At 38.4% G+C, this 72,089-nt stretch overlaps 4 protein-coding genes across 6 annotated transcripts in view; all 4 read right to left on the reverse strand.

The window, feature by feature from the left end:
* LOC121386348 (N-alpha-acetyltransferase 50-like) overlaps positions 1-10,783 on the reverse strand; it is a 20,257-nt gene extending 9,474 nt beyond the window's left edge. Inside the window, exons 1-2 of one of the 2 annotated variants that reach the window (XM_041517226.1) lie at positions 10,630-10,783; positions 205-341 (exon numbers count right to left, since the gene is read on the reverse strand). In XM_041517226.1, coding sequence (XP_041373160.1) covers positions 205-341; positions 10,630-10,739 — 247 coding nt within the window. In that variant the 5' untranslated portion in view covers positions 10,740-10,783. Of the gene's footprint in view, positions 1-204; positions 342-5,746; positions 5,859-10,629 lie in introns of those variants that run through there. The other variant, XM_041517227.1, reaches the window with a different exon arrangement.
* An 8,390-nt stretch (positions 10,784-19,173) lies between these two features.
* Positions 19,174-43,087, reverse strand: LOC121386744 (serine/arginine repetitive matrix protein 1-like). Its single transcript, XM_041517744.1, has 6 exons — positions 43,059-43,087; positions 37,508-37,940; positions 35,894-36,015; positions 34,859-35,039; positions 23,871-23,990; positions 19,174-21,076 (listed from the first exon to the last, which is right to left on the reverse strand). The coding sequence occupies exons 2-6, from the start codon at positions 37,893-37,895 to the stop codon at positions 19,431-19,433; spliced, it is 2,457 nt and encodes an 818-aa protein (XP_041373678.1). The 5' UTR covers positions 37,896-37,940; positions 43,059-43,087; the 3' UTR covers positions 19,174-19,430.
* A 3,369-nt stretch (positions 43,088-46,456) lies between these two features.
* On the reverse strand, positions 46,457-58,166 carry LOC121386738. 2 transcript variants are annotated; one of them, XM_041517736.1, is made up of 6 exons: positions 58,091-58,166; positions 56,105-56,280; positions 53,933-54,054; positions 49,997-50,183; positions 48,354-48,494; positions 46,457-47,545 (listed from the first exon to the last, which is right to left on the reverse strand). In XM_041517736.1, the coding sequence occupies exons 2-6, from the start codon at positions 56,262-56,264 to the stop codon at positions 47,460-47,462; spliced, it is 696 nt and encodes a 231-aa protein (XP_041373670.1). In that variant the 5' UTR covers positions 56,265-56,280; positions 58,091-58,166; the 3' UTR covers positions 46,457-47,459. The 2 variants fall into 2 exon arrangements, with proteins under 2 accessions (XP_041373670.1, XP_041373669.1); XM_041517735.1 differs by having other exon boundaries at positions 55,850-56,280.
* Positions 58,167-66,805: 8,639 nt separating this feature from the next.
* Positions 66,806-72,089, reverse strand: part of LOC121386336 — a 19,909-nt gene continuing 14,625 nt past the window's right edge. The window contains exon 6 of the mRNA XM_041517206.1: positions 66,806-67,396. Coding sequence (XP_041373140.1) covers positions 67,332-67,396 — 65 coding nt within the window. The 3' untranslated portion in view covers positions 66,806-67,331. The remainder of the gene's footprint in view (positions 67,397-72,089) is intronic.

The following is a 72,089-nucleotide window of genomic DNA, read 5'->3' on the forward strand; positions in this document are numbered from 1 at the left end:
TGGGCTACGCAAAAACAAATTCAGGTAACCCATTTTGTTTTTACGCAAACCATCATGACCATATAAATGATGTCATAAATTCAATGCACAAACGAAAAATGGGTTACGCACTCTATACTTACGTGAGCAAACGAAACTATCACCTCACAATTTTCAGACACCAGACTGTGGTAGAATCAGATAAGAATTAAGACTGGCACTTACCTAGCTTGGCGAGTTCTCCCACCTCCAAGACATCTTTGTAAAACTTGTCGTTGTACGTGACGGGAAACACAACTTGGTTTAACCTCTTCAGCTGCTTGATGTTGTGTTGTGTTATATCACCCAACTCAATCCGACCCCTGCAAATAGTTAGTCTCGTTTAACTACACCAGTAGTTCACATTGATTTATTAATCACTGATGTTGGATGTCATTTGGTAATTTGGACTCATAAGTCTTCAGAGAAAACCCAGTTCCTTTTCCCATTAGCAGCAAGGGATCATACACTGTATATACATGTAAAAATAAATCTATATGTATCTATGTATACATGTGTGTGTGTGTGTGTATGTATGTATGAATGTATGTATATATGTATGTATATATATATATATATATATATATATAAACACATACATGTATATATACACTATCCTGACAGGATAGCACATACCAGAGTCTTTGATATACAAATGTAGGAAATGATCATGATACTAAATGATAAGTGATTCTTTAAATTTTACAAACTTGTATAGATATATATATGTAGCAGGGGTGGTAAAAAGCTCATTTTTGTCAGTCTGGGACAGACTTACGATTTTTGAAACCAAATTTTAATTTTTTTAAACATGTGTTTGGTGGTCCCAATTTTGTCATTCTTGTCAGTCTGATGCACCAGTCTTATTTCTATTATTGGAACGAATTCCTATCCATTTATTGGCATGGTGTTTCTGCATGTGTTTATCGCTCTACCTCAATCAACTGATGCACATTTTAATTCTCTAGACTTGAACTGGTCCCAAATTAAAAACAAATCAATTGGTCATTTGCATTTCGCTTGGTTGTGTCATATCTCCATCAATTGGCAGTAATAGAAACAGTGAATATACTATTTGTGCCACTTTATAATTAGAATACTACACTCATTTCGCTTGGTTGTGTCATATCTCCATCAATTGGCAGTAATAGAAACAGTGAATATACTATTTGTGCCACTTTATAATTAGAATACTACACTCATTTCGCTTGGTTGTGTCATATCTCCATCAATTGGCAGTAATAGAAACAGTGAATATACTATTTGTGCCACTTTATAATTAGAATACTACACTCATTTCGCTTGGTTGTGTCATATCTCCATCAATTGGCAGTAATAGAAACAGTGAATATACTATTTGTGCCACTTTATAATTAGAATACTACACTCATTTTTCTTGGTTGTGTCATATCTCCATCAATTGGCAGTAATAGAAACAGTGAATATACTATTTGTGCCACTTTATAATTAGAATACTACACTCATTTTCGCTAGATATCATTTTTTTCGAAATGAGTGATCAAATGAAAGAGGTCAGACACCATGGGAAGTTCTGAGTTTCGTAAAATGTTATCTAGCAAAAACAAGTGTGGTATCAAATAATATTTTAAAAATGGACAATTATTCCCAACATTACTCAATGAGACATCAGAATCACTGAGAATGCACATAGCTTTGACTAGCTAGGGAATATCCTACAAAAATTACGTCATTTAAATAGCACCACCAGATGCTTAAGAAATGTGTAATACACCCAGACATTCACCTGGTAAGTAATAAAGCATATATATTCAATTGATATGAATTAAGGGTCTGTTGATAAGGCAAAACCTGTATGTAACTACTACATATTGTCAAAGGCTGTGGGTTCAAATCCCATCCTAACACTGTGTAAAGCTGTAATGTACACGTAAATATAATATTTGTGTTGCTTTTCACAGTTACATCGGTTGGTATGAAACAACTATTGTGCCATGTACGAAATGACGTTTCACAGTTACATCGGTATTGTGCCATGTATGAAATGACGTTTCACAGTTACATCGGTTGGTATGAAACGACTATTGTGCCATGTACGAAATGACGTTTCAGTTACATCGGTTGGTATGAAACGACTATTGTGCCATGTACGAAATGACTTTTCAGAGTTACATCAGTTGGTATGAAACGACTATTGTACCATGTACGAAATTACTTTTCACAGTGGTATGAAACGACTATTGTACCATGTACGAAATTACTTTTCACAGTTACATCAGTTGGTATGAAACAACTATTGTACCATGTACGAAATTACTTTTCACAGTTACATCAGTTGGTATGAAACGACTATTGTACAATGTACGAAATTACTTTTCACAATGATACAGAATGACCAAGCCAGGGCATAAAATTTGATTTTTTTTTCATACAACCAATACATGTGTCGTCGTGTGGTATTAGTGTTTACACAAACGATTTTCTTCATATTTCAGATACAAATGAAAAGGTTAATGGGCAACGATAATCAAACAAGAATCTAAGATGAGCGATATTCATAGCTTTTCTCCATCAAATTTCCTATCATAAATACGAAAATATATTTCTCGTGTGCTATAGGACTAACTTGAAAGCTGCCAGATGAAAAAATAAATAAAATTTGTTTGTCCTGACCAAACTGATACTATGAAAATTGACCAGTGTCAAACAAAAGTGACCTCTTTTGGGGAAGAACTGATTGTTTTGGGGTGGGGTTTTTAATACTTACCCAGTAACCAATTTCAATTTAGGCTTATACTAGTAGAATATTGGTGCATGTTTGTAATACATGGTACATGTACATGCTCTAGTAACAGGCAAAATGGGTTTTAAACTAAATCAATCTAACAGTAGTTTCACAGGTACATTCGTGTGAGCTAGATGAGACTATGTATTGGCATGCATGGACAGTCACAAAGTTAATATCAGCGGTAATTGTGTCCAACACAAAGTACATTTGCTAAAACGCCATCACGTTGGCTATTAATAATAGACTTGATTCAGTCTGAAAAAAGCTATACAAGTGTTGAACTCTGCAGAGAATCCGTAATCAGCCGACTAATTCGATTGGCTTGGAATAGTGGTGAGAGAGATTTTCATCTATTATATTTTTATCAGTGTCATTAAATTGCATTGGTATATAATTATATAATATAATATTGTAAGAAACTATCCAAAAACGTTCTTTGACATGCTTCAAACATTGAATATCGAGATGTCAGGGGTTTGAGAATTTCAGCAAACTTCTATAATTGTAAATATGTCAGTGGCATGCTAATGTAGGTAGCATTATATTTAAGAAAGTAGATGGGGGTCGTAAAGGAAATAGCTAGACACATTGAACGATGGTGATAAAGTTGGGTTAGAACATTACCATACCATCAAGAACAAATTATGAAGTATATCTATGTCAGGGATTTCCCACTGCACGCAGTTTTGCAAAACATTGATGATATTAGCCAACACACGTTTGTTTGGCTTTCCCGATTAGCGATTATAGCTTTTGCACGAACGATCCATCGTTTATGTTGATATTGGCTTTGCATAACCGACAGATGAACATTCTAACCTTCGCATGATAAAGCAGTAACCAGCTATTCTCTAGATATATTCAATGGATATGAATTAAGGCCATTATATTGTATTGATAAGGCACAGCATTTTTGCACATATACTACTGCATATTTTCAACAACAATTTACTTTTTTAAATTAACGACACCACTAAACTATTGGATGTCAAACATTTGGTAATTTTGACAGTCTTAGAGAGGAAATCAGTTGTATTTTTTCATTAGTAGAAAGGGATCTTGTATATATGCACCATCCCACAGACAGGATAACACACACCTGGCATGGCCTTTGATATACCAGATGTGGTGGACTAGCTGGAAAGACAAATTGCCCAATGGGCCCACCGACGGGGAACGATCTCAGACTGCGCATCAAAGAAATAAATGTTTTATTTAACAACACACTCAAAACATTTTATTTACGGTTACATGGCATTGGACATATGGTTAAGGACCACACAGATATTGAGAAAGGAAACCCTCTGTCGCCACTTCATGGGCTACTCTTTTCGATTAGCAGCAAGGGATCTTTTATATGCACCTTCCCACGGACAGAATACTACTTACCACAGCCTTTGATATACCAGTCGTGGTGCAATGGCTGGAACGAGAAATAGCCCAATGGGCCCACCGATGGGAATCGATCCCAGACCGTGCATCAAGCAAGCACTTTACCACTGGGTTACGTCCCGCTACTGCTTATTATCAAAGGCTGTGGGCTCGAATCCCATCCTAAACACTACTGTGTACAGTGTTCGAGATTAACGGTATCCCGGGGATACCAGAATTTTATTTTGGATACCAGACTTCAAGAACCCAGTATCCCACCGGGATGCCATATAATATAAATTCTCAGGTGGGATACCAGATTTTGAAATGTTAGTATCCAACTGGGATACTGGCCAAAAAAATTAATCTCGAACACTGGTGTACTGTGTATGAATAAATTTGTATCCACACAAATAAATCTATTTAATGAGAAATATGCTTCCTTCTATTGTCCGAACCAAATTGTTAACAACTACAAAAAATTACTTTCCTACCTTTAACTGCCGTTAGATTTCCTCCAAAGTTGGTCCAGACACAAATCGCAAAAAAAACACTACAAATATACAGATTCCACACACGAGACTGCAACGATGTCGCCGATATTGTCTTTGCTGAGATTGCATAGGGAAAAATACATGCAGTTTTCTGCCGTCTGCCATGTTGTTTGTTTATGGAATACTCTTCAAGAGGGGTGACAGCCTCCAAAGTATGTGACACAATTAATATGAAATCGATGATATCTAGTGGTATCATTAAAATAATAATAATAATAATAACAAAAACTAAAAAATATGACGTCATCACGTTCGCTTTTATATCATAACATGTTATGACGTGTTAGATTAAGTCCTATCCTTTCACCCCTGTTGAAGAATATTCCATAAAAAGTCAAAATGGCAGCTGATACAAAATTACATGCTTTTTTCCCTATGCGCTCTCAGCGAAGTCGATATAGATGACATGGTTAGCATCTGGTATGTGGAATCTGTGTCATTGTAATGGTTTTTTTGCAATTTGTGTCTGGACAAACTTTGGAGGAAATCTAACGGCAATTAAAGGTAGGAGAGTAATTTTTCGTAGTTGTTAACAATTTGGTTCGGACAATAGCCCCAAATTACTTAAGATACTGACTCAATAATACCATATTTAACAACCAATAAACAACTAAGATGCTAAATATGGTAGTGTTTTATAAACGGATATGTACTTCATACTTAGGGGTGTCAGTTGTCAAACTTTCACAATGAGAGTTACTTCTCCTTGAATGTAAGTGATGCAGAACTTTCGTGGGTTCAAGAAGTGGCCAAAGTCAAACCATTTTGTTTTATTTATGTGGAAAATTTATCGGATACGTGTGAGGAATATTCATCATTACAAAAGAAAATATTTAAATTTTAAATCAAGACAATAACAAAAACGCTGGGAGAAAACCCTATCAGTGTATCACACTAAAGTTTTATCTTTAAAAAAATATATCCATATCCGTTTAATTAATTTGACACTCGTCAGATGAATACTTCTGCGTCAGAGGCGAACTTATAAATGAATAAAAGGGTATAGACTATGATATTACTTTTAAACTAATAATACCTAGTCATTTTTATCGAAAATGATTTTCCCTCCGATATTTCCTAGGAAACGGAAGTCCAGAAACACACATGGCATGTGAATTCTTTGGTAATTTGCTCCTTTTGTGCTTTGCAGTACCGAGTTTTCCAGCAACACAAAACCTAGCCCGAGTACTCTGACTGTAAGAGAGCTAGACGGACATTTGGACATAAATATGCTCTTATTACAAATGTCCGTCTAGCTCTCTTACAGTCAGAGTACTCGGGCTACACAAAACCGATTTTGTTCTACATGTTTTATATTTGACATTCGACGCGTGTCAAGAATTAAAAACAAAACCAAAAAAAAAAAAAAAAAGCCCACACATCTCATTCACTTGTGTAGCGATCTTAATTTTTACGCACTAACGATTCATCAGGCCTGTAGTAGTTCACCAAGGTAAAGGTCTAGGCCTACTGTCCAGTCGAGTTTTTTTTTTTTAAAGTTTTATTATTATTATTATTATTATTATTATTGTTAACATTTTGACATTTACTGGACGACACAGCAATAAACATCATAATACTAAATAACGGACCAAAACGTTTATCTTGAACTAGTCCTGTATGCGGTCAAAAAGGCCTCAGGGTGGAACAGCCCTGAACGTGCAAGTCAAAACGGCCAAAGGAAACAGTGAAAATGGCCTTAGGAAATTTATTATTATTATTATTATTATTATTATTATTATTATTATTATTGTGTTGTTAAACCGATATAAGCAAGCAGTAAACATGTACATGTATAAAAACAATGTCTACTACCAACGTGGTGGTGCATTTTCATTTTGATTTTAACAAGTGTATTATTACAAAATATATTATAATGTCAACACACATGTATATATATGCAGTTTTAATAAACTTGTGCACTTGTTTTTTTGCTATGGCCGATATCGTCATATATAATTATAAAATTATTATAAAATAACATGAGCAAAATATTTAGAAGTTATTTTGAGTATATAGTTGAAGGTGTAATACAAAACATTAATTTTTGTTAAAGGTGTTTGCACTAGCAATTTGGCAAGAAGATTCAGGAGACAAGTTCAGAATTATATTTTGCTAATTATGCGTTGTATTTCACCTCTATAGAAACTGTGGCACGTCACGGGAAGAACACAAGTTGATAGTGTATTCAAAACTTACGTAACGTGATCAGAACCTCAATTCTATATTTTTCAGTAAACACCAGGGAAGAGATTTTAAAAAACCCCATACTCTTCATTTACCTACCAGTAAATCCCAGGTGTAACATTTTAAAATAATAATGTATTTAATAGACCTCTTTCACACTCCACTACGCATGTGCCTGTTGCGGGGTGACTCGAGGACGCAAACCGCGAACTCACGCGAGATCTCGCAAAAATAGACCTGTGGACAAGTTGGGGGGCATAAACAATGGGAGACCACGCAATAAGAATGTGAATATCTCCATGATTAATTATTCTATCAGTAGGGAACCCGAAAATTCGATATCAAACAAGACTTATTGGAGACCTTTGTGAATTATTGCTTATGACGAAATAAAAAAATATTTGGTTGTTAACGCCCGACAAACCATCGGTTCGGATTTGTACTCAATAAATATCGGATATGGGCTGAAATAATATTAATGTTTGCACGCGTGTTTGTATGCAGATATTTATTGTATTTAACATGATTTAAATATTTATAAGCATTATACAGATAAATACATTCAGAATTCTTGTCGGGATTTCTTTTCACCAAGTTATTTAAAATTTTGTTCGATATTTGGAATAAAATTAAATGCTACATATGAAATTTGAGCTATGGTAAATAAAACATTAGAATCAGGCCCGTAGGAACGATATCTGGAGTTGGGGGAGGGGAGGGGGCACAATCTGTAGTGGAGGGACACAGTCTAGTTGGGGGTGGGGGGGGGGGGGGGGGTAAAAATTAAGCCATATTTTAAACCGGGTTTATAAAAGTGGGGCTGTAGTCCCCCCTCCGACTTCTTGGTTGCTACCGACCTGAGAATGGTCAGAACTGTAACTGTATTGCATATACAGCTATTTAAATTCGAAGCAAGAGTATTTAAACTAAGAAAGATGTAAGTTTTACTTATAACAGATTAGACTAGCCGACAGCTTGATAATATAGCTACAAACTCAGGATGGTCTCTTTATTATAAACTCATGAGGGTTTATTATGCGCAGTCATAAGATACTTCGTTTGAATGTTTGAAGCAAACATATTAAGTACCTTGTCGGGCCCGTAGCCAGAGGGGGGGGGGGGGGGGGGAGGGGGATCGGACGAACCTCCCACGCAGGATTGAATGAAGAAACAAAATTCGGATTTTACATATAAAAGTCTTTATCCCCAAATGACCGGGATAACGTAGCAACAACGTTTGTCTGAGGTTTCATTTGCTGAAGGTTAGATCCTCCTTAGTGGGCCCGTTTGATTATTTCCCGTCCCAACCACTGATCCATCAAAGGACGTCGTGTATGCTATCCTGTTTGTGGGATGTGAGAAGTATGCCATGTATCATTTATTATAAATACATTAGTACGACTGAAAACAAACGGTTTCTTATCGTGGCTCTGTGACCAAGCCATTTTACATGCATACCACAACTTAATGCAACTTGTTAACATATATTTCGCAACAAAAGTTCGTGTATTATTCTCGAGTGTGACCGGCGTCATCTCATTGTTTGGCAAGGGGTTATATATATATATATATATATATATATATATATATATATATATATATATATATATATAATATATATGTATCTGCCCCCCCCCCCCCCATGTCTACGGCTCCGCGCCTTCGGCGCTCGCGTTTGACGAGTTCCGTTTACATGAAATTTCGACCCCCCCCCCCCCCCCCCCCCTCCCGCTAATCATGCTGGCTACGGGCCTGAAATTATATACAATATTCATAAGTTAGACCAAACAACAAATTAGGATCGTATCGGGTTACATGGGTCTACCACTCTGGAAAAGTTGCTGAACTTTATGTTATGTATAATCATGTACGTTATAAAAACGTGTGATACTTGCATACCATATCGATATGTAAGACTTCTCCCTATGCTTGTATATGTGTATCAAAGTACTGATGGTATCGCTAACGATCTCGACCAATGTTCTCAGTACAAAATACAAAATAGTAACCAAACATTATTGTGCATACAGATATATGTTTACTTCAAACTGATCTTCATGTAAAGAAAGAAAGAAATGTTTTATTTAACAACGCACTCAACACATTTTATTTACGGTTATATGGCGTCAGACATATGGTTAAGGACCACACAGATTTTGAGAGGAAACCCGCTGTCGCCACTACATGGGCTACTCTTCCGATTGGCAGCAAGGGATCTTTTATTTGCGCTTCCCACAGACAGGATAGCACAAACCATGGCCTTTGTTGAACCAGTTATGGATCACTGGTCGGTGCAAGTGGTTTACACCTACCCACTGAGCCTTGCGGAGCACTCACTCAGGTTTTGGAGTCGGTATCTGGATTAAAAATCCCATGCCTCGACTGGGATCCGAAACCAGTACCTACCATCCTGTATACCGATTGCGTGCCACGACGCCACCGAGGACGGTGTCATGTAAAGAAGAAGATATCATCTTCTAAATTCTTCAAAACAAACGACGCAATAGCATGTCAACGTTTACTTCGCTTGTGACGGCTCATATATGTTTTAAAACTTCGTAAATATCAGATATTATCATATTTCAAGTGAAGTTATAATATTATGTATCTGATTTAAATGACAATGAAAATAAAATAAAATTAAATAATAAATAAAATAAGATAAATAAATAAGTAAATAAATAAATACATAAATAAATAATTTGTGGATAGACATGTAAAAGTGATTAGTAGTTGTAGGACCTACGACTGTCTTTTTTTAATGAAACGATAAGCGGAAAATAGAGCTGTGATAAAGGTCTATGTTAGTTAGGGGTTTTGTTGTCTTTTTTAGGGGGAAGGGCGGCATATTTAATTAAATTTTAAATACTGATACATGTGGAGAATTAAACATCACTGGAAATCCGCGTGAATATTTAACTATAATTCTAATTGTTAAAAGTAGAAAACACATTCCACTAAAGTTAATTTTATTGTATGAATCTTTTAATTTTGCGTTGTTAAAATACCCTTGACAGGCGGCTCCAGAGACTTCATCTAAGTTAATGTTTCACTGCTTTTGGTCTTAAACCATTCCGATGTAAACTTTAACATCTTATACGAAATATGTACGTTAGTCGCTAGAGATTCACATCTCCTACGAAGCTACTCACGACGCTCATGACAACAGTCGATCATGCCCCCCAATTTGTATATAGCCTCGATACCGTCCAGTTCGGCGAGGGACGGTACTCTTCGCGCACGTGCGCAATGGGAATGTGAGAGAGGTCTATTTCTGTTGTATAGCCTATTTAGGGCGGCCGTCTTGATATTTTTTAGGGCCGTTTTGACTTTTACACATCGGCCCTTTTGACTTTCTTTAAGGGCCGTTTTGACCAATTATTTCCAGGCTCGTTTTGTACTAGGGCCATTTTGATTACAATTCCTTGGGGGAGTAGGTGTGTGCGAGTTGTTGTTTTGGGGTTGGGTTTTTTAAATTATTGTCTTGTTCTTTTTTGTTTATTTTGTTGTTGTTGGGTTTGGGTTATTATTATTAATCTTGAACTGGCGTTCTTTCACTTTTTTCTTTGTTTGTTTTATAATACAACAGCTACATATTAAAACGAAAAAAATTTTTTTGGTTTCTAACTGCGACATAATAATAATAATAATAATATATAAATGAAAAAAAAAAACACGTGTGGTAAAATGTAGTCTGTTCATGTGTTACGACTATACCGAGTACACCGATACCTGCTACGTGTTCTTGGTTTACGACAAACATCTCTCGTTTTCTGTTGTCTCTTGCTCTTCAAGTCATATGGTGGGATGTTTTTGGCAAAACGTTTTTTTATTTTTTCCATTCTGAATGTACGACAGCAAAAACGCTTCACATTCGTTATGAAACGTCATGAATTCGTGACAATTGGTCGTCAAGGAAACACTGCTACCGACGTGTTTTGTAGTAAAAACAAAATGCATGAATATCTAAATGCTCAATATTTGCGGATGGTGATCGAGAAATACTAAAACAATTAAATGTAATATTAATCACCCTGCGCTCCCCAAACGTATACGCAATGTGTGGGAACTGGAAACCAGCAATTGGGATAATCAGAGAATGTGTCCTCCGTGTGGTTTAGATCCTACGACCCAAGGGTTATGACATTCCAAGACTTTTAAAGGTCATTTTCCGATATGACGCACTGGCGTATCCAGAGGGTGAATTATAGGGGTTACATGCACATACAGCCCCACCTCCGCGCCTGTTAATGATCAGTCCAAAGTCCAAACGCTGTTCCATGCCCACATCGAATAAGTTCAGGCATGTCCGCCCTGGGTCCCGTCTCTGGTAAAAAGTAAAGTTTGTTTTATTTACCGACGTCTCTAGAGCACATCGAGTTTTATCTTATCATCGGCTATTGGACCTCAAACATGGTCATTCTGACATATTTCTTTAGAAGAAACCCGCTGCCGCCACATAGGCTACTCTTTCCGATAAGTAGTAAGGGGTATTTTATATGCACTTTCCCACAGACAGGACAGCACATACCATGGCCTTTGATGAACCAGTTGTGGACCACTGGTTGGAACGGAAAATAGCCCAAACTGCAAATGGGTCTACTGAGAAGGATCGATCCGATGACCGACCGCTTCACAGGCGGACAAGCTACCGCTTGAGCTACATCCCGCTCTCGTCTCCGATATGACTAGTGGATTAAATCAGTCTTGGGGTGGCAGTCTATATACAGATAATTTTCTCGTGATAACCAGTGCACCACAACTGGTCAAAGGTCGTAGTATGTGCTTTCCTGTATGTGGGAAAGTGCACATACAAGGTGCCTTTCTGCATTAGGAAATATGTAGCAGGTTTCCTCTGATGACTACATGTCAGAATCGCCAAATGCTTGACATCCAATACCCGATAATAAAATAATCAATGTCCTCTAGTGGTGTCGTTAAACAAAACCAACCAACAAACAAGCAAATATATAGTTAATTGGAGGACGTATTGTCCTCCTACAAAGTAACAAACACGGGTCGGGACGTAGTCCAGTGGTAAAGCGCTCGCTTAATACGCGGTCGGTCTGGGATCGATCCCCCTCAATGGGTCCATTGGGCTATTTCTCGCTCCAGCCAGTGCACCACGACTGGTACACCAAAGGCTGTGGTATGTGCTATCCTGTCTATGGGATGGTGCATATAAAAGATCCCTGGCTGCTAATCGAAAACAGTAGCCCATGAAGTTGCGACAGCGGGTTTCCTCCCTCAATATCTGTGTGGTCATTAACCATATATCTGACGCCATATAACCGTAAATAAAATGTGTTGAGTGCGTCGTTAAATAAACCATTTCCTTCCTTCCTACAAACAAGTATCGTCCTACTGTCCCTAGTGATGAACATGAAGGGTGCATTTTCCTGGGGATTGGCAGTCCTCCTATATAGACAAAGCAGTGACAATGAGTCATAGGAGGGATGGGATATAGCTCAGTCAGTACGGCACCGACTTTGTTGCTTACGTCATAGGATCGAATCACCTCAGTGGACCCATCCTCCGATTTTCTGTCCCATCCCATGCCCCACTACTGGTATATCAAAGGATGTAGTATGTGCTGTCGTGTCTGTGGGGTACATGTACAAGATCTCTTGTTACTAATGGAAAAATGTTCTTTTATTAATTTTAACTTATTTTAGTGCTCATATCCAATTAAGGTTCAAACAAGCCGTCTTGGACACACACCTCAGCTTTCTGGGCTGTCTGTCAAGGACAGTGGGTTTGTTGTTAGCGAGAAAGAAGAGGGTGTAGCCGTCTTGGACACACACCTCAGCTTTCTGGGCTGTCTGTCCAGAACAGTGGGTTTGTTGTTGGCGAGAAAGAAGAGGGTGTAGCCGTCTTGGACACACACCTCAGCTTTCTGGGCTGTCTGTCCAGGATAGTGGGTTTGTTGTTAGCGAGAAAGAAGAGGGTGTAGCCGTCTTGGACACACACCTCAGCTTTCTGGGCTGTCTGTCCAGGACAGTGGGTTTGTTGTTAGCGAGAAAGAAGAGGGTGTAGCCGTCTTGGACACACACCTCAGCTTTCTGGGCTGTCTGTCCAGGACAGTGGGTTTGTTGTTAGCGAGAAAGAAGAGGGTGTAGTCGTCTTACTCCTACCCATGGTGTCGTTAAAATTCGCTCTGGGTGGGAGCCAGTATCGGGTTGCGAACCCAGTACATACCAGCTGTATGTCCGATAGCTTAACCACAACACCACCGAGGCTGGCAAAAATGTAGCAGGTGTCTTCTGAAAAATTATTTGTCGATATTACCGATGATGAATAAATCAATGTGCTCTAGTGGTGGTGTTAAACAAAAGATAATTCATTGGAGCAGTAACTATCTTCTCAAAACATCCCTTCGAATCTTGGTGTGAAACAAAAGATAATTCATTGGAGCAGTAACTATCTTCTCAAAACATCCTTTCGAATCTTGGGGGCGGGACGTAGCCCAGTGGTAAATCATTCGCCTGTTTGTCGTTCCAATGCGAAACAAAAGCCGTGGTATGCACTATCCTGTCTTTGGGATGCTACATGTGAAATATTCCTTTCTGCTAATCGTAATTAAAATGGATCATTGTTCCTTCCTGTCGACTGTTTTATTTCCTTGGTGTATCGAACAATACAAAACAAATGTTGGTCTTGCCCATCTAAGAAAAAAAAAAAATGGTACAAATGCTATATATAAAAAAAAAAAAAAAAATATATATATATATATATATATATATAAATGTTTTATGGAAATTCAAGACAGGTTAATACAGACGGATAATGGGGTGAAAAGACTGTACGTGGAGTGCGATAGTCCCCCACCCCCCACCAGATACAATAATTCTCATGGTGATGAGATTAGCCGATTCAGCATCAATATTTACTACAGAAATTAAATATTCTGTAGCACCTAAATATATTATTTTCACCGATTTACCTTGTCTTCATGCTTTACATAATTTGAAGCTGGAACATCAATATTTGTATTCATTGCCAAGAAATATCGACATTATTGGGTGGCTTGCCATTTTGGCATCATAGGCAAGGAAAATATTATTCAATTGCCCAGTCTGTTTTAGATTTGCCTCATGGCAGGGTTGGTGTTCCCTACACTTATTGTAAACATGGCATCAGCTTGGCACGATAACTGAGAACAAGCTTTATGCTCGGGTTTTGGGTTTTTTGTTACAAGTCAGTGCTAGTCCGATAGGCGATGCAGGAAGGGTGAAATGGTCCGTGTCGTGCTCGCATCGGTCATACGTATACTTAACGCATTAATTTATTCTGAATTCTGAAGAAGGATCCTCCACCTCAGTGGGAGCACGGTCAGTGGACTCTAAAGGTACACTACATTTTAGTGGAATGTAATTCTTTTAACTGAATTTATTCTGAAGAAGGATCCTCCACCTCAGTGTGAGCACGGTCAGTGGACTCTAAAGGTACACTACATTTTAGTGGAATGCAATTTTAAGTGAATTTTATTCAAAATTATATATATATATATATATATATATATTTTACACAACTCTTTACACCGTTTTTTTTTAACTTTTTAATTTTTATATGAATTTAGTAATCACCTCGGTAATGGATTTACTTTTATTTCACACGCAAGTCGATGTATTTTTCGTGTTGGAGTATTACTATATGGAAAGCATTAACTTTAATTTTGTTCTTCAGATTTGGTGAACTTAAATAAATATATCTATATCTTTTTTTTTCTTGGCAATTAGAATAATTATTTAGATACCTACCAGGGTCCTCTTCTATCCTTTTCTCTTCTTCCCGATCTCTCTCTCTCTCTCTCTCTCTCTCTCTCTCTCTCTCTCTCTCTCTCTCCGACTGTATCCATCTCGGTGTACAATTCGTCTCTCTTTGTGAACCCCCTTCTCTCTCTCTCTGTCTCTCTCTCTGTCCGTCTGTGTGTGTGTGTGTGTGTGTGTATGTGTGTGTGTGTGTGTGTGTGTGTGACTCTTTCTTCCCTTCCTAATTAACACTGTCCAGCATGTTATGAAACTCCTGACAACTGAGGAAACCTTTACAATATGAATATTTATTGTAGACATGTAATAGCACACGTCTTTCCTCACAGACTGGTACATGTAGCTAGAAACTGCATACATCCATGTATGTTTGTGTGTATGTGTGTTTAGTTTGGTTTGGGGGGGGTGGGGATGGGGAGGGGTAAAGTAGTGTATGATCCCAAGATACTCAGATTAAAGTGTGTGTGTGGGGGTGGGGGGGGTGGGGTGGGGGGGGGGGTTAATGACACCACTAAAGCCTGTTCCATTCTAAAAATAAAGGGGTTTTTTCTTTCTTTTTTTACAATGACGTTTTCAAGGAGATGGTCTATATGTGCCCTTTTGCTCTTTGTCCCATCCCTAAAATAGTTCCTGGGTCCTCCGTTGCATGTTCCCACTGACAGGACAATGCATATCATGGCCTTTCATATACCAGTTGTAGGGCAGTGCATGACACTGGTTGAGACAGGACAAAAACCAACCAGAGAATGGGTCCACCGAGGGGTTTCGAGCGCTCAGACAAGCACTCTACCAACTGAGCCAACAAATACATACTAAATTTTATCCTGCAACCATTATCACTATATATGTATTGTCAAGATATGAAAGTAAAGTTTGTTTTATTTAACGACGCCACTAGTGACTAGAGCACATTGATTTTTTATCTTATCATTGGCTATTGGACGTCAAACATATGGTCATTCTGACACTGTTTTTTAGAGGAAACCCGCTGTCGCCACATAGGCTATTCTTTTACAACAGGCAGCAAGGGATTTTTTATTTGCGCTTCCCACAGGCAGGACAGCACAAACCATGGTTTTTTGTTGAACCAGTTATGGATCACTGATCGGTGCAAGTGGTTTACACCTACCCATTGAGCCTTGCTCAGGATTTGGAGTCGGTATCTGGATTAAAAATTCCATGCCTCGACTGGGATCTGAACCCAGTACCTACCAGCCTGTAGGCTGATGTCCTAACCATGATGCCACCGAGGCCGGTTGTCAAGATATGATGACTAGATTAATTTTTGGGGACAGAACTACTTTTACGCTAATTATGATTAGCGGGAAGGGTAGGACTTTCCTTTGGCACGGTCACGTATAAAGAACATTATAAATACTTATAATAAATAGAGTTAGGGTTTGGGTTGGGGTTAGTGACAGTGCCAAAGGAAAGTCCTTCCCAGCAAATGAATGTTGTATTGTTTAAAGTTACTTATTCTTTTATTTCCAGTTTATGATTTTTAATTTTTAAGAATAACAAATAAAGTGTAATTATTTAAAACCCATTTTGTTTTGGTGTATAGATATTGAAGGCGAGTGTACTACATGTGATAACACTAACTTATTTGTTTCAATTTATTTTCGTGCTTATATCCAATTAAGGTTCAAGCATGCTGTCCTGGGCACACACCTCAGCTAACTGGGCTGTCTGTCCAGGACAGTGGGTTAGTTGTTAGTTGATTAGTGGTTAGTGAGAAAGAAGTGTATGTATATAGTGGCCTTACATCTACCCACTGAGCCCTTAAGAACTCGCTCTGGGTTGGAGCCGGTACCGAGCTGCAAACCCTGTAGGCTACCTACTAGCCTGTAGTCTTATGGCTTAAACACTGCGCCACCAAGGCCAGTTCACCAACTTATAAGTTAAATAACAGCCAATATTTATCAGTAATAAAACAGCATACACTAGAACAAAACGGTCAGTATACATTATATTAGTCATTTATTTATTCCATTATAGTAATTAATATTTAAATTATTCAGTTGTGGTTACAGGCCAGTACGCAGACACATGCAAGCACCTCAGGTGAGTGCTCAACCCACTCAGCTAAATCCCGCCCCATTCACCAGTGACTGGGTCTGGATTTTTGTCTACACAGTATATATATCAAAGACTAGCTATTTTGTTATGTTTCAATATATACTGTATACACTATAATAAAAGTGCACACAGGCCAGGCCATATACGGGTCTCATTTATGTCACACGCAAACAATTTTAAAGCTTAAACACCAATTCAAACTTGTGTAATTTAGTCACTATTCCTAGGTTCAGTAAACTTAAACACTGATTCAAACTTGTGTAATTTAGTCACTATTCCTAGGTTCAGTAAACTTAAACACCAATTCAAACTTGTGTAATTTAGTTATTATTCCTAGGTTCAGTACTGTATGTACTGTAAAACTTAAACACCGATTCAAACCTGTGTAATTTAGTTAGTATTCCTAGGTCCAGTACTGTATAGACTGTAAAACGTAAACACACTGATTCAAACCTGTGTAATTTAGTTATTATTCCTAGGTTCAGTACTGTATAGACTGTAAAACTTAAACACTGATTCAAACCTGTGTAATTTAGTTATTATTCCTAGGTCCAGTACTGTATCAACTGTAAAACTTAAACACTGATTCAAACTTGTGTAATTTAGTTATTATTCCTAGGTTCAGTAAACTTAAACACTGATTCAAACCTGTGTAATTTAGTTATTATTCCTAGGTTCAGTAAATTTAAACACTGATTCAAACTTGTGTAATTTAGTTATTATTCCTAGGTTCAGTAAATTTAAACACTGATTCAAACTTGTGTAATTTAGTTATTATTCCTAGGTCCAGTACTGTATAGACTGTAAAACTTAAACACTGATTCAAACTTGTGTAATTTAGTTATTATTCCTAGGTTCAGTACTGTATAGACTGTAAAACTTAAACACTGATTCAAACTTGTGTAATTTAGTTATTATTCCTAGGTCCAGTACTGTATAGACTGTAAAACTTAAACACTGATTCAAACTTGTGTAATTTAGTTATTATTCCTAGGTTCAGTACTATAGACTGTAAAACTTAAACACTGATTCAAACCTATGTAATTTATAGTAATTATTCCTAGGTTCAGTAAACTTAAACACTGATTCAAACCTGTGTAATTTAGTTATTATTCCTAGGTCCAGTACTGTATAGACTGTAAAACTTAAACACTGATTCAAACTTGTGTAATTTAGTTATTATTCCTAGGTTCAGTACTATATAGACTGTAAAACTTAAACACTGATTCAAACCTATGTAATTTATAGTAATTATTCCTAGGTTCAGTAAACTTAAACACTGATTCAAACCTGTGTAATTTAGTCATTACTTCTAGGTTCAGTGCTGTATATGCTGTAACACATAAACACATTATTGGCAATAAAGACGGTTAGTTCCAGATACAACAAAAAGGCGATCTTACCTGAAATGGTCTACACAAAATTAGCTTAGTGATACCATAAAAAGTATAATTAAATGCATTATTTTTTATAAATAACCAGACTTGTCAAAATAGCTAATAAATCTAACTGGCTGTTAATTTTGCTGTTTTAATGGAATACTCTTCAAAAGGGGTGGATTTGATGTAATTTAACCATGACATGCTAATATATAAATCAAAGAACATGACATGAGATTAATTATGTCATATTGTTCTGAGGCTTCCACCCCTCTTGAAGAGTACTATATTCAATAAAAAAATAAAAATGGCAGATGTTGAAAAACTGCATGTTTTTTTATAGAGATCTCAGCAAAGTCAGTAAAGCCTGGTGACAGGTTACAATCTATTTAATGGAATCTGAAAAGTTCACGATTTGTGTCTGAATAAACTGTGGTGAAAATCTACCAGTAATTAAAGGTAGGAGAGTAATTTATCATAGTTGTTAACAATGCTGTTCAGTAAGGAAATCTAGATTGTGTATATAAATATTGTACGAACCAACAATTTACGATTACGACACAACTACAATGAAGTTTACTCATTGTGATTCAGACATATTGAACTCTATTCTACTAGCATCATCTGGCAAATGCACTATCACTTCGATAGAAGAATTTTATTTTGTTTAATGACACCACTAGAGCACATTGATTTATTAATCATTGGCTAGTGGATGCCAAACATTTGATAATTCTGACATGCTACATTTTTCCTAATGCAGCAAAGGATCTTTTATATGCACTTTCCCACAGACAGGAAAGTACACACCAAGGCTTTTGATCTGCTACATTTTCCATTAGTAGCGAGGGATCTTTTATATGCACCATCGCACAGACAGGTAGCACATACCACAGCCTTACATATACCAGTCATAGTGCACTGGCTGGCACAAGAAATATAGCCCAACGGGCCCACCGACGTGGATCAAACCCAAACTGGCCATGCATCAAGCGAGCACTTTACCACTCAGCTACGTCCCACCCCTGTACTACTTCAACAGATAAACAAATCATCTGTCTTTTATTTACCATCTCATTTCTCATCTCTCTGGGGAAATTCTTCTTCACAAGTAATGGTTTCCATGCCGACACCCTAATGAAATTGAATAGTGTACACTTTAGCTCTTGCTAGTAGGATTATGCTTGGACGGATTCATTTCCTTCTCCTCTTCAGAGCTGAGAGCATTTTCCACAGGCAACCTGAGTCAATGTTATGTTCATCCCTGTGACTCCTTTCAGAAGAAGTTTGGTCAAAAGGGTTTTCTTCAGATGCTAGGGTCTTTTCCAGTCAACTGTTTTGAGTCACTGTTAGGTTCGTCGCTTGCCTTTCTTCTAGAATATTGTGGATTTGAGTCATCGCTTGCCTTTCTTGTAGAAGATTGTGGATATGAGTCATCGCTTGCCTTTCTTGTAGAAGATTGTGGATTTGAGTCAATGTTGTGTTCATCCTTGTGTCTTCTTTTAGAAGATTTTTGGACAGAAGGGCTTTGTTCAGACTCTAGGGTCTCTTCCACAGGCAACTGACTTGAGTCAACGTTGTGTTCATCTTTTGACTTTTTTCTGCGAGATTTTGGGACAGAAGGGCTTTGTTCAGACCCTAGGGTGTTTTCCACAGGCAACTGACTTGAGTCAACGTTCTGTTCATCTTTTGACTTTCTTCTGCGAGGTTTTTGGACAGAAGGGCTTTGTTCAACCCCTAGGGTGTTGTCCACAGGCAACTGACTTGAGTCAACATTGTGTTCATCTTTTGACTTTCTTCTGCGAGGTTTTTGAACAGAAGGGCTTTGTTCAACCCCAAGGGTGTTTTCCACTGGCAACTGACTTGAGTCAACGTTCTGTTCATCTTTTGACTTTCTTCTGCGAGGTTTTTGAACAGAAGGGCTTTGTTCAACCCCAAGGGTGTTTTCCACTGGCAACTGACTTGAGTCAACGTTCTGTTCATCTTTTGACTTTCTTCTGCGAGGTTTTTGGACAGAAGGGCTTTGTTCAGACCTTAGGGTGTTTTCCACAGGCAACTGACTTGAGTCAATGTTGTGTTCGTCTTTTGACTTTCTTCTGCGAGGTGTTTGGACAGAAGGGCTTTGTTCAACCCCTAGGGTGTTTTCCACAGGCAACTGACTTGAGTCAATGTCGTGTTCATCTTTTGACTTTCTTCTGCGAGGTTTTTGGACAGAAGGGCTTTGTTCAACCCCTAGGGTGCTTTCCACAGGCAACTGACTTGAGTCAATGTCGTGTTCATCTTTTGACTTTCTTCTACGAGGTTTTTGGACAGAAGGGCTTTGTTCAACCCCTAGGGTGTTGTCCACAGGCAACTGACTTGAGTCAATGTCGTGTTCATCTTTTGACTTTCTTCTGTGAGGTTTTTGGACAGAAGGGCTTTGTTCAACCCCTAGGGTGCTTTCCACAGGCAACTGACTTGAGTCAATGTCGTGTTCATCTTTTGACTTTCTTCTGCGAGGTTTTTGGACAGAAGTGCTTTGTTCAGACCCTAGACTGTTGTCCACAGGCAACTGACTTGAGTCAATGTCGTGTTCATCTTTTGACTTTCTTCTACGAGATTGTGGCTTTGAGTCAATGTTGTGTTTATCCTTGTGGCTCATTTTAGAAGGATTTTGTTCAGACCGAAGATTATTTTTCACATTCAACTGAGATGTTTGTGGAATATTTTCTTCATCCATCTGATGTGAGGCACTGTTAGGGATGGATCTAAATCTTTTTTTAGGAGATTCTTGTGGAGAATTCTCCACACCCATCTTGTTTGAGACACTCTTACGACGGGATCCATGGCTCTTTTCAGAAAATGTTTGCCCCGAAGTCTTCATTTCCACGTCAGCTGGAGAGATTTCTACATCTGACAGTAAACTACTACGGCTTGTCTCCTTGTATGTTTCTTTGTAATATTCCAATTGAACTGTAATCAAAAGAAAGAAAACAGGGAAATTACTGTGCTGATCAATCAAGCTTTGGGTTCTTGGGTTGTTTTTTTAGTGGAATTAGCAATAAAAAATGCTGGTCAACATTATAAATCTTAACTTTAAAACAAAATATAGAATTACAATAAAACACAGGAGTTCCATGAAAGCTAATACCTCAGTTATCATAAGTGATGAAATAATCGTGATTTAGTTCTCTCTGCCTGTCTGTCTGTTTCTCCCTCCCTCCCTCTCTCCCTCCCTCCCTCCCTCCCTCCCTCCCTCTCTCTCTCTCTCTCTCTCTCTCTCTCTCTCTCTCTCTCTCTCTCTCTCTCTCTCTCTCTCTCTCTCTCTCTCTCTCTCTCTCTCTCTCTCATCCCACTGCCTTTGTCCTTTCTCTTTTTATTCCATGTTTTCTGACAGCTCCTCCTATCCCTTAACTTCATTCACTGTCCACCTCCACATCCCAGTCCTTGTCTCTCCAACTGTGATATATATTTGTCTCTTGTGGCTATCCATGCCATACTCTTACTATTTTCGACCAGCTTCAGCTGAGGGCTTAGTCTGACTACTTCAGAAATTGTTCAGTGGTTACTTTCTCGCTTTGCTAATAAGGCACTTGTAACCATAGGGATCGAAATAGGAAGTAAAATATGGCCTGCTTTTATTTATTTGTTTAGATAGCATGTCAAAAGAAATATGGCCTGCACTAAGGAAAAATATGGCCTACCGAAATCTGACAGCACAGGGTGATTGGAGGGTTTGGGGCAATGTGTGGAGAATTAGCACCTCTGAGATTTATTTCAGAGCATTATAAAATTAAAACATGATATAATCATGAGCTCAGCCTCAGCTAAATAAAAAATGAGATGATTGTATATACATCAATCTCTAGAAAATGGTCATTTTATGAGGTGAAGTTTTATTTCGAGGATGTCAGAGTCTGTACCCATTGAGGCAGTTCAGACAGGTAGGTGATGGTGTGGACATCTCAGAAGATAGAGTTGGAGGAAATTGGTACAAAAGGGTTGAAACACATTGAAATCATAGGACAAATTGGAAAAGTGTTTTTTTCATTTGAACATTTAATTAGAATGATATAGGCAGAGGGTACATAATAGAATCTGATGATATGACTGAAGACTAGGTGTGAGCCTTTAGAGGATTTGAACCGCTGTCGTCAGCTTGGTAGTTCAGCAGCTTATCCACTGGACCATGGAGTTAACCATCATGATTTAGTTCTGTTTAGAAAACTTTGCTTTTATTCTTACAGATTAAAATCAACCTCCACTGAGGGGATTTGAACCACAGACTCTCAGTACGAGAGTCCAGTACTCTACCATCTGAGCTAATAGGGAAATTCCCACTAGCTATTGCCAGTAGGAGCATTTTATACCAACACTATTACATACTCCCCCCTGAGCTACGTCCCAGAGCAGTGGGCCACGGGCAGTTGAACTGTTATGGGTTCTAACTGGGTTATAATTGTATTATTGTGTTAAGAACATCAGCTCCAAATGTGACAGATAAAACTCAACCTCCACTGATGGGTTTCGAACCACAGACTCTCAGAAATTCCCACTAGCTATTGCTACTCTATACCAACACTACTACAAATCCAATTCCGAGGCCGGTTGTTAAACATTTTCATTTCATTTCAACTTATTTCCGTGCTGTTATCAAGTTACGGTTCAAGCATGCTGTCCTGGGCACACACCTCAGCTATCTGGGCCTGTCTGTCCAGGACAGTGGGTTAGTTGTTTAGTGGTTACCCACTGAGCCCTTAAGAACTCGCGCTGGGTTGGAGCCGGTACCAGCTGCGAATACTGTACCTACCAGCCTGTTGTCTGATGGCTTAACCACTAAGTTGAACATCAATTCATTCCTAAGATCATGGGCCATAGCTCTGTCAAACCTAGATAAATTCCATATTTTACAGTTATGGCCCTTGAATTCATTCCCATGAAAGTTAAACTTGATCTGGCCATAAGCTGTCAGTAATGGGTATATCCCCATGGAAGTCTACATGATAAACCTACACTATACACAAAACGTCAACTCAGTACCTGGAGGTATTGTGAAAAAAAATGTCCACAAAACTATATGTGGGTCAGACAGACAGACAGATGGACAGAAGGCTAGAGACGAACACTACACACCCCTCCAGTTGGTCCAGTAGGAATCCATGTGTACGTAATGCATAAACAACAGTTTATATATAAATCAATTGAAGCGTTTCCATTCGTATGCAATGCCTAACGCGTTGCGCATAATACATTAATTTCTAAACTCCTCGGTGATCATTGCAATATGTATTACGTAAAAAATGCGGACACAGAAAGTAGGGAAATCAGGCATGACTTCATTGCAAAAGAAAAAATATATTATAAACAAAAAAACACCACATCCAATTAAAATATAAATGATGCATTTTAGTATACTTTGGAATACTGTAGGTGCCTTTTCTAAAAGTTGCATCCCTCCACCCCACCTCACTCCACCTTCCATAGATAAATCACGCATCTACCCCAGATATTATACTTATTAAAATTATTTATGTTGCATGTGTTACAGAATCAAAATTCTAAACATTTTACATTGGTTTTATATGTAATGTTTTAAAAAACGGTAGATAATACCCCATTTAGTAATCTTCCTCCAAAAGGACAAACAACTTAAGCTTCATGCACATAATATAATATATACACAAACATGCAAACGGTGAAAACACAGTGCACTACACATTACCTGTACAATGTACACATGGATTCCTAGCTTGATAATAAATCTCACCCTTTCTGTGCTGTTTCCTCCAAGTCATCCACACCCCACAAACGATTACACAAAGCAGGGCGGCAACAAGCCCTCCAAACATGATCAATACCATTTCTAACGGATTGCTAACTTCATCACCTGCAAATTAAAACCGTATCGTGTACCGTCGCCTTAACATATATGATTAGTCTAACATTTGGTTGAGAAGGAAAATGAAAAAGAGTTATAGTTTGTTTTATTTAACGACATCACTAAATTACATTGGAAAGTTAAAGTTTGCTTTGTTTAACAACACCAATAAAGCACATTGATTTATTAATCAATGGATGTCAAACATTTGGTAATTTTGACATATAGTCTCACAGAGGAAACCTGCTACACTCTTCCATTAGTAGCAAGAAATCTTTTATATGCATCATCCCATAGACAAGATAGCACATACCACGGCCTTTGATATACCAGTCGTGGTGCACAGGCTGAAATGAGAAATAGCCCAATGATAAAACCGTATATAGTCCGTTTTCATACAAAAGTAAAACCAAGGGGCATGATGTAGTGGAGTGCTAAAGTGCTTGTATGATGTGTGGTCAGTCTACGATCGATCTCTGTCGGTGCACCCATTGGCCAAATATTGCAGGGCATAAAATTCAAATTTTTCAGACAACCAATATGTTGTTCGTGTGGTTTTAGTGTTTACACAAACAATTTTCTTCGGTAATTCAGATACAATGGGCAACAATATTCAAACGAGAATCTACATGTATGATGATACATTTTCGTAGCTTTTCTTCTAACATAAATACAAAAATATACTTTTTGTGTGCTAGGACTAACTTAAAAACTACTAGGCGAAAATAAAAATTAGGTTTGTTTGTCCTAACCTGACCTAGTGCAGGGCGCACATTAAATCTTTACTGTCTTTCTACTAAACCCAACCGACCCACGAAAATCGACCCGTGTCAAACTCTTTTTTGACCTCTTTTTGGGAAGATTTTTTAATTTAATATTTAACCAGTTTCAATTTAAGTATAATATTGTCATAATTGATCTGCAGATGATATCTGTTATAACATTTTAAAACCTTGATATACAATTTAACCAACATTTATTAACATCAGTTTCGATTCATTGGAAATTCGAAATTCTGTAAAATGCCATTCATAGTAACGAGAACACGATTTTCCCGCAATGGTGGCACGAAATCTTGTGCACCGCGGTGCATGTTCATAATATATGGTACATGCTCTTGTGACAGGCAAAATGGGTTTTAAACTAAATCAATCTAATGGTAGCTGCACAGGTACCTTCACGTGAGCCAGATGAGGTTATGTATTGACATGCTTTGACAGTCACAAAGTTAATATTAGCAGTCATTTTGTCCGACACTACGTACAGTCGCTAGAATGTCATTGTGTTTTCTGTTGATAAACCCAATTTAGTCCAAAACAAGCTATACAAGTGTTGAATTCCGTGGAGAATCCGTAATCAGCTGACTTTTTCCCCGATTGGCTTCGAATAGCGGTGAGCGAGATTTTTTTATAAATGTTTTTTACAATATTTTGTTTTCATCAGTGTCATTAAATTGCATCGGTATATAATATAATATTCTAAGAAATTATCTATAGAGGTTCTGTGATGTGCTTGAAACACCGAGAATTTCAGCAAACTTTAGTAAATTGTTAATATATATCAGTGGCATGCTAAAACAGGTAGTATTTTATAACAAAAGTAGATAGTGGTCGTGAAGGAAATAGCTGGACACGTTGAACAAAACTGTTCGAGCCAAATTTTATGCACTGCAATTTATTTTTCTTCCAACCGCCAAACGAAATTCGAAATGCAGGATTAAGTCATAGGAAATCCCGAATGTTTTTATGTGTGTCGTGTTTTACACTTAAAACATGTTTAAGATAAGATTTTGTTTAAAAAATAAAGAAAAAGTAGGATATATGTTTATTTTGTTTATTCGGATCTCTTACTATGGTTGAAACTCAGGACAGTCCCTTTAATTTCGAACATACTACAGCATATGATTTTGTGCATGTATCGAAATTACCAAAGGGAACGTGCAACTACATGTATGTTACTAAACTTTCCAAAGACAGCGCCGATTTTGTATCAACATGATGCCGACTTTGTATCGACTGCGATGCTGATTTGAAACGGATACATTGTATCTTTCTTACACCGGCAATGTAGGCTTATTTTCTTTCAAAAACAGTGATAATTTTGTTTTTAAGATTTTCTGATGAACGATTACAGCTTTTGCACAAATGATCCGTTGTTTATGTTGGTTTTGCATAACCGACAGACGAACGACAAAATTGTATGTGCCAAATCAGCTATTGGATGTCAAACAGTTGGTCATTCTGACATATAGTCTCAGAGAAGAAACCCACTATATTTTTACATTACTAGTAAAGGATCTTTTATGCACCATCACCCAGACAGAATAGCATATACCACAACCTTTGATATACCAGCTGGAATGAGAAATAGCCCAAAGTATGAGCTCACTGTAACAGGGATCGATCCTAGACTGGCTGCACATCAGGCAAGCACTTTACCACTGGACTGTTATACATCCCATCCTTGAAAGAATTCATTACACTGCCATCCACTTCAATGTTTAACAGTAGGAAAATCTTATAATCTTAAATCTTCAAAAAATATAATCAAAATAATGAACAATACTGCACAATAAAACAAAAACAAATGTTTTATTCTGTTTGAATCTCATTAATTAGCTTATGTGTAAACTTATTAAAATAATCAAAAGTTTGTCACAGTGACTTAGTTATGGTCATTGTGACCTAGTTATGGCACATAACACACCGCCATCTCAAGTTGTATTGCATTCAAAGTTTTATGATCCTATACGAATAACTGATAAGAAAAATATGCCCTAGAAACAAAACGTTTATGGACAGACAGACGTACAGACAATGCCATACCATAATATGACCTATCAAAGATGGGCATACAAAAATATATATGTATATGTTTGCATTTCTTTTGTTAATCAATGTATTTAGATGGTGGTACTTTACTTGCTTGCTTGGAATATGGAATTTAGTGTATTTAGATGGTGGTACATTTGCTTGCTGGGGATATGGAATTCAGTGTATTTAGATGGTGGTACTTTACTTACTTGCTGGGAATATGGAATTCAGTGTATTTAGATGGTGGTACTTTACTTGCTTGCTTGGAATATGGAATTTAGTGTATTTAGATGGCGGTACATTTGCTTGCTGGGGATATGGAATTCAGTGTATTTAGATGGTGGTACTTTACTTACTTGCTGGGAATATGGAATTTAGTGTATTTAGATGGCGGTACATTTGCTTGCTGGGGATATGGAATTCAGTGTATTTAGATGGCGATACTTTACTTGCTTGCTGGGAATATGGAATTCAGTGTATTTAGATGGTGGTACTTTACTTGATTGCCAGGGATATGGAATTCAGTGTATTTAGATGGCAGTACTTTATTTGCTTGCTGGGGATATGGAATTCAGTGTATTTAGATGGTGGTACTTTACTTACTTGCTGGGGATATGGAATTCAGTGTATTTAGATGGCAGTACTTTACTTGCTTGCCGGCGATATGGAATTCAGTGTATTTCGATGGCGGTACTTTACATGCTTGCTGGGGATATGGAATTCAGTGTATTTAGATGGCAGTACTTTACTTGCTTGCCGGCGATATGGAATTCAGTGTATTTCGATGGCGGTACTTTACATGCTTGTCGGTGATATGGAATTCAGTGTATTTAGATGGCGATACTTTACTTGCTTGATGGCGATATGGAATTCAGTGTATTTAGATGGCAATACTTTACTTGCTTGATGGCGATATGGAATTCAGTGTATTTAGATGGTGGTACATTTGCTTGCTGGGGATATGGAATTCAGTGTATTTAGATGGCGATATTTTACTTGCTTGCTGGGAATATGGAATTCAGTGTATTTAGATGGTGGTACTTTACTTGATTGCCAGGGATATGGAATTCAGTGTATTTAGATGGCAGTACTTTACTTGCTTGCTAGGGATATGGAATTCCGTGTATTTAGATGGCAATACTTTTTTTTCTTTTTTTTTTCTTGTCCCCCAGACCATTAGACAGTGCCAGGGTTGGGGAGCCCTGATACACCGCCTTACAATTTATCTTAAAATTAATATTCATACATGTGTAAACATACATACATATATACAAACACACACACATACATACATACATACGCACACACGAAGGCACGTACACACTCACATTACATTCTATTCTGATATATGCAGGTACAAATCAAAATAAAATAGTACTTCCTTTTATGCACGCCTTATGGTCCAGGACTTTTAAAAAAGAAAAAGAAAAAAGGGTAACAACGAGAGAAGAAGAAGAAGAAAAAGAAGGAAAACAAGAAGAACAAGAAGAATAAACAAAAAAAGAAGAAGAAGAGGAAGAAAAACCTCAAGTTGACAGTGAGTAACGAAGCAGAATTAAACTGATGATAATAACAGGAACAGCAGTCGGGCCTGTGTTGGAATGTTATATGAACATGCAATTACAAAACGTTTTTCCTTTGGTGGCAATAATTTACCTGCTTGCCGGGGATATGGAAATCGGTGTATTTAGATGGCAGTACTTTACTTGCTTGCTAGGGATATGAAATTCAGTGTATTTAGATGGCGATACTTTACTTGCTTGCCTGGGATATGGAATTCAGTGTATTTAGATGGCGGTACTTTACTTGCTTGCCGGGGATATGGAATTCAGTGTATTTAGATGGCGATACTTTACTTGCTTGCTGGGGATATGAAATTCAGCGTATTTAGATGGCGATACTTTACTTGCTTGCTGGGGATATGGAATTCAGTGTATTTAGATGGCGATACTTTACTTGCTTGCTGGGGATATGGAATTCAGTGTATTTAGATGGCGATACTTTACTTGCTTGCCAGGGATATGGAATTTAGTGTATTGAGATGGCGATAATTTACTTGCTTGATGGTGATATGGAATTCAGTGTATTTAGATGGCGATACTTTACTTGCTTGCTGGGGATATGAAATTCAGTGTATTTAGATGGTGATACTTTACTTGCTTGATGGTGATATGGAATTCAGTGTATTTAGATGGCGATACTTTACTTGCTTGCTGGGGATATGAAATTCAGCGTATTTAGATGGCGATACTTTACTTGCTTGCTGGGGATATGGAATTCAGTGTATTTAGATGGCGATACTTTACTTGCTTGCTGGGGATATGGAATTCAGTGTATTTAGATGGCGATACTTTACTTGCTTGCCAGGGATATGGAATTTAGTGTATTGAGATGGCGATAATTTACTTGCTTGATGGTGATATGGAATTCAGTGTATTTAGATGGCGATACTTTACTTGCTTGATGGTGATATGGAATTCAGTGTATTTAGATGGCGATACTTTACTTGCTTGCTGGGGATATGGAATTCAGTGTATTTAGATGGCGATACTTTACTTGCTTGCTGGGGATATGGAATTCAGTGTATTTAGATGGCGATACTTTACTTGCTTGCCTGGGATATGGAATTCAGTGTATTTAGATGGTGGTACTTTACTTGCTTGCCGGGGATATGGAATTCAGTGTATTTAGATGGCGATACTTTACTTGCTTGCTGGGGATATGAAATTCAGCGTATTTAGATGGCGATACTTTACTTGCTTGCTGGGGATATGGAATTCAGTGTATTTAGATGGCGATACTTTACTTGCTTGCTGGGGATATGGAATTCAGTGTATTTAGATGGCGATACTTTACTTGCTTGCCAGGGATATGGAATTTAGTGTATTGAGATGGCGATAATTTACTTGCTTGATGGTGATATGGAATTCAGTGTATTTAGATGGCGATACTTTACTTGCTTGCTGGGGATATGAAATTCAGCGTATTTAGATGGCGATACTTTACTTGCTTGCTGGGGATATGGAATTCAGTGTATTTAGATGGCGATACTTTACTTGCTTGCTGGGGATATGGAATTCAGTGTATTTAGATGGCGATACTTTACTTGCTTGCCAGGGATATGGAATTTAGTGTATTGAGATGGCGATAATTTACTTGCTTGATGGTGATATGGAATTCAGTGTATTTAGATGGCGATACTTTACTTGCTTGCTGGGGATATGAAATTCAGTGTATTTAGATGGTGATACTTTACTTGCTTGATGGTGATATGGAATTCAGTGTATTTAGATGGCGATACTTTACTTGCTTGCTGGGGATATGAAATTCAGCGTATTTAGATGGCGATACTTTACTTGCTTGCTGGGGATATGGAATTCAGTGTATTTAGATGGCGATACTTTACTTGCTTGCTGGGGATATGGAATTCAGTGTATTTAGATGGCGATACTTTACTTGCTTGCCAGGGATATGGAATTTAGTGTATTGAGATGGCGATAATTTACTTGCTTGATGGTGATATGGAATTCAGTGTATTTAGATGGCGATACTTTACTTGCTTGATGGTGATATGGAATTCAGTGTATTTAGATGGCGATACTTTACTTGCTTGCTGGGGATATGGAATTCAGTGTATTTAGATGGCGATACTTTACTTGCTTGCTGGGGATATGGAATTCAGTGTATTTAGATGGCGATACTTTACTTGCTTGCCTGGGATATGGAATTCAGTGTATTTAGATGGTGGTACTTTACTTGCTTGCCGGGGATATGGAATTCAGTGTATTTAGATGGCGATACTTTACTTGCTTGCTGGGGATATGAAATTCAGCGTATTTAGATGGCGATACTTTACTTGCTTGCTGGGGATATGGAATTCAGTGTATTTAGATGGCGATACTTTACTTGCTTGCTGGGGATATGGAATTCAGTGTATTTAGATGGCGATACTTTACTTGCTTGCCAGGGATATGGAATTTAGTGTATTGAGATGGCGATAATTTACTTGCTTGATGGTGATATGGAATTCAGTGTATTTAGATGGCGATACTTTACTTGCTTGCTGGGGATATGAAATTCAGCGTATTTAGATGGCGATACTTTACTTGCTTGCTGGGGATATGGAATTCAGTGTATTTAGATGGCGATACTTTACTTGCTTGCTGGGGATATGGAATTCAGTGTATTTAGATGGCGATACTTTACTTGCTTGCCAGGGATATGGAATTTAGTGTATTGAGATGGCGATAATTTACTTGCTTGATGGTGATATGGAATTCAGTGTATTTAGATGGCGATACTTTACTTGCTTGCTGGGGATATGAAATTCAGTGTATTTAGATGGTGATACTTTACTTGCTTGATGGTGATATGGAATTCAGTGTATTTAGATGGCGATACTTTACTTGCTTGCTGGGGATATGAAATTCAGCGTATTTAGATGGCGATACTTTACTTGCTTGCTGGGGATATGGAATTCAGTGTATTTAGATGGCGATACTTTACTTGCTTGCTGGGGATATGGAATTCAGTGTATTTAGATGGCGATACTTTACTTGCTTGCCAGGGATATGGAATTTAGTGTATTGAGATGGCGATAATTTACTTGCTTGATGGTGATATGGAATTCAGTGTATTTAGATGGCGATACTTTACTTGCTTGATGGTGATATGGAATTCAGTGTATTTAGATGGCGATACTTTACTTGCTTGCTGGGGATATGGAATTCAGTGTATTTAGATGGCGATACTTTACTTGCTTGCTGGGGATATGGAATTCAGTGTATTTAGATGGCGATACTTTACTTGCTTGCCTGGGATATGGAATTCAGTGTATTTAGATGGTGGTACTTTACTTGCTTGCCGGGGATATGGAATTCAGTGTATTTAGATGGCGATACTTTACTTGCTTGCTGGGGATATGAAATTCAGCGTATTTAGATGGCGATACTTTACTTGCTTGCTGGGGATATGGAATTCAGTGTATTTAGATGGCGATACTTTACTTGCTTGCTGGGGATATGGAATTCAGTGTATTTAGATGGCGATACTTTACTTGCTTGCCAGGGATATGGAATTTAGTGTATTGAGATGGCGATAATTTACTTGCTTGCTGGGGATATGGAATTCAGTGTATTTAGATGGCGATACTTTACTTGCTTGCTGGGGATATGGAATTCAGTGTATTTAGATGGCGATACTTTACTTGCTTGCTGGGGATATGGAATTCAGTGTATTTAGATGGCGATACTTTACTTGCTTGCCAGGGATATGGAATTTAGTGTATTTAGATGGCGATACTTTACTTGCTTGCTGGTGATATGGAATTCAGTGTATTTAGATGGCGATACTTTACTTGCTTGCTGGGGATATGAAATTCAGCGTATTTAGATGGCGATACTTTACTTGCTTGCTGGGGATATGGAATTCAGTGTATTTAGATGGCGATACTTTACTTGCTTGCTGGGGATATGGAATTCAGTGTATTTAGATGGCGATACTTTACTTGCTTGCCAGGGATATGGAATTTAGTGTATTGAGATGGCGATAATTTACTTGCTTGATGGTGATATGGAATTCAGTGTATTTAGATGGCGATACTTTACTTGCTTGATGGTGATATGGAATTCAGTGTATTTAGATGGCGATACTTTACTTGCTTGCTGGGGATATGGAATTCAGTGTATTTAGATGGCGATACTTTACTTGCTTGCTGGGGATATGGAATTCAGTGTATTTAGATGGCGATACTTTACTTGCTTGCCTGGGATATGGAATTCAGTGTATTTAGATGGCGATGGTACTTTACTTGCTTGCCGGGGATATGGAATTCAGTGTATTTAGATGGCGATACTTTACTTGCTTGCTGGGGATATGAAATTCAGCGTATTTAGATGGCGATACTTTACTTGCTTGCTGGGGATATGGAATTCAGTGTATTTAGATGGCGATACTTTACTTGCTTGCTGGGGATATGGAATTCAGTGTATTTAGATGGCGATACTTTACTTGCTTGCCAGGGATATGGAATTTAGTGTATTTAGATGGCGATACTTTACTTGCTTGATGGTGATATGGAATTCAGTGTATTTAGATGGCGATACTTTACTTGCTTGCTGGGGATATGAAATTCAGTGTATTTAGATGGTGATACTTTACTTGCTTGATGGGGATATGGAATTCAGTGTATTTAGATGGCGATACTTTACTTGCTTGCTGGGGATATGAATTCAGCGTATTTAGATGGCGATACTTTACTTGCTTGCTGGGGATATGGAATTCAGTGTATTTAGATGGCGATACTTTACTTGCTTGCTGGGGATATGGAATTCAGTGTATTTAGATGGCGATACTTTACTTGCGATACTTTACTTGCTTGCCAGGTGTATTTAGATTTAGATGGCGATAATTTACTTGCTTGATGGTGATATGGAATTCAGTGTATTTAGATGGCGATACTTTACTTGCTTGATGGTGATATGGAATTCAGTGTATTTAGATGGCGATACTTTACTTGCTTGCTGGGGATATGGAATTCAGTGTATTTAGATGGCGATACTTTACTTGCTTGCTGGGGATATGGAATTCAGTGTATTTAGATGGCGATACTTTACTTGCTTGCTGGGGATATGAAATTCAGCGTATTTAGATGGCGATACTTTACTTGCTTGCTGGGGATATGGAATTCAGTGTATTTAGATGGCGATACTTTACTTGCTTGCTGGGGATATGGAATTCAGTGTATTTAGATGGCGATACTTTACTTGCTTGCCAGGGATATGGAATTTAGTGTATTGAGATGGCGATAATTTACTTGCTTGATGGTGATATGGAATTCAGTGTATTTAGATGGCGATACTTTACTTGCTTGATGGTGATATGGAATTCAGTGTATTTAGATGGCGATACTTTACTTGCTTGCTGGGGATATGGAATTCAGTGTATTTAGATGGCGATACTTTACTTGCTTGCTGGGGATATGGAATTCAGTGTATTTAGATGGCGATACTTTACTTGCTTGCCTGGGATATGGAATTCAGTGTATTTAGATGGTGGTACTTTACTTGCTTGCCGGGGATATGGAATTCAGTGTATTTAGATGGCGATACTTTACTTGCTTGCTGGGGATATGAAATTCAGCGTATTTAGATGGCGATACTTTACTTGCTTGCTGGGGATATGGAATTCAGTGTATTTAGATGGCGATACTTTACTTGCTTGCTGGGGATATGGAATTCAGTGTATTTAGATGGCGATACTTTACTTGCTTGCCAGGGATATGGAATTTAGTGTATTGAGATGGCGATAATTTACTTGCTTGATGGTGATATGGAATTCAGTGTATTTAGATGGCGATACTTTACTTGCTTGCTGGGGATATGAAATTCAGTGTATTTAGATGGTGATACTTTACTTGCTTGATGGTGATATGGAATTCAGTGTATTTAGATGGCGATACTTTACTTGCTTGCTGGGGATATGAAATTCAGCGTATTTAGATGGCGATACTTTACTTGCTTGCTGGGGATATGGAATTCAGTGTATTTAGATGGCGATACTTTACTTGCTTGCTGGGGATATGGAATTCAGTGTATTTAGATGGCGATACTTTACTTGCTTGCCAGGGATATGGAATTTAGTGTATTGAGATGGCGATAATTTACTTGCTTGATGGTGATATGGAATTCAGTGTATTTAGATGGCGATACTTTACTTGCTTGATGGTGATATGGAATTCAGTGTATTTAGATGGCGATACTTTACTTGCTTGCTGGGGATATGGAATTCAGTGTATTTAGATGGCGATACTTTACTTGCTTGCTGGGGATATGGAATTCAGTGTATTTAGATGGCGATACTTTACTTGCTTGCCAGGGATATGGAATTTAGTGTATTGAGATGGCGATAATTTACTTGCTTGATGGTGATATGGAATTCAGTGTATTTAGATGGCGATACTTTACTTGCTTGATGGTGATATGGAATTCAGTGTATTTAGATGGCGATACTTTACGTGCTTGCTGGGGATATGGAATTCAGTGTATTTAGATGGTGGTACTTTACTTGCTTGATGGTGATATGGAATCGTGTATAAAATTCTCTCTCTTAAAGGATGACTCGTAGGTAGGCAGATTAGGGCATCGCCGTTCAGTTGGCAGTAATACCTTCCTGGTTTCCGGACCAGGCACAGAGACAGGTAACCATAGTTACCTCGTCTGCTTCCATTGATAGTCATCTCACCATGCTGAAAATACATATTTCAACATGGACAATGTTTAACAAATAATTCCATAGAAACAACAGCTCATAGCAGTACAGGTTTCCATTTGTGTTGGGGGTGGGGAGTAGGATGGGGGGGGGAGGGGAGGGAGGGGAGGTTGATTTTTGCTTGAATAAAGCGAAAATGCTCCAGTTTGGAAAACATATATGTATTAATTCATATAATTTGCATTGTACCAAACAGCTAAATAGGGTTCTAAACAAATTATATCACTATGCATATTTACATGGATTTAGGCCTACAACTATATATTGTGAGTAGATTGATGGAAAATCATGCTGAAAAGATTTCAGGCCAGTTCATTTTGCCAAAACACAAGTGTGTGTGCATTATAATTACAGCCAACACGTTTGTAATTTTGATAAAGGACGATGTCCAAAACATTAAAAAGATAGTGACATTACTTAATTATGGTCATTCACAAAAACAAATACCACAATGAACATATTTACATCACTGGGTTTCTGCCAGAGAGTAAAATGGGTAGATTTTTGAGCAGATTTTATTTTTTTAAGTTAACTTTTTGACAAAATTAATAACTCATATCATTAATGTATGATTTTTTTTAACCCTAACCCTAAACGTAACCCATTTTCTTTCTGGGGGAGGTCCCCCATACCCCTTGTTGACTGTGGTTGAATTCAATTCCATAGCGCCATACCCAAAAATGTCTTTCAGACAGAAACACTACATCAGGAGGAACAATTACAGTGAACATTCTCCCACAATCGATAATGAATTTTTATATACAATCGTCACATCAGTTGAGCCAAACTGATTAATTTTCAATTACATCATCGATCACAAGACATGCATACCTTCCACTGGAAATGAACGGGGGGTGTTCCCAGATCAACCAGACCTTCAAAACATCGAATCTCTTTACACTCCTTGTCAGTCGTGTGGTTTTCAACTGGCGCGTTTCCAAGGGATGGTGCAACTACAGGTGAAAGTTAAAGTTTAAACGTTTTGGGTTTTTTAAATGACAGCATTAGAGCAAATTTAATTTAAGTTAATCAAGAGCCAGGCATTCTGTCATAAAATAATTTGAGGGTTTGTAATAAAAACAAAACAGACTATAAGTGCCCCTACTAAGTGGTTATGGGTTGGAAACCTTTGGAAACTGAACACTGCATTTTATGTACTTTGACCAACTTTAAACAGCAGTTCTTTTACTACACGTATAATCTTTCTCAAAATTAAAACAAATGTACATCCATTAATTTCCAATATTTTAAGGTACGTAATTTTACCCTCCATACCCTCTGGCAGAAACCCTGACAGCTATTGGATGTCAAACACAGTCTAGCTTCTCAAGAAGACATTTTTCCATCAGCAGCAAGGGATCTTTTATATGCACCCTGCCACATAAAGGATAGCACATAACATGAGGCTTTCTGCCAGAGGGTAAAACGGGTATGATGCCATACCTAAATGTTTAACAGAGGGTAAAACGGGTATGATGCCATACCTAAATGTTTAACAGAGGGTAAAACGGGTATGATGCCATACCTAAATGTTTAACAGAGGGTAAAACGGGTATGATGCCATACCTAAATGTTTAACAGAGGGTAAAACGGGTATGATGCCATACCTAAATGTTTAACAGAGGGTAAAACGGGTATGATGCCATACCTAAATGTTTAACAGAGGGTAAAACGGGTATGATGCCATACCTAAATGTTTAACAGAGGGTAAAACGGGTATGATGCCATACCTAAATGTTTAACAGAGGGTAAAACGGGTATGATGCCATACCTAAATGTTTAACAGATTTTTTTTTTAAAGTTAACCTTTTGACAAAATTAATTACTCTCGTTTCTACTGTATGATTTTCTTAAGCGTAACCCCAAACTTAATCCATTTTCTTTCTTGGCCACCCATACCCCCTGTTGAATGTGGTTGCATTCAATTCCATAAGGCCATACCCAAAAATGTCTTTCTGGCAGAAACACGGAACATGACCTTTGATATACCAGTTGTGGTGCACTGGCTGGAATGTGAGAAATAGCCAAATGGGCCCACTGACAGACTATCATCACAGGGATTGATCCTAGACCGACCACACTTTACCACTGTGAAGTATCTCACCCACCCCCTGCACTAGACAGAGCTCAGTGGATAAATATACATGTCAGTGTTTCTGCCAGAAAGAAATTTTTGGGTATGGCACTATGAAATTGAATATTTAGAATGTGTGTGCCGAATGCATGCAACCACAGTCGATGGGGGGTATCGTGGACCTCCCTCAGACAGAAAATGGGTTAGGTTTAGGGTTAGGGTTAAGAATATCATACAGTAATGATAAGAGTTATTAATTTTGTCAAAAGTTCAACTTAAAAAAAAGAAAAATCTGTAAAAGAATTTGGGTATGGTGCCATACCCATTTTGCCCTCTGGCAGAAACCCTGCATGTACTATGAGCATACATACCCCAATCATGTACTGTTAACACACAAGTGGCTCGAAAAACTTTAGATTTGCCGGACACTTCATGAAAAACAGTCATGTACACTGAATAACTGCCCGTGTCATTCGGCTGACAGAACATTAGAATAAGAGTGCCGTTCATGAAAGGCAGAGCCCGTCCTTGGTACCCAAGCAGCGTAGTGGACGCATGACCATCCCAGATAGCAATGTCATGTTCGTCTTTACTCCAGTACATGTTTTTAACTTCTGAAGCCGGTGGAAGCTTGTGATGCCAGTTAAACCTTGCGTCCTGTCCTTTGCACAATGTCATCTTTGAAAATTGTATCACCCATGGCAAGCCGCTGCATGTGACCACCAAAATGAGAAGAATGATGGATCCTGTTTTGTACATATATGCACTTGTTTTGATCACATCCTTAAAATTAATTTTGCTAATCTGCAAAAAGTACAAATGTTTTGTTAGATTCAGTGATATGGACTAAACATTCAGCAATATATAATTTATAAGCATTCTGAGAATGCAAGCTTTAGCCATTGTTCAAAATAAACACTTGTCTGTTTGTCCTGACAAGTGAAAATCTGCTCGGAAAAAACAGAATATATCTTGGTGGTTGTCCAGTGGACAAGTAAAAATGTTCAATGAAGTTTTATTTTGAGCAATAAAACATTGTCCTTGTACTTGAATAAAGCAAACTATTTATTTGGACAAGTAAAATATTGTCGGACAAGTAGATTTCTGCCGGTGTTCTGCTTATTTCTATCACTATTAGCAATACATTTCCCCTCCCGGACCCAAAAAGTTTTTGTATCTCCCAAGTTCAAGAGCCAAGGGGTAAATCACTAGATGAAAATCAACCTTGATCAGTAACAGTACATAATAAAGCTACATGTGTATACACAAAAATTTCAGCTCAACAGTTTGAGGCACTGTGTTTAAAAAAAAAAGTCTTAAAAACTATATGGTAGTACTAAACCAAATAACTTCCGGCTGGGTCAAAGTTCGAGGTGCACCGAACTTTTGATAGAGAAGTGAACACCACAAGTCCTGTGATTGGTTATAAATGTGTGTGTTGGTTGTAAAAAATAATAGTTTCATCTGGGTAAAAAAACATATGTAATTTTATTTCATCTAGTACCAATGTGTCAAGTAGCCTTGTGCTTGAAACATGTATGGGGTACCTGTAAAAAAAAGTACTCGAATTTTGTGCTGAACTAGGGTAGTCATAGACGCTACCCGTTATCTCAGAAACGAGCAGATTGACCCCCAATTTTTTCTGATTCACTTTAAGTGTGAGGGATGGTAGTATTTATATCCGTGGCGTTTATGTAGGTTGATACGTTGCAGGTAGGAGTTTTAGCCACATATGTTACTATTGTCGTCTATGGGATTTGATTTGGTAGTATACACCCTATACATGTATGTGGGACAGACAGATGGATGGATGGATGGACAGACAAGAGGTATTCTGTTTAGAGAAATGATGTTTCATATTGATATTTAAAAAGGGACCGTAAACCAGGGCTTGAAACTCGCCAAAAAATATGGTGGCCGAAAAACAAATATCTGGGCCACTAAAATTTCATTTTCAGTGGCCCAAATTTGCTTTAGGTAGCCCAAACACAAAATATTCATATTTCTGGTTTTAAGCGGAATATTTAAGTAAGCATATGAAATGTGCTTCAATAAACCAATATTGATTTGAAGAACCATTTCTAGATAGCAAAGATACCAACATACATGATATTGAAATGTAAAATTAAAAGAAAACACTGACTTCAGCAAATTATTTACTTATTTTGTATAATTTTACAAAATGTCTGCACTTAATAAAAATTTTTTTTACATCACTAACTCAAAATTACATGGCGTGACTTGTCTCCTTGGGGTAGCTCATGACATATAATAATAATAATAATAATAATAATAATGGACAACCAGCTGGGCTACATAATTATTGTTTACATGTTAGTGAAGTATTGTTCACATGTTCAGTGTTTAATATAAGTATTTGTAAGAAATAGATACACACGGAGTGGGGGTAAGATTCTCCTTATTCTAACAGAACCTAACTTTATTTGCATTAGACAGAACTGAAGAACAAATTCAAATTCTTTGGTAAGCTTGCTTTTTACCTTTGTTTCTTAATTGCTGTTCTTTTAAGAAAATTCCACCCGGCAGAGGACATCATGATTGTGATTTTACTCCGAAAATAGTAACAATTCATTTCATTTCAATGTTTTGATAAATGAATGTTGACAAATTATGGTACTTAAGTCAATACGTTCAATTTTGCGACTCACAAGAAAGATTTTAATGTGGAATAAATATATGTCATATAATTATTAATAGTAGCTCATATAGTAACGCCATTATTTTTTAAATATTTAAGTCGCCCAAACGGGACGTTGGTCGCATTTGGTGACCTGGCCACAGGCCATATCGAGTCCTGATAAACATTCAGCTTTGAGGGAATTCCAGTTTCTATAGCAGGTCTGGTGTTTATGAGTCTCAGTGTAGTTTCAAGGAAAGTAAAATAGGGCCCAATTTACGAAGCCTGGTTATATGTCTTACACGCATGTACCTACATACATTTACATAATATTTGCGAAAACACCAGTGCTTTTAAGGAAAACAGGCTTTGTAAATTCGGCCAATGTTTAACACCACCTACTAGTACTAATTAAAACACAGAGTATACATGTATATATACAATTGAAATTGCTTAAGTTGAAAATAGTCTGCTAGAACCGTTTGGTTTAATTGTTTAATGACACCAGTCCCTCACCTTTGACAATATCGGGCAATATATCAGGCAAGTGATACGTCATTCACATCATGTAAGCTTCAGGCAAGTGAATGAATGACTGAATGTTTAACAACACCCCAGCACGAAAAATACATTGGCTATTGGGTGTCAAACTATGGTAACTTCAGGCAAGTGATTAACATAGTAAGAAGTTTATTTTGTTTAACGACACCACTAGAGCACATTGATTTATTAATCATCGGCTATTGGATGTCAAATACTGGTACATGTTGTATATGGTAAAATTTCTTGACTCATAGTCCTATTTCTCGTCACAGCCAGTGCACCGCGACTGGTATATCAAAGGCTGTGGTATGTGCTATCATGTCTGTGGGATGGTGCATATAAAAGATTCCTTGCTGCTAATCGGAAAGAGTAGCCCATGAAGTGGCGACAGTGGGTTTCCTCTCTCAACATCTGTGTGGTCCTGAACCATATGTCTCATGCCATATAACCATAATTAAAATGTGTTGAGTGCGTCATTAAATAAAACATTTCTTTTTTTGACTCATAGTCATCAGAAGAAATCCACTAATTTGTCCTAATGCAGCAAGGGATCTTTTATATGCACTTTCCCACAGACAGGAAAGCACATACCATGACTTTTGGCCAGTTGTGGTGCACTGGTTGGAACAAGAAAAAACTCAATCAGTTAAATGGATCCACTGATGTGGTTCGATCCTGCGACACCAGCACCTCAAGCAAGCACTCAACCAACTGATATAAATCCCGCCCCTGGCTGGAGTTAAACCAGTTTCTATTCAACCAACCAGTGGGAGGTGCACTGTTACAATATTTTAGGTAGACAACATAAAACGATTCTGAGATGAAATTAAGGTGTACTAGCTTGAGCACCTCAGATGTTAAGGACTGACACCACTGAAGTACGCTGATTTATTAATCATCGACTACTGGATGTCAAACATTTGGTTATTTAACACATGTAGTCAGAGGAAAAGAAAGAAAGAAAGAAATGTTTTATTTAATGACGCACTCAACACATTTTATTTATGGTTATATGACGTCAGACATATGGTTAAGGACCACACAGATTTTGAGAGGAAACCCACTGTCGCCACTACATGGGCTACGTAGTCAGAGGAAACCAGACAAGACAGCACATACCACAGCTTTTGAGATACTAAAGTTGATGACAGTCACTCTTCGCACCTTTGTTTTGGCTTGTACACAATAAATATAACATATCCAGCGGTAATATTTTTATGATATATTTATCAAACGGTACTTTTTATTTCTTTCATTTTTTAGAACTTAATATTTTGTTTAAAATTATGAAAAACAAGCATTCTGATAGTACTAATAAAGCAATTTGTGTCCCCTACCAGGCATAAAAAAATTTCAAGGGCCATAACTCTGCCAAAAAGAGTATATCACCATGAAATTCACACTTGAACTGCAACAGTATACGATAAAGCTATACGTAAAATATCTGCTCAGTATCTTGAGACATTCCAAAAAAATTGTCCGAAAAACTAATTTTTGTATCTTCTAAATGTAAGGGCCATAACTCTGTTAAAATGGGTAAATCGCCATGAAAGTCAAACTTGATCTATAACAGAACATGATATACCTATATATAAAAATAGCTCAATATCTCAAGGCATTGTGAAAAAATATCCGGAAAACTTTATGTGAGACAGATGGATGGACAGACAAACCGAAGGATGGAGATGAAACCTATAGTAATAAATATATACTGGTAGTCACCTGTAACTGGCACTGTCTGCTCAATATAAAAGTAGGTCGCAGCCGTTGTTTTTTTACAAGGGTCAAGGTAAGTAGACCAGTTTTATTTTAATGTGAGAATGCATTGTAATAATATAGCTCTAATTTTGAATTTGAATGAGCCAGTATTCCAATGACGATACTTTGCTTCTTACAATAACAATAAACTGGGTGTAGGCCCATATCAATACGATGGTTCCGTTTTCAGAACCCTGAAAATATTTACTGAATTTTGTTTTGTTTCAAAAACACACCTTTAATCAAAACATTGTAAGTTATTTACGAAATACGATTTGAAGTGAAATTGTTTTGTTTTTTTAAATAATAAACAAACATGTTTTGAGGAAAAAACACAACGTGTAGTTTGTAATTAAAAAACAAAAACAAAACAATCAAAACACCCTACAAAAAGCAACACAAAAATAAACAACAAAAACAAATTAAAAATTATTGGTTTTCACCATCCAATCCTAATAAATAGGTGTCGGAATATCATAGCGACTGGTGAAGTGCTGATACTTATATATTATTAATTTAATTTTCAAATGCAATATCTTCAGAATTGGGGGCAAGACTTGGTTCACCATCAAGCTACCCACCACCCCAACCCATCCCCCTCCCCCCCGCCCCGCAACACGGCCCATCCAACCCAACTTCCGGTGAATATGTAAACAGAATGATCCTTAGTAAAACAATTTAGAAAATGAACAGTATTTATTATGACTGCGAGATGCATTGTACTTCATTATTCACACTTACAGAATTCAAGACATTATTTTTGATGTCCTGCATAAGATTATAAAATGATAGGTCCACATGGCATGGTCCAAATCATAAAAATGGCGTGTCTAGCCTAGGTCTACAGATTATTAAAATAATTTTTGAAAGGAAAATCTACACAGTAAATACATTTACCAGATTATAAATACAGTTATTTAATGTCAAGCAGTTATGTTATATTTATTATACAATAAAACATGTATTAATACTGCCAACCTCACCCATTCATGAATCAATCCTGCTCTTTCGTCGTCTGCTTGACAGCGCTAACGTTTTGGAGAGCAACATTGTAGACTTCGCTATTATTTGAAATATCGAAATAATATCAAAAGGAAAGAAAAAAAAGTATACTGTTTTACAAGTAAAATGCATATATTATTATTTTGTAAGTAAATTTATACTAAATCGGACGCTTACGTTAAAATCGGAAATTACCGAACTCCTTTTAAACAGATCGCGAATTTCCGTTTCCACCACTGGCCGGATTGTTTATTATGTCCACACACCCACAAGATGCTCTTTAATTAGATTTATCGGAGAAATATCTAGCTCAGTGGCAGAAGTTAAAAGAGTTTTCTCTTTATTTATTTGTTTAACGGCACTATAAGAGCACACTGATTTATTAATCGTCGGCCATTAGTGTTAACCATGTATTCATGTAGGCTAATTATTCTAACAATAGAGCTCTAATCTTTGAGGAAACTTGCTACATTTTTTTCCCCATCGGCAGTAAGTTACTTTTAAATGCACTTTTCAGCAGACATGACAGCATATTCCACGGCCTTTTATATACCAGGGGCGGGACGTAGTTCAGTGGTAGGCCTAAAGCGCTCGCATGATGCGCGGTCGGTTTGGGATCTATCGTCGTTAGTGGACCCATTGGGCTATTTCTCGTTCCAGCCAGTGTACCACGACTGGTATATCAAAGGCTATGGCTAATACTATCCTGTCTGCGATTTGGTGCATATAAGATATCCCTTGCTACTAATAGAAAAATGTAGCAGGATTCCTCTCTAAGACTATATGTCAAAATTACAAAATTTTTGACATCCAATAGCCAATGATTAATAAATCAATGTCATATGCTCTAGTGATGTCGTTAAACAAAACAAACTTTAACTTTCATATACCAGTGACGGAGCATATGGTTTCAAATAGATCACATAGCGCAACGCAACTCGCTGCTTGAGAACACTTTGTTTGTAATTTAATAATTTTCATATACTTACCTTTGTATCACACCCAATAGCCGATTCGTATTTTTGTAATTTAATAATTTTTATATAGACTACTTACCTTTGTATGACACCCAATAGCCGATATGTATTTTTGTAATTTAATAATTTTCACATACTTACCTTTGTATCACACCCAATAGCCGATTCGTATTTTTGTAATTTAATAATTTTTATATAGACTACTTACCTTTGTATCACACCCAATAGCCCCCGATGTGTATTTTTGTGCTGGGATATTTAGTTGTTCGTTCGTTTCGAGTTCAGTGGACCTAGGATCAATCGACATCAATTAATCCCCACGCCACCTCATTCCAGCCAGTAACATTCAGTCACGCGACTGGCATCTCATAGACCGGGGAATGTTTATCGTCCTGTCTATTGTGAGGAAGTCCATGTATATAAATCCCATGTACTTTCCGGTAGGCTTAGTCAATGAAGATGATGTTGGGTTTTTTCTGTAACAAAATAACCATGGTAGACTGAAATGTGCCGATGTCGCGCTAAACAAACAATCCTTTCCTTTCTTCTATCTTTGTCTTGTCGAACTATCAAAATGACAATAGGTGCTTGCGTTGTAGGATCGAACCGTCTCAGTGGATCCATTTTCTGAATTTTGTTTATTTACTTTTGTGTGTTTGTTTTTGTTGTGGTTTTTTCGTTGTTGATGTTGTTGTTGAACGAGAAATAGCCCAGTGGGCCCACATATCCTAGGGAGAACTCGGATTAGCCCAGCGCTTTACTATATGCCCTGCCTTATTGCCGTATACGAAGGCAATATTAATATTTGACCAAAAAATAGCAGTGGTGGGGCACATGGACCCCCGTCTGATTATGCCCTACGTTGACAACGTTACGTCACCCCAGAGGTACAACTCCCTACTCCGATGACTCCTCTGGCGCGGAAGTCAGTCTAGACCCCCCCCCCCCCCCACACACACACACCCACACACAGTGACACACAACACACACATACAGTGACACACACAACACACATACAGTGACACAACACACACACACACACAGAGAGAGAGAGAGAGAGAGAGAGAGAGAGAGAGAGAGAGAGAGAGAGAGAGACACAAACACACGCACACAGTGACACACACGCACACACACAGCCACACATATACATAAACACATAACCATACACACACACACACACACACACATATACACACACACATGCACCACACACACCCACGTACACTTTTCAGCATACGCGCCTGATCCTGTGGAGAATTTCCAACCGAAATAGTACAGGAAACAAATAAATATTGTCAGCCCCTTGGATTTTGTTACATATTTGACTGATTGGGGGCAGGGGGGGGGGGGGGGGGGGGGGGGGGGAGAGGGGCAATGTATTTTCAAATTGACAACCCTTTGTCAGTGGAGTGGTTAAAAAGAGTTGTGAAGAGAAGACTGTCTGATTAGTATCTACAAACATGGAGAAATGACATCTTTACGACCAGCAAAGGAACTACTTATAGAATATTTAAAGAAAAATTGGAACTAGAATCATATTTTAACATTCTGGATAAAACAATGCACACAACATTTTTTCGATTTAGAATTTCAAATCACTTTTTACCAGTTGAAAAGGGGAGGTGGCCAAATATTTTATATGAAAATAGAAACTGTATGCTTAGTAATAGCAATATTGTTGGAGATGAATTTCATTATCTATTTATATGCAAAAACTTTAGACAAGAAAGATTAAAATATATTAACAAATAGTATGTAAATAGACCAAATATATACAAATTCCAGCAACTCTTCAGCTCAAAACGTATTAGTGTTCTTAAAAAATTGTGTAAGTTTATATCAATTATTAACAAACAATTTTGTGCTTCTTGACTTACGTGTAATTTAACTGTTTTTAATATTTAGCTGCTCATCTGTTTGTATCGTGGTATATATGTTTCTGAAATCATCTTGACAATTTGTATGTTTATTATTATTTATGTTCCTCTGATGCCACTGAATGAGGGCCATGAGAGTAAATAAAGTTCTGTTCTGTTCTGTTCTGTCGCCACGCTCTTCCTTCCGTGAAAGTAATGTAAACATATACACCACCTATAAATAAGCTACTAAACTAAGCCATGTCCCACTGTGTACCAACAACGAACGTGTTTGAACCTTCATTGGATGTAAGCACGTTGAACCAGTTCTATCGTACTTACCTGCGTACTAAAAGTGACCGGAGGAGCACATCCTTTTAAACAATAAATAGAGAACAATACTTTTTTGTTTTAAAATGTATCTAACGAGCGAAAGCGGGTATTCTCTTTAAGACTATATATGTCAAAATTACCACGTGTTTCACATCCAATAGCCGATGATTAATAAATAAATTTTCTCTAGTGGTGTCGTTAAAGAAAACAAACTTTAACTTTTTAAAAGGTTGCTCTTTCACAGATAAAACCTTATTTATTTTCATACAAACTACATCAAAAGATTTGAAACTTTGAAAACACACCACACAGGCTCGTAGGAACGCTAACTGATGGAGGTCATATCTTTAGTGGAGGGGTGCAGTCTCGGGGGGGGGGGGGGGGGAGGGCACATATTTATATGGAGTAGGACGGGGGGAAAAAAAAAAAATCAGTGGGGTGGGGGGTGGGCAGCCTTCCCGGTTCCTACGGGCATGCTATACGTCATCGACTGCAAACTACTGCGTTATTACACCATCCAAATTATATTCTGGAGTGTAATACTGAATTAAAAATAAAACACAAGCTGAAATGATCTTTCAAAAGCTAAAAACTCTTCAACATATACTGAAATAAATGCGATTTTTAAGGCAAAACCAAATAATAAAATGTGGTTTTCCAGAAATGTTTTAGAAAGGGCAAGTAGGCTTTAATACTATATATCGCCTGTAAGAACCTTGCTTAAAGGTTTCTCTACTAGCAGGGGCAGATCCAGGATTTTGTAAGGGGGGGGGGGGAGGGGAGGGGAGGCGTCACAAAATTCTAAAATGGGAAATTAAGTGTGTACCAAGCTCTCAAAGGGAGCGAGATCTGTACACGGGTTCGGGGTGGGGGTGTGAGGGGGGGGGGGGGATATTCTCTCCGGACATTGTTTTTCAGGGAAGTTTAGTGTTCTATATTGCGGATGATGAATTTAAAACAAAAAGTGATTAAACGGGGCAATTCAAACTTGGGAGAGTCACTGGACCCCTATTCAATATCCACTTGAGACTGATGCCCACATCTCTTGATTTTACTAAACCGTTGAGTCTAGACTTCAATACGTTATTAGCACGTTGTCACATGATTTTAAAGTCTAGACTTTAGAAAAGTCAGAATTTTGAGTTTTGTAAGCGCGGGTCTTGAATTCAGCCAGACTGGCTAAACGGTGGTTCTCGTTAAATAAGTCTTTTTCTCGTTAAGCCTGGAATTTCTGATCTTCTGCCATATTCTGATCTTCTGCCATATTCTGATCTTCGGGTGTTGTAGGTAGTTCCCTCTCAACTGTAAACAAGATAAACACGGGACATTATAAAATCAATTTTACAACACCACCAGGATTCATGGATTCACGCACGAGAGAGAGAGAGAGAGAGAGAGAGAGAGAGAGAGAGAGAGAGAGAGAGAGAGAGAGAGAGAGAGAGTAAAGAAGTGTTTTATTTAACGACGCACTCAACACATATTATTTACGGTTATATGGCATCAGACATATGGTTAAGGACCACACAGATATTGAGAGAGGAAACCCGCTGTCGCCACTTCATGGGCTATTCTTTCTGCTTAGCAGCAAGGGATCATTTATATGCACCATCCCACAGACAGGGTAGTACATACCACGGCCTTTGATATGCCAGTCGTGGTGCACTGATTGGAACGAGAAACAGCCCAATGGGCCCTCGACGGGGATCGATCCTAGACAGACCACGCATCGAGCGAACGCAGAGAGGGGGGGGGGGGGGAGGGAGGGGGAGAGAGAGAGAGAGAGAGAAGAGAGAGAGAGAGAGAGAGAGAGGAGGAAAAAACTGTTGCCACCATAGGCTACTCGCACCGAAAAAAGCAGCAAGGAATCTTTCATACGCACTTGCTCAGACAGGACAGTACTTACCACAGTCTTTGAGGTAGTTCATGAAAGTAAACCCGACATAGCGTCGACGTTATTAATTTATAGGGGTGTCGTGTTCGCCACATCAAGTATAATTATTGAAAAAACAAACAAATCTATTTGATCGGGGTGAACCCCCTTCAACCCCTCACTCCCGCACATAAGCCTGGATTTTTAGAAAACCCATGACAACCTCCCTTGAGTCCGCACCTGAAGAGACTTCAATGGGTGTTGTATTGCCCGTCTTTTCTCCTTTCTGTTTACTCCACCACCGGAGGCCGAAAACAGCAGCACATAATAGTAGAACCATGGTCAGAGACACAGAAATACCAACTAATATTGAAAACCTCGCTGAAAATAAATACAATACATAAGCTTTAAACAAAACAAAGATAATAATAAAAAAAGAATGAAAAAAGAAGGGAAAAAAGAAGATCCTACTTGTTAAAGAACTGCATTAGAAAAAATATGTTCACTGAGCGCTGACCTAATTAAATTCAATGGTTAAGTAACGTTTTGACATTGGCTTTTTCACTGTCAACCCCATTTTTATTTTAATAAAACAGCGGTTGCAAGCCAGTTCGCTCAGAATATGAACTTTAAAAAAAATTCTACCCAAAAATATTTTTGTTATATTTTTCCGATTGATTTTTCCACCGTCATTTTCCATGTTTTTAACTCGTTTTGATTTCATTCGTAATGGAAAAGCTTGAGGATTCTCTGCTAAAATCGGAGACTCGAAGGGATTCTCCGTGTCAAGCATTTTGACAGGAGGCGGTTTCATCCCAGTTCGCTAGCCAATTAATATCTGAGATACTTGCCGAGCTATCAGTGTTAATATTTTTTTTATTGGTGCAGATCATGATCCGTCATTTTTTAATTTAAAAAAAAAGTGAAGTTTTCCGGCTATCTTACTCTCAGCGCATGCGCACTCCATATGCGTGTTCTGGTCTGCTGTTGGTTGCGAATGTGAAAACGTCAATATTTGTAAAGGAATGTATCAATTTCTCGATTTTATGGGCTCTTATGACTTTGGGATTGATTGTAGATTATGCTAAATGTGTAATATTTGAATTTTTTTCTTATAAACGACACGAAGGTGTTTTTGTGTGTCTCTTGCCCGGTAAAAATCTGACATGCGCGGGTTGTACCATTGCTGCAGCTGCAAGGGGTGGATGAGTTGTGTGTTCTGTGCATTTAATTGTAAACTGAAATAAACAAAATAAAACATTGTGTACAAATTAAAATGCCGCAGACAGCGGGATAACTAGTCTATATTTAGACGGATGGCGCGTCATAAATCTAAAAATAGACCGCCACGCCAGCAAACATCTTGTAATGTTAGTTATATTTAACCTATTTTAGTACATTCCCCCCCCCCCCCCACCCCGACTAAAGACTTTACCCCCTCACTAGAGATTGTGCCCCACCCCCCGACATTGATCCTATGGGCCTGTTTAGGACACGCACCAGTAAAACAATCCTGGAACCGTGTCTGTTGTTAATCTCTTATATGACGTCATAATATTAATAAGACTTGACATAAACGTACTAGACAGGGGGCGGGGTTGTCACTATTCCCCCTAGTGTTGGAGCAAAACCTTAAATTCGGGTAAAAATTATACAGATATTCAGAAAAAATGTGCAAACAATAACATGAGACCTTTTTACCATCATTCTACCCTCAAAATTAGTTGTAATCCATGTAAAAATGCGTAGTAATTCGGGCATTTTCGTTTAATTCGGGAAAAGTCAGCCTGCCCCCCCCCCCCCCCCATCCCCTCTACAAAAATGGGATCCCGTACGCCTATGAGATTTGACTATATGAATGACATTATCCAAAAGCTTTATACCTGGTGGATTTGTGAAGACAAGTGGGTTTGTGAAGACAAGTGGATTTCTCAATGGATGTTCAGGAGGCAGACAAGATAAAGCGTCACCTACTAGTCGACACGAGTAATTGTACTTGTCGTCGATATCGCAAACAGACAGGTAACTATAGTTACCACGTCTGTTGCCGTTTACGATATCATCTTCATGCTAAAAATAAATGCAAAATTATTGATGTAAATAATTAAATTCAGACCAGGTACGTTAAACGATAGTCCGAGTACTCTGCCGTTAGTGGGCTTGACGTGGACTTTAAAGTTAAAGTGTGTTTTGTTCGACGACACCACTAGAGCACATTGATTAATTAATCATCGGTTATCGGATATCAAACATTTGGCAATTCTGACACGTAGTCATCAGAGAAAACCCGCTACATTTTTCTTAATGCATCTTTTATATGCACTTTCCCACAGACTGGAAAGCACATACCACGGCCTTTGACCAGCTGTAGTGTACTAGTTGGAACAAGACCCCCCCCCCCCCATCAATTAAATGGATCCACCGAGGTGGTTCGATCCTACGACGCAACCACCTCAAGTGAGCATTCAACCGACTGAGCTAAATCCCGCCCCTGACAGGACATTTGACCGGTTATGTACTCGAGAGAACGATTATAATAGTCCAATCGTCACAGTACTTGGGCTAATTAAATGGGAGCAGGGCCGTAGCTAGGAGTTTTTGTTGGGGGAGGGGGGAAACTGAGTATTTAATAGTCTAAAACTCAAGAGAATTTTCTTTAAGTTTCTAAAATTTTGCCCCCCCCCCCCCCCCCCTCCGCTAGCTACGGCCCTGGCGATTATAGACTCAAAACGAATTTGGGTTACCCATAGTGATGTTCTAGATGGATCGATTATAATCGTACACTGATCGATTATAATCGAATCTTGATTTATTGGGATCTGTTGATAATAAAGATCCATAACCCATAGTCATAGTTAAAAATGTAAACTAATTATTGTTCCTACTGTTTATATGATGGAATTGATGTAAATATTCTTGAGTTTAGGATTCATATGTATATAATTATGCCTGTGAAGAAAACGGATATTGAATCCAGGGCCGTACCTTGATCAAAATCCGGGGGGGGGGGGGGGGGGGGGAAGGGCACTACTTTTTATAAACAAATGAAACACTATACACATTAAACTCTGAGATGCTTATCTATTTTCGGGAGTAAAAAAAAAGTGAGATTCTCGGGGGGGGGGGGGGGGGGACTGCCCCCACCCCGGAGGGTACGACCCTGGAATTGGTACTAAAGGAAAAGTTATCGGTTTGTTTGGTCTTGTCCGCTGAACATCCTTCCTAAGTTCACAGAATTCTAACCGATTGTATAATCAAAAGTTAATTGGTTGGTGCAAACCGATTATAATGGTTCCTCTGTTTAACGACACCACTAGAGCACATTGATTTATTATTAATCATCGGCAAGTGGATGTCAAACATTTGGTAATTTTTTAACGTATAGTCTTTGAGAGGAAACCAGCTACATTTTTTCCATTTGTAGCAAGGACTCTTTTATATACACTATCCCAAAGACGCGAAAGCATATACCGCGGTCTTTGATATACCAATTGTGGTGCACTGGCTGGAACGAGTAATAGCCCAACGGCTCCACCAAAATCGATTATAGCCACATCATATTGTTTTTCCATTACCATAGTTTGACACCCAATAGCCGATGTATTTTTCGTGCTGGGGTGTCGTTAAGCATTCATTCATTCGATTATAGCCAATGATTTATGCTGCGTACATTAGAAGTGGTGAATTTCGTATTTTCCAATTCACAAGTTGTGAAGAGCGTTCCTTTGGTGAAATAACCCGTGAACACAACTTACTAACTGGGGTAGGATTTTCTGTCTCAGTCTTAACAACTAGTGGACAAAAATGACGGAACAAACACATAATTCGTGCAATTATGAGATGGGGTGTGTGAAATTGTAGTGACCGTGCAGATTGTCTATTAATCGCCTTGACACTCTCTAGACACTCTCCAATTGGTGAAATCGTCTTCACAATTTGGAACTCGTGAACTCATGATATTCACGATGTTCACGAGCACCAAATAAATGAGCTGATTGGTCACACCTACCTTCCACTGGAACTGCACGGGCGGTCGACCGAGAAACACGAGATTCTCAAAACAGTTCTCCTGATCAGGGCAATACTGCGAGTGAAACACTCGCCTATGCGAGTGAAATTCTGTTATGGCGATTTAAATTTGCAAAACACTAGCCTTTTGGCGAGTAGATTATTTTTTCAGAATGAAGCTGTCACTGGAACATTTATTTCACTAATCAGTCAGACGACACATATACTAATGAACGAAACTGTAAACATACACTTCCGCATTTTGCCCTGTTTGCGGATATCACACTCGGAGCTCTCCGGCCGACTTGACGATCGAGGTGTTCGGAAAGCCTCGTGACACATCGGGGTTTTCCGATTGTAAATGAGTTTTCACAAAGCATTGGACCAATTGCTTCGCAGCCAATTTGTTTGCACCTAAAGTTAAGCTAAATGTTACATGGCGGGAATATGCTAAATAAATTTTAAAAAAACGTTCGAGAAAGTTGTTGGTAACGATAGCATATCGTGAACAAAAATAAATAAATAAATAAAATACGTCCTAGTTTCGGTAACTGTAGCCGTCGGTATACTTGTCGGAATCGCGTAACCCAATTAAAAAACGGTTTACAAAGGAAAGTAAAACAAAATAGGATGAGGTTGGTGTTTAAAGTTCTTTAATTATGTTATTATAATTATCCATACTAATACATGTACTTCATATGTTGCCTGGCGAGTAACAATCTCTAGTTGGCTAGTATTTGTTTTCATTCACTAGCCATTGGCGAGTAAATATAAAGTGCTTCTTTGCGCCCTGCTGATAGTCACACCTACCTTCCACTGGAACTGCACGGGCGGTCGACCGAGAAACACGAGATTCTCAAAACAGTTCTCCTGATAGTCACACCTACCTTCCACTGGAACTGCACAGGCGGTCGACCGAGAAACACGAGATTCTCAAAACAGTTCTCCTGATAGTCACACCTACCTTCCACTGGAACTGCACTGGCGGCCGACCGAGAAACACGAGATTCTCAAAACAGTTCTCCTGATAGTCACACCTACCTTCCACTGGAACCGCACGGGCGGTCGGCCGAGAAACACGAGATTCTCAAAATAGTTCTCCTGATAGTCACACCTACCTTCCACTGGAAGTGCACGGGCGGCCGATCGAGAAACACGAGATTCTCAAAACAGTTCTCCTGATAGTTACACCTACCTTCCACTGGAACTGCACGGGCGGTCGGCCGAGAAACACGAGATTCTCAAAACAGTTCTCCTGATAGTCACATCTACCTTCCACTGGAACTGCACGGGCGGTCGGCCGAGAAACACGAGATTCTCAAAACAGTTCTCCTGATAGTCACATCTACCTTCCACTGGAACCGCACGGGCGGTCGGCCGAGAAACACGAGATTCTCAAAACAGTTCTTCTGATAGTCACATCTACCTTCCACTGGAACTGCACGGGCGGTCGGCCGAGAAACACGAGATTCTCAAAACAGTTCTCCTGATAGTCACACCTACCTTCCACTGGAACTGCACGGGCGGTCGGCCGAGAAACACGAGATTCTCAAAACAGTTCTCCTGATAGTCACACCTACCTTCCACTGGAACTGCACGGGCGGCCGATCGAGAAACACGAGATTCTCAAAACAGTTCTCCTGATAGTCACACCTACCTTCCACTGGAACTGCACGGGCGGTCGGCCGAGAAACACGAGATTCTCAAAACAGTTCTCCTGATAGTCACACCTACCTTCCACTGGAACTGCACGGGCGGCCGATCGAGAAACACGAGATTCTCAAAACAGTTCTCCTGATAGTGACACCTACCTTCCACTGGAACTGCACGGGCGGCCGACCGAGAAACACAAGATTCTCAAAACAGCGAAACTCTTTACATCCATCGACAGGGGGGATGCTGTCAGCTGGTGGGCTCCCAAGTGAGGGTGCAGCTACAGGTGAAAAGAAAGTTAAAGTTTGTTTTGTTTAACGACACTATTAGAGCACATTGATTTATTAATCATCAGCTATTGGATGTCAAACATTTTGTAATTTTGACATATAGTCTTAGAGAGGACGCATGCTGTCAGCCGTAATGAAATAATCGTATATATGGTGATTATATACAAAACGTATGCTGTCAGCCGTAATGAAATAATCATATATATGGTGTATATGTCCAAAACGCATGCTGTCAGCCGTAATGAAATAATCGTATATATGGTGATTATGTCCAAAACGCATGCTGTCAGCCGTAATGAAATAATCGTATATATCGTGTATATGTCCAAAACGCATGCTGTCAGCCGTAATGAAATAATCGTCTATATGGTGTATATGTCCAAAACGCATACTGTCAGCCGTAATGAAATAATCGTCTATATGGTGTATATGTCCAAAACGCATGCTGTCAGCCGTAATGAAATAATCGTCTATATGGTGTATATGTCCAAAACGCATACTGTCAGCCGTAATGAAATAATCGTATATAGTGCACATGCCCAAAACTCAAACCGCAGACGCAGCAGATGCAACAGTCTGATCGCACGCACGCGCCGCATCCAGTCTATATGAACCTTAAAACCGGAGGCGATCGATTCCCGTTGGTGGGGACATTGGGCTATTTCTCGTTCCAGCCAATGCTCCATAACTGGTGTTACAAAGGCCGTGGTATGTATCGTTCTGTCTGTGGGATGGTGCATGTAAAAGATCCCTTGCTGCTAATCGAAAAGTGGCGACAGTGGGTTTCCTTTCTAACTATCTGTGTGGTCCTTGAGGAGGGATTCAGCCCAGTCGGTTGAGTGCTCGCTTGAGATGCTTGTGTCACAGGATCGAACCATCTCTGTGGATCCATATAACTGATTGTTTTTTTACGTTCCAACCAGTGCACTATACTGGACAAAGACCTTGGTATGTGCTTTCCTGTGCATATCCCTTGCATCATTAGGAAAAATATAGCGGGTTGCCTCTGATGACTACGAGTCATACTTACCAAATGTTTGACATCCAGTATCCGATGATCAATTAATCAATGTGCTCTAGTGGTGTCTTTAACAAAATAAACAAACTGTGTGGTTCTTAACCATATGTCCGACGCCATATAACCGTGAATAAAATGTGTTGAGTGCATAAACTAAAACATTTCCTTCCTTCCTTCGCTCACCTGAAACTAGTTCAAGGAGTCATTATTACCTCACTTTTGCATGTGAAATTACTTGGTATGAATATGATACCTTAAATGGCTCCGAATAATCTTAGTTAGGGGAGCAATTAATCACTCCCCTCAGGTCCGAGGCCCCTCACACGCCTAAAATGATGACATGCATTATCGTTATGTTTTGGTGCGGGATTTAGCTCAGTCGGTAGAGCGCTCGTCTGAGGTGCCTGGGTTCAGTGATCAAATCGCCTCCGTGGACCTATACTCTCTGATTGGTTTTTCTCACCTTCCAACTAGTGTCCTACGATGATTTTGTTTTGGCACGTCCCAGTCAGACAAACCCGCACCCCCACCATCCCCGCTCCAAGCATGACTCGATTCCCCCTAAAAATTTTACTTGCTATAGTATATACCCCCAGCCTACACAATACCACAGCCTTTTATACACCATTCGTGGTACACTGGCTGGAACGAGAAATAGCTCAATGGGCCCACCGACGGGGATCAATCCTAGACATCGCGCATCAGGCAGACGCTTTGCCACTGGGCTACGTCCCCCGTCCCCCCCCCCCCCCCCCCCATATACCTACCCCAGTCTTGGACCTGTAAAGCGCAGATGGCTGTGTGCTGTGTTCTCAACCATTTCAACGGGTTGTCCACAGTCAGCTCCATTCTAAAATTACCACTGTCGTTCATCTCGCACGATTTTAAAATAAATATCCCGTTTTGAAATTGCTCTACCCGATTTTTGAATGGGCTAGGCTCGATGTGGAATTTTTCTCCATCCCAGACAGAAATGTTTGTTCTAGGTTCTTTGGCCCAGAACAGCTGCCTGACGCGTTCACCTGACGAGAGCTGGAACAGCCAGTTGAACCTCGCGTCCTGTCCACTGCATACCGTCAGGTTTACCGGGAACTTGACCCACGAGAACCCACTGCACGTGACCACCAAAGTGAGAACAATCGTGGCGTCTATGCTGCTGTATCGCACGTGTGTGGATCTCATAGTCAAAATTCATTACCTAAAAATAAACAGAAAAACATCCTGATAAATAATACATGCATCTAATAATCATATTTAATTTGTACTATAAAACCCCGTAGGCGACAATGTTAACGTATGTGATTAAAAAACACTATGTACAATATTTACATTTACAACTATATTCAAATGCAATTTATATATAATTAGCTGTCCATGTGCAATTCAATTAATTGTTATTGTGTCACCTGCCAATTACGCATTAACTTAGTCTGTTGTTAATTAGGTGCCCTCCCATTTTGTCTACAACCCACTTTGCCTACACTCAGTTTGCCTACAACCCAGTTTGCCTACACTCAGTATGAAAAGATGCCATCCCCAGTTAAAAGTGGAGCATTCCATGTATGGTCCCTATGTATAGAAATAACATGACAAAATAATATGACAAACACATATTGTATTATAAAAACTTCTTAAGCAAGTAAAATTAAGACAAAACGACCAGTATTTACAACAATGGAATAGTAACATAGCTTTATCATCCAGAGGTAAATCGTACACTATATTTAAAGAAAATCTTAGATTAGAAAAATATCTTATTATATTACCACAAATATTTTGGGCTTTATTACTCAAATTTAGAACATCTAACCACTACTCTGGGCTTTTCTTTTTAAACCAATTCGCTTGTTACTCTTCATTTCAAAGTGCATGTAATTTCGTGACTCGGGTGACTACAACAAATTGTAGAATTATTTACAGTTGGGATAGTTTCATCGTAAAAAAAAAAAGTAATAAAAAATCAGTTTTTGTTTAGGATTCAAATTTATTTTTATTTTTATGGAATACTCTTCAAGAGGGGTGAAAGCCTCCAAAGTATGTGACATAATTAATATAAAATCAATGATCTCTAGTGGTATCATTAAAGAAAAAGAAAATTAATAATAATAAAATTTATATGACGTCATCACGTTTGCTTTTATGTTATAACATGTTATGACGTTGTTAGATTAAGTCATATCCTTTCACCCCTCTTGGAGAATATTCCATAAAAAGTAAAAATGGCAGCCGGTACAAAATTACATGCTTTTTGCCCTATGCGATCTCAGCGAAGTCGATATAGGTGACATGGTTATCATCTAGTATGTGGAATCTGTGTCACTGTAATGGTTTTTCAAGATTTCTGTCTGGATAAAATGTGGGTAAAATCTAACGAAAAATAAAGGTAGGAGAGCAATTTGTCGTAGTTGTTAACATTTTGGTTCGGACTTTAGCCTAGGGTGTCGTTAAACATTCATTCATTCATTCATCCATTCATCTATCCATCCATCTATTCATTCATCCACCCATCGATTCATCCATCCATCCATCCATTCATTAGTCGGTTAAGCACTAAAATCAGTATTTCCGTTCTGGATGTGCACCAGTCAAACTGAATGCGAGCGCTTGCTCAAAAACCGTCGTAATAGAACGATATACAGTAGGCCTATAGGGTGACCGTCACCCTGTCCATATTGGCGTGTCGACTTATTATTGAAACAAGTTAAATCTACATAGTAAATACTTTTACTATAGTCTGTTCCACAGGTAACGTTTTTTTCATACTATGGGATTTACAAGTTATTTATGTCTGAGCCGATTAACATTAGCCTGATTAGGCCCTATATTTTTGTTATTTACAAAACACTTTTGCTTTTCTTCTTACGTCAAACCAAACTGAAATTATTTACAAAAAAACCAAACATGTTTATAGAATGATGGAACGGACTAATAGTCTATAGATTATAAGCACGGTTATTTTAATATCAAGCAGTTGTTATAAAATAGAACAAAACAGGTTCATTTCCTACCCGAAATGTTGTCGTTAGGCCCTTGTCACACCGGTAGTGACGACACGCCAAGCACTACTCTATATTTAGCAACTGCCCCGAAAAGTTGGAAAGGCGGGAAAACATGCTGATCGTACATTAACCTGGGCGTAAACGTGGGTAAGGACACTGGTGTAGAAAACGGGGGCGGGGGGGGGGGGGGGGGGGGGGGGGGGGGGGGGAAGCATACGAGACGGAGAGCAAAACCTCAAATTCGGGCAAAAATGATGCATAGTGATTCGTTTGCAACCGTTTAGTAGTTTTATAACTGTTTGGTAGTAATGTCAATATCAATAAATGTTGTTATCCAGATTCGAACAAAAGCTAGCCTGCCCCCCTCCCTCCACTACAAAAATGGGATCCCGTACGCCTGTGTGTGTGTGTGTGTGGGGGGGGGGGGGGATTGTGCCCTCCACACTTTGTAGCAGCAGCGATGTTTTTTTATATTTGTACATTTCCCCCCCCCCCCCCCCCCCCCCCCCCCCCCCCCCCCCCCCCCCTCCCCCCCCCCCCCCCCCCCCATACACACACACTTTTGACACCCGTATGCTGTTGACTGTACTTTTGTCAGAGACAATAGCTGGTCTTCAAAATATGCCTGATACTCTTGATACATACAGCACTATGAGATATTGATGTCAATACTGATAAAAATTAAATTGTTATGTTTAGAAATATTAGAAAATTATCAGCCAAGGAAAAATGGATATATAATAACGATTTAATTGAAGTGGTCGATCGTTTTAACTACCTTGGGTAAACATTAAATTTTAATGGTAAATTTACAAAAACACAGAGGGTAATTGCATCTCAAGGAGGAAAATGTATATGGCATATTTTAAGATTATGTAACATGTTATTACTTAATAAGGAAACGAAGCTACGTGTCTTTGATACCTATGTTTCCAATGCTTTGAATTATGGTTGTGAAGTATGGAGTTAGTAAAGACTGAAGTTGATATTTCACTGAAATTACACGTCATTGGTGATGGCACTGACAGACATTGCTACCATGCAAAGCCAGGAACAGATTTAAAAATGTTATTTTAAAGACATTGACATTGGTTTGGGACAATATTTTGTTGCGGGTTAATTTGGTGAGCATATTTCTAACATACATTTTATATACAGGAAATGTGTAGTTGCCATACAACCTCAATCTTATCTGTAATATGAAAAAAAAACAATACTTAAGGTGTGTTTTTGTGAAGCAGCCAGGTGTCACAATCATCAGCTATACTGTCAGGTGCTAGTCTGGGTGGGAAAAAGAGGATGGTCTGAAGCCAGCAACTGGAGATGATCGTCACAAAATGAAATGAGAGAGAGAGAGAGAGAGAGAGAGAGAGAGAGAGAGAGAGAGAGAGAGAGAGAGAGAGAGAGAGAGACGGACGGACGGACGGACGGACGGAGGGAGAGAGACAGAGACACAGACAGACAGACAGACACACAGACAGACAGAGAACCTTTTTTAATACCACCAAGTTTTCGGGCATGTCTATCCCGGGCTCGGCTTATGGATAGCCAGTGGCCTGGTCCGGGACAGAATATTAATGGACAGTTTAGAATTATTATAACATTTTGAACATAAAACAATGAACTCCTCACAAGCTGTAGGTATGCGATGTGATTGAACAAGTTCAATCGCAGAGGCATGTATGTGATGGTTTCACAGGTGTCAGTAGCTAGGTTGGTAGATGCTAGAAACTAGATGACTTGGAACCAGTTGTGTAATTATGATGATTTGAATTGCTTAGTTGATCAAATACGACATACATTTCTGATGATATTATTTTAGATAGCACATCAGAACATATGTGAAATTTGTGGTATTATTTTAGACATTTATTTTCCTTCGAGACAATATATCTGAACCTGACAGTACATGTTATCGTCCTGTCCACCATTTGTGATATTACACCATTTTAGGATTAAGCATTATTACTAATACATGAGTAAATGTATGAGTATAGTATCTGCTGGTAACTATACATTTTTCTTCTTTTGAGTCTTGATGACGCCATATGACGTCATATTTGCGTCATGACGTCATAGGGTGCGTCACACTATATTTTAAAAGAAGATATTTTGATTCTTTGGTATCATATTTATATCTACTTATAATAGATTTATGGGTCTAAAATCAACCATTTAGGAGATATACTGCTTCAAAGTTTGTGTTGGTGGCCATATTGGATTTATGCTAATTAGTACCTTTCTCGGCGTCAGATTTTGGTAGATTTTGGATATAATGTTCATTGTGGTCATCTTAACAATATAAAGCAATAAAACCTTCTGTTGCAATGTGTTCTGTGTTCACCTAAATTTTGACTTAAATTTACTGGACTAAAAAGAAAAAGGCTGTGTACAAGGCAGCTCTGTCAGGTAAAATATTTCAAATGAAACAATATATATATATATATATATATATATATATATATATATATATATATATATATTTAACAGCCAGATGTTTTTACGATCATATCATCTCCTATTTAGCTCATGATTCTATTGTATTTTACTCACTCCAGCCAGTGCTCCACGACTGGTATATCAAATACCGTGGTATGTGCTACCCTGTCTATGTAATGGTGCATATAAAAGATCCCTTGCTGCTAATCGAAAAGAGTAGCCCATGAAGTGGCGACAGCGGGTTTCCTCCCTCAATATCTGTGTGGTCCTTAACCATATGTCCGACGTCATACAACCGTAAATAAAATGTGTCGAGTGCGTCGTTAAATAAAACATTTCCGTCCTTCCTATTATATTTTAATTCCATAATGTTCTAAAACTTATCCCAGAGGTGCCAAATGTTTTACACATTACCTACGAGGCCTACCCATACCCCGCGCTGTCTTATTACCTACGAAGGCCTACCCATACCCCGCGCTGTCTTATTACCTACGAGGCCTACCCATACCCCGCGCTGTCTTATTACCTACGAGGCCTACCCATACCCCGCGCTGTCTTATTACCTACGAGGCCTACCAATACCCCGCGCTGTCTTATTACCTACGAGGCCTACCCATACCCCGCGCTGTCTTATTACCTACGAGGCCAACCAATACCCCGCGCTGTCTTATTACCTACGAGGCCTACCCATACCCCGCGCTGTCTTATTACCTACGAGGCCAACCCATACCCCGCGCTGTCTTATTACCTACAAGGCCAACCCATACCCCGCGCTGTCTTATTACCTACAAGGCCTACCCATACCCCGCGCTGTCTTATTACCTACAAGGCCAACCCCGGCGCTGGTCTTATACCCCGCATTGTCTTATTACCTACAAGGCCTACCCATACCCCGCGCTGTCTTATTACCTACAAGGCCTACCCATACCTCGCGCTGTCTTATTACCTACAAGGCCAACCCATACCCCGCGCTGTCTTATTACCTACAAGGCCAACCCATACCCCGCGCTGTCTTATTACCAGCAGACGATAGTTTTTGTTAGCAGGATAAACAACAATAAGCAGAGCATATTTTGTTATTTCGAACCTGATAATGTACCTCGGAATCTATGGTCAGTGGCTGTTCATTAATTTAGGAAAACACGGTATATTGGGTGGCTCCCTCCAAAACTGGACACCTTTCTGGCATTCAAGTTTTGACTGCGGTCTTCATTCTGTCACTATTTAGCAGGCGTTTGACTTGCATGCCACAAATGGATAATACGTACATACTACATAAGATGCAAAATATTATTATCCTAATGCAAATAATTTCCAAGTTATTAATCAGTTATTTTTAAATAGTTTGGGGTTTTGTTGTTTGTTTGGTTTTTTGTTCGTTTGTTTGGGGTTTTTTTTTTTTTTTTTTTTTTTTTTTTTTTTTTTTTTTTTTTGGGGGGGGGGGGGGTTTTTGGTGTGGGGGGGGTGTAGAGGGGGAAAACCCGATACATAAGTAACAAAATAAAAAGCACGTCATAATCATCTAGAGTATTACTGACAAATAACACAACAAATATAATAGTAGACAACGTCATCATTAATTTATTTGATCATTAAAACCTACCTCAGAGAAAACATGGTTACAACTCTTCCATAGTATATATATTTTGTTATCACCCGGATTCCAAATAATGTGACAAACATGAAAATCCAAATACAGACATAATGTAATGACTCATAAAATCCAAAAAAAACTAACTTATTTTACATTTTTACCACGGTGGTTTAATTTTGACTTTCATTCTTTTTTCTCATCTTTTCACCCCAATTGTACCGAGACAAAAAGATATAATTGTTTTTTCTTCAACACCACCACTAAAACACATTATTTAATTTATTTATCATCTGTTATTCGATGTCAACCCTTTGATAATTCTAAAACATAAGTTTTCAGAGGAAATCCACTATTTTTTCTGTAGCAGCAAGCCTTAGTAGAGTTATACACCCTTTTGGAGACAGCTAAGCAATGGGATTCAATTCTACGACCCATGCACATCAAGCGAGCGCTCTACCGACTCTAGTAGTGTCGTTAAACAAAACAAACTTTTAAGTTTAGTAGTCTTAAGTGACTTTTCACAGGAAAAACACCTCCGAACCCTGAAGTGATGAGTGCAATGTTAAGTTTTTTGTTGTTTAACAACACCACTAGAGCACATTGCTTTATTAATCATCGGCTTTTGAAGTAAAAGAAAAAAAAATGTAATTTTGACATATACATGTACTAGTAATCTTAGAGAGGAAACTCGTTACAGTTTTCCATTAGTAGCAAGGGATGTTTTGTATGCATTTTTCAATAGACAGGATAGTACACACATTGAAGTACTTGGAGGTATACCATTCATGGTCCACTAGTTTAGACGGACCCCAACCCCCACCCCAGTCAGAGATTATGTTCGCTAACGGGGTTTGAAGGTGTAGACTATATATACCAACCAGTCATTCAGAACTGGTACATATAATCTCAAAGGCCATGGTGTTTCCTGTCTGAGAGCAAATGCATTTGTTAATTATTATTACTATTTTTTTTTATTTCTTTTATACTAATCCATTTGAATTGGATGTCCTTAACGACAAGCTTGATATAAGCAATAAATATAAATGCATGATCATCATCATCATCGTTATCATTGTCATCATCACCACTGTCGTAATTGTAGTAGTGTGGGTATAACGTTCTCCTACTGGTAGTAGCTTGTGGGAATTTTCTCATTAGCTAAGTTGGTAGAGCGCTGGATTCCATACTGAGAGTCCGTGGTTCGAATCCACTCAGTGGAGGTTGACTTTTCTGTTACATAATGATTATCATCATCGCCGTTGTCATCATTATCATCAAAACCACACATTAAAAAGTAAAGACTAAATGACACGCACGCAATATAATATACAAACGTGAATAAACATGAACATTCAACACTGAACACACAAGCAATGCATAAAGCACGCGTATCGCACACGTACTGTGAAAAACTCACTCACACAATATTATTTCTCAGATTAAAAAGAAAATCCACCAGTACAACAGCAAAAATAATTATGCACGTACGTAAATATATCAGTGCATAAATTAACAAGCACACACGCACACGAAGAAAAAGCACCATTCCTTATTTGAAACATGAAAATATCAAACACTCAAAACTGTGTTAAACGGACATTCAGTTATATTAGTACTACATAAAATAAGTAACTTTAAATCAATGGGTTATTTAAATAATACACGGGTCAAGCTACTTGTAATTATCAAAGAAAGATTTCAAAAGGCATATCAGAATTTTGTAGTTAAAAAACAAAGATAAAAATATGAGGAACTGTTTCCTAAACCGGACTATATTAATCTGCTACAGCAAGTAACGACACGGCAATCGGTGGTGTGCTACCTGTATGTAATGTATTATATAGGTGTATATGGGTAGTTTAAAAAATGCCCATTTTTACGTTGAACATAATTGTTGAACAACCACACTGGACATAAGAATAAAATAAAAATAAAAGAAAGAGACTGTAAATCTACTAATGCTGCCAGAGTACGTAAGAAGGCGGGGTTTCCCACTGTAAATAAATATGTAGCACCAAACTTGATTGAAGGGGGAAGGGGGTTCTTTTAAAATGAAAATAAATTGAGCTAACATTGTCTGGAATGTACCTCAAACCATCTAGGATTTAACTGTTTTCACCGGAATACTTATAAATGAAACAATGAATGGACGAATGGACAAATGCAAAGTAAAGTTTGTTTTATTTAACGACGCTACTAGAGCACATTGATTTTTTATCTTATCATCGGCTATTGGACGTATGGTCATTCTGACACTGTTTTTAATGTAGGAATATTTTCACCGGAAGTTATAGATGAAACAATGAATGGACAAATGTAGGAATGTTTAATTTCGGCATACTAGGAGTATTTTTGCGACGTTCTTATGTCATAACTTTATTTTGCATACACGTTGAGAAAGCGGTATTAACATTTCTGTCACCCAAGTAGCATTTAAGCCTAAGACTATATAGCAAAATTAGGCTTGAGCCTAGACCAGTCTCTATATACAACAAACACACTGTTTCATTTAACGACACCAATAGAGCACACCGATTTATTAATAATCAGCTATTGGATGTCAAACATTTGGTAATTTTGACACAGATAAAAATTTTTTTTAGATATGTTGTATCTCGCAGACAGGATATCACATGCTACGTCCTTTGCTATACCAATCATGGTGCACTGGCTGCGAAAAATGGCCCACTGACGTCTTTATTTCAAATTCCAAAGCTTAGTATCCAGACGCCAAGGTTACGGTTAAGACTATAGCCTATATGTGCAGTTTGCATTTGATCCTCTCGTTCAAACTCAAAGTTTGAGTCAAACAATTGTTTTGTTTACCAATAATCATAGTGTTTATGTAGAACACGTGGTGGATAATATAAAATAAAATAAATAAATAAATAAAATAAATAAATAAAAAATCTATAAATTGGCACCAATGAGAAAATAAGTTTGTTTCTTCATTTTCGTTATCCCCCCCCCCCCCCCCCCCCCCCCCCTTGTTTTAAGAACACTTCAGTTCTTGGTTATATCTAATCAAAAGAAACCGGAAAGTACCTATATTAATGTTGTTTTTTTACTATAATATTGCTGAGTAAATGTGTACGGCTAGTATATATCTCTAATTAGGTTTTAAGAATAAAACGCCTACAAGCGTTATGGGAGTATACCAATATTTGTTCTTGAATGGGGCTGATTGACGAAGCGTAACTATCAGTTTTACCTGGCTTCCTGATGGAATTAGAACATTTCCCCAAATGCCTATATTTTTTGACAACTTTAATGCAATTTAGGTCTCACTACACAGTTGACTTCCGGGTGAGAGTTCACTTATCCACCATAGTTCCTAATTGTGACACAAGTTGTGGTTCACATATTCACTTCTAGGAAATGGTGAAGAAATAAAACAATATGTATGTTTAATGGTAAGCCTTCTAGCTGTATTTTGCCCGTGCTATTTTGTAATATTGTAAAATAACCTTTTGGGACATGGGTGTATAGCACAAGAGCCAACCAGCGTGAATCGGTTAATGAACCACCTGTTCAGACCGGTACTACAGCCAGATGCAGTCATACTGCAAAAAACTGAGACGGAAATGTTCTCAATTTTAGAGTGAAAATAAATGCTTATATAATGTATGTTGGCAATGGTGTATGTCGTTAGTGCCAACGAGAACCCTTTCTATTGGCAATCTTCATTTGAAGTTCGGCAATTTAACATCCGTGTAGTGAGACCGTAGATATATAAATATGAATCCTAGAACTGCAACCAGATCTTAATGTTTACTATTTTGTATTTTATAGTTATAGATCTGAGCAAAACTAACGTTATGTCACAGTCAAGTGACCTCTCATACGACCAACTAAAATACCAATGAGACAAACCTATTGGCAACAACACTTTCGGAATCGCCTGGGCTCCGTTTTACGAAGTAACATTAGCGCTACGATCGCTCGTAAAACGAGGCACATGGCATGGAAATACCATTGGCTCGTATCAGATACAATGATGATTAGACAGTAAGATCAGTCCCCCCGCTTATAAAACATTCAAAGATCAGGTCCAGGTTAAAAAAAACTTCAAATGCCAGATTGTAGACTTTAGCAAAATGTTTAGGGTTAAAATACAAGATATTTGCATGAACGAGATTTCAGTGTAAAAGTTTTGAATCTATACTCCGTAAGAGGCAATAATTTAAGAGGTGGGTGTTTTTTGTTGTGAGGTTGTTGTTGTTGTTGTTTTGTTGGTTTTTTTGTGTTTTATTATTATTATTTTTATTTTTATTTTTTTAAAATATTTTCTTGGGGGGGGGGGGGGGGTGTTAATGTTTTGTTCGTTTACTGTTGTTGCTTTTTGTTTTGTTGGTTTTTGGCTAATAATAATTCTTCCCAAACCTGAGGGGTTGTTTAGTATATGTAAGAAATAAAACACACCATTCGTGTTCGTTAGATACCATTTACCTTACAACTCAGGGCGGCACCGACGGCAATTGCCGTCGTTGAGATATAAATTGCCGTAGGTAAAGAGCATCACCGATTGCACTTTTGTGTCGTCGGTAAAGCTCCTCAACAATGGCGAAATGTATACACCTGGTGTACATTATCTGCCAATATTTAACATTTGCACTTTTAAAAAGATGTCTACATATAACAAGATAGCCTTTCAGTCAGGTTTCTTTGCTGCAAATGTCACTTAAAAAAAAATGACATAGGCAGGTTCAAAATTGCCGTCGGTGGACTGTTTCACCCATTGCAATTCTTTTAAAAATTGCCGTGGGAGACAAAAACTTTACCAACTCGCTTTCGCTCGTTAGATACGTTTTAAAACATCTTCTTGTAAGACAAATAGTATTTAGCGGCCTCTCGTGTTGTATTCACTATATCCACAAGACCTGATCATTGACATCCAACAGTCTGGAAATTTACAATAATGCCATGACAACACCATACCAACTGTACTGGATTTTCGCAGTTTTATAAGCGCGGGTATCTGGCTAAATAGGCGTGTGTGCGGGAGGGGGGTTGGGGTCGGTGGTTGAACACCCCTCCCTGTCCAAATCGGTTGTTGTTGTTTTTTCGGATGTGTTTTTTTTTTTTTCGTTTTATTAAATATATTTTCAGGAAGGAACATCACTCGACCCCCTTAGAATCTTCACTCGCCACCGTCTACACCCTCCCACTAAATACATGTTTGCACACGCGCCTGCATGACTGGTTCTCGTGATCTCGTTATGCCTCGGGGTTCTTCTCATCTCGAAGATGTTGTTCTTCAGGTGTCATTTTCTCCTTCTCGGCTGCAAACAAGACAAACATTATACACTGTAAGGTCAGTTTAAAAACCCATTATTAAAACGAATGCTGGTCAACTCACCCCAGTGTTTGGACAACTCACCCCAAACTTTACTGTCCGAAATTAAAAATGGACGTCTACAACTTTGGTGTCATTTTATTTATTAATATTACAGTGAACGTCCGCTATTACGATCACTTATTAAATGGTTTTATATTGGGGAGATCCTAATATCGGATAAACAATGAACTGTCAAGCCTATTTTAACGACGTTTGTGAGAGTATCCCTTATTTCCTTAAAATAATCACAAGATTGTTGGACTCCGACTTATGTACATATATTCAACAATATTTAATGCACATTATTACTAAAACGGTAATGATATCAGTTGAGTAAACAGTGTGGGGCGAGTTGGTTTTAGGGCGAGTTGACCTGCTCCCATTAAAATATGCCCTTAATGCCAACATAGCTGGATACACAAAAGTGAACACCAAGCAACACTACATTCAGTTCCAGACGAAGAAATCAATACTGCTTTTACAACATAATAATGGCACTTGGCCTCACTTTCAACATTGATTAACTTAACAGTCGGGGATGGAGAGACAAGGACTGGGATGTGAAGGTGGACAGTGAAAGAAGTTGAAAGATAGGAGTTGCAAAATCGAGAAGATTTGAAATGGAATTCAAAGGAGTAAAAGGAAAGGGGGCAGTGGGCTTTAAAAAAACAAAACAAAACAAAACAAAAAAACAAAACCAAAACAAAACAAAAAAACCACCACCTTAACAGTGAAATCAGTTCTGATTCCCACACAATGAAATAAAACAATAGGGCGTGTCGACACAAGCGTTACGTCATTTTAGAGGTGGAATGGTCTTGGCGTCACAAAACGTTACATGGCGGAGGGAAGGGTACAAAATCACCAGCTTCTGTATATCGTACCTGCTGACCGGTTTTAAAGAAGTTCACGAAACATAATAGAGAGCCCGAGTCCTACCTGATGTTGTGTTGTAGTTCTGTTGTCTATGAAACATAACAGAGAGCCTGAGTCCTACCTGATGTTGTGTTGTAGTTCTGTTGTCTACCAAACATAACAGAGAGCCTGAGTCCTACCTGATGTTGTGTTGTAGTTCTGTTGTCTACCAAACATAATAGAGAGCCCGAGTCCTTCCTGATGTTGTGTTGTAGTTCTGTTGTCTATTAAACATAATAGAGAGTCTGAGTCCTACCTGATGTTGTGTTGTAGTTCTGTTGTCTACTAAACATGACAGAGAGCCCGAGTCCTACCTGATGTTGTGTTGTAGTTCTGTTGTCTACGAAACATGATTGAGAGCCCGAGTCCTACCTGATGTGTTGTAGTTCTGTTGTGTACTAAACATGACAGAGAGCCTGAGTCCTATCTGATGTTGTGTTGTAGTTCTGTTGTCTACCAAACATAATAGAGAGCCCGAGTCCTACCTGATGTTGTGTTGTAGTTCTGTTGTCCATTAAACATAATAGAGAGTCGGAGTCCTACCTGATGTTGTGTTGTAGTTCTGTTGTCTACTAAACATGAATGAGAGCCTGAGTCCTATCTGATGTTGTGTTGTAGTTCTGTTGTCTACCAAACATAATAGAGAGCCCGAGTCCTACCTGATGTTGTGTTGTAGTTCTGTTATCTACCAAACATAATAGAGAGCCTGAGTCCTTCCTGATGTTGTGTTGTAGTTCTGTTGTCTACTAAACATGAATGAGAGTCTGAGTCCTACCTGATGTTGTGTTGTAGATCTGTTGTCTACTAAACATAACAGAGAGTCTGAGTCCTACCTGATGTTGTGTTGTAGTTCTGTTGTCTATTAAACATAATAGAGAGCCCAAGTCCTACATGATGTTGTGTTGTAGTTCTGTTGTCTATGAAACATAACAGAGAGCCTGAGTCCTACCTGATGTTGTGTTGCAGTTCTGTTGTCTACCAAACATAATAGAGAGCCTGAGACCTTCCTGATGTTTTGTTGTAGTTCTGTTGTCTACCAAACATAATAGAGAGTCGGAGTCCTACCTGATGTTGTGTTGTAGTTCTGTTGTATACTAAACATAAATGAGAGTCTGAGTCCTACCTGATGTTGTGTTGTAGTTCTGTTGTGTACTAAACATGACAGAGAGCCTGAGTCCTATCTGATGTTGTGTTGTAGTTCTGTTGTCTACGAAACATAATAGACAGCTTGAGTCCTACCTGATGTTGTGTTGTAGTTCTGTTGTATACTAAACATGAATGAGAGTCTGAGTCCTACCTGATGTTGTGTTGCAGTTCTGTTATCTACCAAACATAATAGAGAGCCTGAGTCCTTCCTGATGTTGTGTTGTAGTTCTGTTGTCTACTAAACATGACAGAGAGTCTGAGTCCTACCTGGTGTTGTGTTGTAGTTCTGTTGTCTATTAAACATAATAGAGAGCCCAAGTCCTACATGATGTTGTGTTGTAGTTCTGTTGTCTATGAAATATAACAGAGAGCCCGAGTCCTACCTGATGTTGTGTTGTAGTTCTGTTGTCTACCAAACATAATAGAGAGTCTGAGTCCTACCTGATGTTGTGTTGTAGTTCTGTTGTATACTAAACATGAATGAGAGTCTGAGTCCTACCTGATGTTGTGTTGCAGTTCTGTTATCTACCAAACATAATAGAGAGTCTGAGTCCTACCTGATGTTGTGTTGTAGTTCTGTTGTCTACTAAACATGAATGAGAGTCTGAGTCCTACCTGATGTTGTGTTGTAGTTCTGTTGTCTACCAAACATAATAGAGAGCCCGAGTCCTACCTGATGTTGTGTTGTAGTTCTGTTATCTACCAAACATAATAGAGAGCCTGAGTCCTTCCTGATGTTGTGTTGTAGTTCTGTTGTCTACTAAACATGAATGAGAGTCTGAGTCCTACCTGATGTTGTGTTGTAGATCTGTTGTCTACTAAACATAACAGAGAGTCTGAGTCCTACCTGATGTTGTGTTGTAGTTCTGTTGTCTATTAAACATAATAGAGAGCCCAAGTCCTACATGATGTTGTGTTGTAGTTCTGTTGTCTATGAAACATAACAGAGAGCCTGAGTCCTACCTGATGTTGTGTTGCAGTTATGTTATCTACCAAACATAATAGAGAGCCTGAGACCTTCCTGATGTTTTGTTGTAGTTCTGTTGTCTACCAAACATAATAGAGAGTCGGAGTCCTACCTGATGTTGTGTTGTAGTTCTGTTGTATACTAAACATAAATGAGAGTCTGAGTCCTACCTGATGTTGTGTTGTAGTTCTGTTGTCTACGAAACATAATAGACAGCTTGAGTCCTACCTGATGTTGTGTTGTAGTTCTGTTGTATACTAAACATGAATGAGAGTCTGAGTCCTACCTGATGTTGTGTTGCAGTTCTGTTATCTACCAAACATAATAGAGAGCCTGAGTCCTTCCTGATGTTGTGTTGTAGTTCTGTTGTCTACTAAACATGACAGAGAGTCTGAGTCCTACCTGGTGTTGTGTTGTAGTTCTGTTGTCTATTAAACATAATAGAGAGCCCAAGTCCTACATGATGTTGTGTTGTAGTTCTGTTGTCTATGAAACATAACAGAGAGCCTGAGTCCTATCTGATGTTGTGTTGCAGTTCTGTTATCTACCAAACATAATAGAGAGCCTGAGTCCTTCCTGATGTTTTGTTGTAGTTCTGTTGTCTACCAAACATAATAGAGAGTCTGAGTCCTACCTGATGTTGTGTTGTAGTTCTGTTGTATACTAAACATGAATGAGAGTCTGAGTCCTACCTGATGTTGTGTTGCAGTTCTGTTATCTACCAAACATAATAGAGAGCCTGAGTCCTTCCTGATGTTTTGTTGTAGTTCTGTTGTCTACTAAACATGACAGAGAGTCTGAGTCCTACCTGATGTTGTGTTGTAGTTCTGTTGTCTATTAAACATAATAGAGAGCCCGAGTCCTACCTGATGTTGTGTTGTAGTTCTGTTGTCTACTAAACATGACAGAGAGCCCGAGTCCTACCTGATGTTGTGTTGTAGTTCTGTTGTCTACGAAACATGATCGAGAGCCCGAGTCCTACCTGATGTGTTGTAGTTCTGTTGTGTACTAAACATGACAGAGAGCCTGAGTCCTACCTGATGCTGTGTTGTAGTTCTGTTGTCTATGAAATATAACAGAGAGCCCGAGTCCTACCTGATGTTGTGTTGTAGTTCTGTTGTCTATGAAATATAACAGAGAGCCCGAGTCCTACCTGATGTTGTGTTGTAGTTCTGTTGTCTACTAAACATAACAGAGAGCCTGAGTCCTATCTGATGTTGTGTTGTAGTTCTGTTGTCTACCAAACATAACAGAGAGCCCGAGTCCTACCTTATGTTGTGTTGTAGTTCTGTTGTCTACCAAACATAATAGAGAGTCTGAGTCCTACCTGATGTTGTGTTGTAGTTCTGTTGTCCATTAAACATAATAGAGAGTCGGAGTCCTACCTGATGTTGTGTTGTAGTTCTGTTGTATACTAAACATAAATGAGAGTCTGAGTCCTACCTGATGTGTTGTAGTTCTGTTGTGTACTAAACATGAATGAGAGTCTGAGTCCTACCTGATGTTGTGTTGCAGTTCTGTTATCTACCAAACATAATAGAGAGCCTGAGTCCTTCCTGATGTTGTGTTGTAGTTCTGTTGTCTACTAAACATGACAGAGAGTCTGAGT

Source organism: Gigantopelta aegis, chromosome 12 (assembly GCF_016097555.1).
Source record: "Gigantopelta aegis isolate Gae_Host chromosome 12, Gae_host_genome, whole genome shotgun sequence".
Classification (NCBI taxonomy): Eukaryota; Metazoa; Mollusca; class Gastropoda; order Neomphalida; family Peltospiridae; genus Gigantopelta; species Gigantopelta aegis.

Coding starts and splice junctions, on each gene's coding strand:
- LOC121386744 (XM_041517744.1), bottom strand. CDS start 37,895: ATGTACAAAACAGGATCCATCATTCTTCTCATTTTGGTGGTCACATGC. Junction 23,991..34,858: donor TCCATATCACCATCAAGCAA/GTAAAGTACCAC, acceptor TTTAATTTGCAG/GTGATGAAGTTAGCAATCCG. Junction 21,077..23,870: donor GAGGAAACAGCACAGAAAGG/GTGAGATTTATT, acceptor TTTTGATTACAG/TTCAATTGGAATATTACAAA.
- LOC121386738 (XM_041517735.1), bottom strand. CDS start 56,264: ATGAGATCCACACACGTGCGATACAGCAGCATAGACGCCACGATTGTT. Junction 48,495..49,996: donor TGTCTTCACAAATCCACCAG/GTATAAAGCTTT, acceptor ATTTATTTTCAG/CGAGGTTTTCAATATTAGTT. Junction 47,546..48,353: donor ACCCATTGAAGTCTCTTCAG/GTGCGGACTCAA, acceptor TCTTGTTTACAG/TTGAGAGGGAACTACCTACA.